Source organism: Poecilia mexicana, unplaced genomic scaffold (assembly GCF_051168715.1).
Source record: "Poecilia mexicana isolate PSO_F unplaced genomic scaffold, ASM5116871v1 scaffold_17, whole genome shotgun sequence".
NCBI classification, from domain to species: Eukaryota; Metazoa; Chordata; class Actinopteri; order Cyprinodontiformes; family Poeciliidae; genus Poecilia; species Poecilia mexicana.
Genome location: NW_028263386.1, coordinates 30158544 through 30220286, shown reverse-complemented (window position 1 = coordinate 30220286; position 61743 = coordinate 30158544). Strand labels below are relative to the sequence as shown.

At 38.0% G+C, this 61743-nt stretch overlaps 1 protein-coding gene across 2 annotated transcripts; it reads left to right on the top strand.

The window, feature by feature from the left end:
• Positions 1 to 20494: 20494 nt before the first annotated feature.
• On the top strand, positions 20495 to 61353 carry LOC106904602 (epidermal retinol dehydrogenase 2-like). Of its 2 annotated transcripts, XM_088015074.1 has the most exons (8): positions 20504 to 20609; positions 28592 to 28675; positions 31098 to 31425; positions 32029 to 32160; positions 35226 to 35325; positions 38850 to 38994; positions 54624 to 54749; positions 60434 to 61353. In XM_088015074.1, the coding sequence occupies exons 3-8, from the start codon at positions 31105 to 31107 to the stop codon at positions 60528 to 60530; spliced, it is 921 nt and encodes a 306-aa protein (XP_087871200.1). In that variant the 5' UTR covers positions 20504 to 20609; positions 28592 to 28675; positions 31098 to 31104; the 3' UTR covers positions 60531 to 61353. The 2 variants fall into 2 exon arrangements, with proteins under 2 accessions (XP_087871199.1, XP_087871200.1); XM_088015073.1 differs by lacking the exon at positions 28592 to 28675 and having other exon boundaries at positions 20495 to 20609.
• Positions 61354 to 61743: the final 390 nt, after the last annotated feature.

Here is a 61743-nt window from a genome sequence, read left to right as displayed (position 1 = left end):
TGTTGCTCACAAATGGTTTCCATCGACGTGATGAGCTGCGGATCCAGTGAAGCGTGATCATAGAGTCCATCCACATGTTGAGCTGGTTTTTCTCCATGTTCAGTGGCTTAAGGAGGCTGTATCCTAATCTTGCTCCAATAAGTGCACCCATGAGCTCCAAGCGAGGTAACGTCATTTTCTTTAATGGTGCTACTCGTGATTTGGAGGCCACAAAACTGGTAATAGTCTCTCCTAGGTTGTTTTGTCCTTGAAGATATGCCACAGCACCGTAAGCCTTTTCACTTGCATCACAGTAGACATGCAACTTTACAGTGTGTGACTCTTTGTTAATCTCAGTGTGGTACCACCTGGGAATAGACACCAGGTGTAACAGTGGTAACTCCACACACCACTCAATGTGACACCTGTCACATTGCCAGGGTAACTCAACTTGGTACCTTCCGTCTTCAAATGTTGTTGTTTGTTCAAAACGTTGCATAATTTCTGAGTCCTCTGGGCTTTCTGACTGTTTATTTACAATACCCAGGGACTCCACCTCCCAGAATGCATGCAACTGCTTAGACAGCTGGGTGTCTTCGTTCAAACTAATGTGCATACACGTGGTGTCTGTAACACTGTAGGTAGTCACTGGTCCCTGTAAAGCCCATCCAAAGAGGGTTTCAACTGCCACTAATGAATCTGTAACCCTTTGGACCTTTCCAGTAACAGCCTGCCAGTAGTAATCTGCTCCAATTAACATCTGCAACTCTTCTTCATTAGCACCCTCTAGTGGAAAGTCTCCAAGCTGCAGTCTTCTTTTCTTAATCTCTGCTTGAATGGGCTCAGTTGGTACCTTTATTACAGCAGTGCACACCTCGGGGGTCTCTACAGCATCTATTTCGATTTTCCGTTCAGTGTTCCACACATTTTCAAGTTGAAGTCTCACTATGTTGTGTTTCTCTACTACAGGACTGGTGGAACCAAAAACATGGAGGTTTAGTGTCTCTTGCCTCACAACTGGCAGTCCTAGGGCTCGGACAATGTCTCTGTGAACAAAACTACGCTGGCTACCTCCATCTAACAGACAGCGAGATATTTTTCTCTCCTTTGGTCCTACAGCCTATGCCTTAACCGTTTGGAGCAATACTGTGTTCTGAGTATTTGTCTTCACTTTGACTGAGCTGGTTAACGAAGACAACACAGCCTCTGCATTTCCACTATTGGTGGTACTGTCGACTTCTGGTTTAGCTTCAGATTGTTCACAAACTGACAAGTGGTGTTTTCGATTGCACTGTCTGCACAAAATCTTCACTCTGCAGTATTTCGCAATATGTTTCGGGCCCAGGCAGACAAAACACCGTCCAAGCCTTTTCAGTTTCTCCCTGCGTGCACTTATTGTAAAACCAGGACAGTTCTCTGGTTTATGGTCATTACCGTCACAAAACACACAGGTTTGTGGCACGACGCTGGCTGTATGCAAAGCAGTCGCTGATGGGATGCTCCACTTTCTAGGTTGATCACAGGCATAGGATGGCTTACCCACATGCTTGTGTTGTGGGCTCGGGCTCTTCAATGTGTGGCCTGGTCTGGTCAGCAGAAGCGCCCGTTCTCTGCTTTGCACTTCATTTTGCAGAAACAATCAATTCTGGGACTTTCCATTCGTTAGTTGAGTTTTGTTGCCGTGTATAAGCAAGTGCTATGTCTTCTGGAATAAGCTGTAGCAACACTGGACATAGGAGACAGCCGTAAGTATCACTTTGCACTCCAAGAGACTCCAAGCTGCGTATCTGGATCTCACATTCATCATAAAGGTGCCTCAAAGCTGCAACATCAGAGGATCTTCTCACAGGTGTCAAGTTCAGCAATTTAGACATATGAGCACTTATCACAATATCCTTCCTTCCAAAACGATTCTGGAGTAACACTATTGCAGCATCATAGTTGACATCTGTCATTGTCAGTCCTGCAATAGTCCGAGCAGCTGCTCCAGTTAGGTAAGATCTCAGGTAAGTGAACTTGTCCGTCTTACATAGTCCATCATTTCTGTGAATGGCTGATTCTTACTGTGACCAGAATTCCTGCCATTGGCTTATTTCTCCATCATACTTGATTATCGTTAGTTTGGGCAGTTTAACCGTCTGTTTGGATTGTGATGAAAATGAGCCGTTGTTTACGTCACTCACACATGCTCTCAGGGTGTCTGTAGCGGTCTCCTGCAATCCAATAACGTTGGTGGTGCGAACCTTCCAAATGAGAATCCGGTCCGTGTAATCCTGTGAGTTCGTTATCTCAGTGTCCAAGTCTTCAATTGACGTTTCATCTTCTATGCTCTTGTCCAAATCCAATAAAATTTCCTCCTTAGAAGATAAAACTGCCAGGAACTCACGCAGTCTATCCATATCTGGACTATCTTTGCCCACCTCATCCTCTAGTCAAGTTAACAGCTTCATCGTTGCTGTTTGGATAGTCGACCGTTTCCTCTTTAATCGCTCCAGTCCTTCCGTCATGTTGGCTGCTAAACTGAGCCGTAGCTTCACTTCGTTCAGAAAAATAAAAAAAAATCCTTATTCCCGGGTTTCGGCACCAAAATGTTACGGAGTAAAGCTTCTTCTCAAACAAGACGGAGGCTCGTATTTCTTTTACTGAACCTTTCTGATTATATACAATCATGTTCAATACAATTAATAATAATCATCATGTAAATTATGCTTAACATATCAGTCACTTATCATGCAAATATACTGAACAACATAAGTGTAAAAAAGTCACAACATCTGGAATTGAAGGCGCATGACGACATCTTTGGTTGAGCAGGTGAGATGAATAGTCTTCCAGTTTGAATTTACACCGAGGCTTCATGTGTCAGATTGTGAGGAAATGAAATCCCTCTTGTGATTCTAAAAGCCTATTAGAATTATGATAATTCAATTTCATTAAGTTTAAGCAGAAACTATAAACGTTTTAATTAAATGTATTAACTGTTCATTTACAGAACTATGTTGCTGTTACTGATGTTATTAAAATCAAACCCTCTAAGAGGGTCCTTTGTGCTTTTTCTTTTCCTGACATTGTAACCTTAAGTGGAGAAGACAGACTCTGGATCCTTCACTGTCATTGATATGGCAATGGGGCACAGCACTGTAGCAATTATTGTTACCCATGCTCATTAGAAGAACACCCCCTTTTGTAAACACTCCTTCCTGCATCTCCAAATGGTTACTTACAGGAAAGCTACTTTTACAATCTGAGATGTATATCTGCAATTTTACAGCTTTGACATAGTCAGCAGTTACTTTCTTTACTAAAATGTTTTATAAATAATCAACCATATCCATTTCTCTCTCTGAGATAACTTTAATTGTAGAATTACCCAATGCTTCTTCCAATACCCTTTAAAAAACGGTTTTTATTGTTCTAAAATCTTTTAACCAGCACTAAGCTTTGAAGGATGGTATGAACAATAATTCTTCACATCTATTTTCAACATTGATCAACAATTTTAATAGTATTGTTCACAAAATGTGTTCACGTATCACTATAAAATCTATAAAGAATAATTTTACAATCATAAGTGTCAGGATTAATTACTGAAAATACTTTATCTATTTCGAAAATGCTTCAACAATCACAGACAGAATTTTATATTATTTTTTTTTACCTTCATGTTTAGTAATTCCCTGAATTGCTTGCAGTTCAGGGAATTGTCCTTTTTTTTGCTTTCTTGTAGCAGAATATATTAGTTTTTTTGTCATTTATGAACATCATCTTTGTGAGTGGATCCTTTAGAGGTCCAGAAATCTTCTTCTCCATGGGGAGCAAAGTTCTACGTATTTCAGGGTTATTCCTGGATGAGTATTACAAATGTCTACTTTACTTTGCAGACAAAGTAAAGTAGACATTTGGTGTGCAGAACAGATCCCTAAGCATTTTGGTAAATATATTGCATCAAAAGGTTTTAGAAGTAAATTTATATTTTGCACTAGTAAACACAGTCATCTACAAATGCAGATCCCCGCAAACATTTTTTTGTGAATTAATAAGTCGTATGGCAGTCTTTATCAAATGCAGCGCAATCTAAACGTGTCCACTGGACTGCATAGGTCACTGCACCAGAAATGATAGGGTATGCACTTTATATTAAGCATATCCTAACATTATTATTACACTATAGACATACACAGCTTCAATCCCACATAATACTGCTACTAACATACTCTATTTAGCATGGATTAATAAAAACAGTGTTATTAAACTGAAATAGTTTAAAGTATAAGGACTGTGGTTGGAAAATTATTCTAAATTAACATCTGTTAATCATGTTAAATACTTGTGAACTCTCATCAAAAGAACCTGTTTGGCTATGGGGGAATTTTTCTGCCATAATCCAAGCACACATGTTCAGTCTGAAAGCAGGACTTCATGTCTTTCTCCTCAAAGCTTGTAATGATTGCACTCAAAACTTCTCCTCGCACTTAATTTCTGCTTGGAGCTGTGTGGACTTGTTTCAACCGTTTTACAATACAAACTGGATTCATTGGAAAGAATGAAAGAAAATAAAAACGTAATTTTTAAGAGCAGAATTACTTGACTTTGCAGCCAGAAACTAGCTTCTAAACAACCGAGAATTTAGCTAAATTGGCCTGAACCACTGATTATGTTCTTAGTGTAGCTAACGTTTTCATATTGTTTTGTAATGAGAGAGAGCTGAGGAGAGGGGAAGTTCATTAAAGACCAGAGGATTTAGTGAGGAAAGATCAGTCAGGATCAGAGCTGGAGCTGCTGTTCTTCAGTCTGTTTCCAGCTCAGCTTCACCATGACGGTATTTAGCTATAAAGATGCTACGAGTCAGAGCCCAACATGCTGAAAATGTCTTTTTTCTGAATTTGAAGGAATCGGATATGTATTTTCTATTCCACTTTTGGATAATTTCTCTTTTATCCTTGGCTTTAGCCTGTGTAACAGGACGTCTCAGAAATCATTGGAGTTCTCCTAGTTTGACCAGCAGACTGAACTCCTGCCTGTGGTCAGTATTCCCAGTATTATATGAATAAAGAAATGTGTATTTTGTTGCACACTTTTATTCTTTCACGTTGCATATTTTTTATAGAAATATCTCAATCTGAAGTATTAGTGTATTAAGACAGCTTATGTAATGAAATAAAAAAAATTACTCTGCTAGATTTTTTTCACTCTTTGTCTATGCTGTCCATAGCAGAGTTGACATATCATACTGTGATAATTTTATAATAAAAAAGTAAGAAAAATGCAGCTAATGTTTGATAATGACTGATTTATCAAAGTTTATTGTTTTTACAATAAAATATCAAAAAGATAAAAGGAAATTACATGTTTTTCTTCATATCTTGAAACATTAAATGTTCATTAAATTATTGAATCATGTAAATATGTTCTTGAATAAAACACTGTAAAAGTGTGTCTGTTCATCAATGTCAATATAAAAACTATTTATCAGAATAATTTCTATTAAATAAAGGCATTGTGCTCTTGATTAAGAAATCCCCCAAAACCATTAAACAACCACATCAAAAGCTAGAAATGCTGTCTTTCCTGCTTTCTTTGATTACCAAATAAATTTGTGTGTGAGACAATGTGCCAATGACAGGTTTTAATTTAATATACTTTGTATAACGGCACTTTGTGAAGTTCCCTCCATTTACTTGTATTAACTTACTGGCAAACAGGCCACATTCAATATGGCAGACGCTGTGACTATTGCAGCAACAGGCCGACCAACTTGATGAGGCGTCTATGTATTCATGTCTATGCATATGTGAAGCCGGGATTAAAAAAGCACACAGAGCTTCACATAGAAGGGATTCTTTATTCTCAAAAAGACACTGTTCCCTCTGAGTTGAAACAAAATAAAAAGAATGAGATTCAATATATGGAGAAATAAATGGCCCGTATTTCGAACGGTAGAAAGCCTGAGCTTCAGTGAAATGGCGGGCTAACAACGCGGTTAGCACTCAACAGAGTAGGCAGCTTCACATAGAAGCTGAAATCGAACAGCATATAAGGGCTTAACAAACGGCTTAACAAACGGCTTAACAAACGGCAGTGGCACCTCTAGAAGAGGATAAACAGAAAAACATGACATTAGCATCATCTCTGTCTCTGTCTGTCTGTCTCATCTCTGTCTGTCCACGGAAGATAATTCAGTTCCAACATTAATTACCGAACACTTGGATTCTTCTCTCATGTAGCCATAGAGTCTCTTCTCCACCAGGTCTCGGATCAAAAAATGTCCTTCTCTTCCGTTTTACCAGTTAGTGCCACAGTACATAAACGAGGTTTTTTTCTACTTCCGGTAATTTTAGACCTCTCTGTAACAACAGCACCACATGCTGACAAAAACAAGAATTACAACCAGTCAATGAAATAAAAGCAAAACATGGTTTACAAAATACATTTGACATGTACCCATTTTTCACCTGGTTACACATAGATAGGTATCATGTCATGACTATTGTCTTTGGTTGGGTGAACAAAATCCTGCCTGTGGTGTTCCAGACACAGAAAAGAATGAACCTCCAGATTTAATATTGTTACTCACATTTTGGTATGATTATGATCCTATTTGTTCAAGGCTGTTTTGTTGTAAATGTGAAGAACAAAGCAATTTAACAAATCGCCATTGGTGGCGCTCTTGCTGGGCACAACACATATGAGCAGGATTCTGTGAAGTAGACGAGGTAGTTCCCCCGTTCCTGAATAAACGTTGCCATGTGCTATCTCCAGTTATCTACTTGAATATCATTTATTTTGACCTAGTGTATCATACACAACACTGCCTAAGATCAGTAGCTGTTAGCGATCAGTAATACACTTCTGGCGGATGTTTAGTGTACTACTGTTAATTTTAATCAGAAGAAACTCTTTTGACTCGTTTAATTCTCTCTTCTGTCAGGATTCCTAGATGTCGTCATTGTATCAGCTGAGCCACAAAGACACAAACACCTTCCAAGTACAAACATAACATTTATTAAACAAACAACTAATGAAACTGACAAAACTCAATAAAATCACAGACCCACCCCACTTCACCTAGAGAAAATAGTAACCCAAAAACGACTTACCTAATTTTCTAGGGGAATATTTCATCTGCTTCTTTCTCTTTGGTCAAACAGGAACTTCTTTCTTTGGTGGTTGGTCTTCATTATCATCCTCCACACCTGTAGAATGTCTTCATTAGCCATCTATGTCCACCCCACCCCCCACCATGTGTCCTTAGGCCAACATGAGTCTTCATGCGGCTAAAGTTACCAAATCAAAGAACACAAGTACCATGTAACATCAGCAAAGTTGCTAAATAATGCACATAGAGGGAAAAACTTATTTGCCAGCCTTTAAAATATGTTTAATATTAAGGTCTAACCTTACAGCAATGGATAGGGTTGCCACCTTTCAGAAATAAAAATAAGGGACGCTCCCCACGGCACGTCACCCTACTCTCATGGGGTTGGATGTCTGCTGCAGTGATGGACATTATTTTATGGTAGTGTTTTTTGTTTTTAAAAAGTGATCCATAGAGTAATCGTTCATGCAAAGAAGTCTCCTAGAGTACCCCAAAATTGTACTCCAGTCAGAGTAGCATACCTTAAATACGTTTAATTAAGCAAGTGTAAAAAGTATTTGGTAAACTACTCAAGTATTGAGTAACTGGTCATAACACCTGATTTAATATTCAAAATGTGTCCTCAGACAGCCAAAAGTATAAGTTATCTGAACATTCTGGTATTTTAGTCAAAATATATCAGCATTTCAAAATAAAGCATATATAAAGCATTAACAAACCTTTTAAAGTAGGAAATATTGATGTCTATTTGTATGATTTGTTCTTTAAATGACCATTAGTATTATTTTGTCTGATATTAAGCAAATAAGCAAACCTTTTTTTTGGTTGATTTGATTTTCCATCTTTGAGCAAAACGTATGTCATGCTAATAATTGTATCTGTATCAAAGGGTTCTGAGTCTGTATAGTGTCATTGCTGTAGTCTTGAGTATTTTTTTGGATTTCATGATTCTGTACAACAGTATGTACAAAATTTAAAATACAAATGCGTCTGCAGTGCTCTGACCAATCAAGCGTCGGGGATTTGATTTTGGCCAATCACAGCTTTAGATGAAGGTAGCATTAGGTTGAATCTAGTTAGCTTAAGCACATGGTTGCATCTTTAGCAAGACCTAGTACCGTTCCAGTTCGCTATCTATTACTTATTTAATAAAACATTAAAGGTGGAGAGCACATCAATCATCATTGGTATTAGGTAAATTGTATATTATCAACTATTTGTTATACTGTTCTTAATTTATGTACTCTTACTTGTTTAGTCATATCTTTAAGAAATGTTTTGTATTGCTAATCATTCTGATTTCCTTTCTCAGAGGGCCTCTCTGATGAAGAGCAGTGACCGCAGTTCTTCACAGAACGCCCTGCTTTTGGCCTCTCAGATAGCTGTAAATTCATCGGTGTGAAGATGTACAACTTGCTCTGTTTGATCCTGTCAGGAACTGGAGAATCTAGATTAAGACAGATGGTGTTGTTAGTGATAACCATTGTTGCTGTAACTGTGTGAAATGTTTCCCCCCTCCCTTTAGAGTTACAGCGCTCTCTGTGATTAGGAATTCTAAAGACAAAAAGAGAGGGGCAGGAAAATGTGCTTTCAGAGCAGTAGGAGATTTGTAACTGAAAGCACATCTCTGTCTGTTCTCACAAGTATTCAGAATCTAACTCTCTCTTGTCTTTCCTGTGTTATTTGCTGTGTTTAATAGGTGTCAACCCTGACAGTTGGTAATTCCAAACAATTTGTTCAGGTTACGTCGCAGCCTGACCTTGAAGACGAGGATAGTTGGATAGAAATAAAATGTCCCACAAGAAAAGAACCCGAGAAGACCGTGCCTGCTAAAGTCCTGCTATTTGGAGGCAAGTTATTAGCTAAATATCCCTGTTTGGTAGTTAATTACTAACACTAAGTGACTATGTTAGTTAGTCTACAGTCGAAAATATTTGCTTGAAATTAGTTTTCTCTTTTCTTTTTTTTAGATTCCCACAAGAACTTGGTTTCTAAGAAGAATTTTTTTCTTCTCGGGAAAAACGTATGGGCCAAAGAGGAAAGCAGGGGTGTGCTGATGAAAAGGCAGACTAATGTACCCAATACGCCTGTTGTGGTGAGGATGCAGATATATGGTGGCTATAACTTCACAATTAAATACGTGGCAAATAACCTAGTGCTAACTTCAATGTTTTAATGTGAAATTACACATTAATGTTTTCTCGATGGTATTTCTGTTATTTTACAGTTTCTACATACATAATAATGTCACACTATTTGCAGAAATTAAGCTAAATAAAGTATTTCACTAAAAATTACTGTTTTTTTCCATAACAATAAAGTGTTATATGTGAGGAACATCTGTTGTAGGTGCTCTTACTACAATTTCAAGTATCTGAAATGTGATCTTGACAGTACAGTTTTGTCATCAGAATTATTTTAACAGAATAAAATGAAAATAAAGTACAACTAATGCGAAATTCGGCTTTATTATTTTATGATGTATAATTCCCAACCATCTCCATGTATATATGTGGAGGCATATACATTTTTGTTTTACATGGTAGCTCTGTCATGGAGTGTGGTTGTTTGAGGTGGTGAGGAAAACGCTCGTAGGCCCAGGATGTCATAAAGAAGATGATTTAATAAAGAATACGGGAAAATAACTCAAAATCACAGGAAGCACTGGGAGCAAACAGACGACAAATGGATGACGTTAGACGAGGACTTGGCAAGAGACAAAGACAACAGGTGGACTTAAATACACAAGGAGGGGAATCAGGAAACTAGACTGGGATAAATCAACAGGAGGACAGGACAGAGACTCGCAGGGAAACAGGACTAAACACAGAAAATCTCAAAATAACTACACAGAAAAACAGATCACAACAAGCTGCTAGTAACCAATATTTGAATATAATGCATTGTTTATTTATTTTTTTATTAATAAGATATTATTTCTAGTATATTGATACTTCTACCCTAACCCTTGGCCCACTTATTAGCAAAACATCTCTTAACCCAGGGGTCCCCAGACTTTTTCCTGTGAGGGCCACATAACTTTTCCCTTCTCTAATGGGGGGCCGGAGTCAGTTTGTAACAGAAAAAGTGTGACGTTTGCAGGAGTGCCTAAATGTAAAAATGTATTGTTTTCCAGAAAACACAATCAAATAACCGTCTCTGGGTTCTTCACAGAAAAAATCCAGGAAGGATTATTGTCCGTATTTTCCTAACTATGAGCCGCACCGGACTATAAACCACAAACCCAAAGTTTTTTTTTTAAACCAGTAAACATACACATATAAGCCTCAGATATCTCTGCCGCTCCAGGTTTTCCACAGTGATGCAGCAGAGGGGGGCAGACACCCAAAATCTGAGTCATAACAGGTCAATTGAATATCACATTTATTACGGTTGAAAAAGAAAAAGTTGCCAAGTTTAGATTTAACTGAACTGATTACAGTAGTTTATGAACGGTAACTGTAACAATAAAAGTGCTGATCCTTCGTGTCTGCTACTAGCATGTGCTAAATGAAAATGGGCGTCTTCTTCTTCTGCTTCTTCGTCTTTAGATTTCAACGGCAGCTTGCATCCATTATTGTTGCACTACTGCCATCTACTGGATCCTAATATCGATACCTCAAATTCTCATAATGATCCCAGTATCATTTAAAAAACTGTTAAATAGCATTTCCCCTCAATGCAATTTAACTGATCAACAACATTTTCAAATTTCAATTCCCTATTAAAACCTAATTCCGTTTTAATGGGCGCTTTCTTCTTTTATTTCCAGTTTTGACTTCCAATGATTCACTTTGTAATGGTCTCGCTATGGTGTCTTGTACCAAAACTAACCGTCAGCCAAACTCCTTTCACACGAGTCAGGATTAATTAGTTCTTCCTTTATTTCCATGTAGAATGGAGTGAAACTGTCAAAACACAAACAACTCAGGATGAGCTCAGAGCAGCTTACAGAAGTGTTTTACATTCAGATACATACATTAGAAGTACAACTGATACAACAACTACCTCAGAATGCTATGAGCTGCAATGCTACGTAACGACCTGAGAAATCTTAGCAGCCTGCTAGTTGGCAATGACGTAGCACACAATGAAATCGCCCGCAGGTATTTCCTACGGAGCCCCCCAGGGGACATGGGGTATACTAGCCAGTTCAACCCTGCACTAGTTTAAGCGTTGACCCGTTGCTGCTTGTTATGACGCGTTGAGCGGCTAACATTGTACTTGTTGATCGCGGTAACATCAACTCCGATCTTGTTGTAATCAAACTCCACACTTGTTCCGGTCAGATAAACATTTGAGAACAATATCCATTTATTGTTCTTACACGGCAACAGTGTTTAACAATGATTCCGTCACAGCGGTCAAAAACTTGTATGCCCTTCCGGGTTCAACACCTGACAGCTACCCGTCACCTCTTGATTTATATATTGGAGCCAACAGCCCCGTCTAGTGGCCAAAAAACAAAATACACATAATTGGCTCCAATACACCGGCCCCTAATTGGCATAGTAAATAAATATGCCAATTCCAAACCAACAATAATACAAGAGACATTATGTGACACAAATGACATTAACTCATTAATTTAGATACCATACACCATGCAAAGTTTTGAAATCGGTCTCTCAATAATATTGGACTTAGTTTTCAGCTTCACTGACCTCACAAAGCCATGACTGTCTGGAAACACTTCCAAAACCCTTCCAAGAAGCCAGGATCCTCGAGGTGCAGAAGGATCCATGATGACCACAATTTCTCCAACAGCGAGACTTTTCCTCTTCTCGTTCCATTTCTGCCTTTTTTGAAGCAAGGGTAAATATTCTCGAACCCATCTCTTCCAAAACAGGTCAGCCAGGTATTGCACCTGTTTCCATCGTCTTCTTACATACTGATCCTCTGGCTTAAATATTCCAGGGGGAAGTGAAGGCTTTCCGCAGAGTAAGAGTAGATGATTGGGGGTAAGTGGCTCCAGATCACTTGGATCATCTGAAAGGGTTGTAATAGGACGATCATTCAAGATGGCTTCTGCTTCACACATTACTGTATTTAGCCCTTCATCATCAAGAGTTTGCTGGCGGAGCACTGAGTTGAGTACTCTTCTTACCAGACGAATCATTCGTTCCCAAACACCACCAAAATGGGAAGCAGCAGGTGGATTAAAAATCCAATTAATTTCCACCTGTGCCAAAAATGACTTTATTGCGTCCTGGTTTAAATCAACAAGAGCTTCTTTTAGTTCTCTCTCAGCACCAACCAGGTTTGTTCCATTATCAGACCATAGCTGTTTGACTTGTCCTCTTCTGCTGATAAATCTCCTCAATGCATTGATGCAAGAATCTGTGTCAAGTGTAGCTGCAATCTCCAAATGGATGGCTCGGCTTGCCAGGCAGGTAAACAAAACACCATACCTCTTGCAGCGTGTTCTTCCCCTTTTAACTTCAAATGGTCCAAAATAATCAACCCCAGTATTAAAAAAAGGGGGGATGATCTGGGAGAATCCTCGCAACAGGTAAGTCAGCCATTTTTTGCGTTAAGGGTTGGCTATTGTATCGCCTGCAGATGCTGCACTCACCAATGACCTTTCTCACAGCAGAATTTGCTTTCGTAATCCAGAACTTTTTTCTTACAGCTGACAGTGTGTGTGCCCGTCCTGCATGTCCAAGAACTTGATGAAAATGCCTGAGGATTAGCTTGGAGATGTGTTGCTCTTTGGCCAGAATTATCGGATGTTTTACTTCCTCTGGCATTGCACTTCTATGAAGTCGGCCTCCAACTCTTAAAATGTCGTTTTCTAAAACTGGATCCAACACATAGATAGAGCTCATACGGCTCACTTTAGAGTTATGTGACAGAGCTTTAATCTCATGCTGGAATTTTTGCTGCTGACAGTACAAAATGATGAAGAACTCTGCACTCTGGAGCTCTGCTAATGACAAATTTCCACCTTTTGAGTCATCAGTGGTCTTTTGGCGCCTTCTTGTGTTCATCTGATGCACAACTGGGTTTTTGTCCATTAAAGGGTTCAGCTGTTTTCTCACTTTACATTTTTCCTTTAAGACACACTTCAGCCTTAGGTACCAAGCCACTGCTCTTTTAAGTCTTCTCCAATCTGAAAAATATGCAATAAGCTGGTCTGTAGGTGCAGGAGTGTCAAGGCCAATGGTGTGAACTGCAGCCTCCCTCTTAACCTCTTTGTCACTGACATCCAATTTTACATCAATCACCCCTTTAGGCCACCTTTCTTCATCTTTCCACAGGAACTCTGGTCCATCCAGCCACTTTCTGGTTTTCAGAAAGTCTGAAACTTTCAGGCCACGAGACACATAATCAGCCGAGTTTTCTTTTGTGCCGACGTGATTCCACTGAGTAGGTTCCGACAAATTTCTGATGGTTGCAATTCTATTTGCCACAAACGTGTGAAATCGTCTGTCTTCATTATTGATGTATTTTAACACAGATGTGCTATCAGTCCAAAACATTGACTTTTCCAGGTGTATATTCAGCTCTGCTTTGACCATAGCATCCACTTTCACTGCTAAGACAGCAGCTGAAAGTTCCAGCCTGGGAATGGTGATGACTTTCAGTGGTGTTACTCGGGCCTTCCCCATAAGAAAGGCAACATGAACGGTGTTTTCGTAATTTATCATCCGAATGTACACAACAGTTCCATATCCAGTTTCACTAGCATCTGAAAAATTGTGTAATTGTGCATGCTTTATGGCTCCAAACCCCACAGGTTTTATGCAGCGGTTGACACTAAAAGTAGACAGTAGCGCAAGCTCCTCCAACCATCTTCTCCATTTGTGTAAAATGTCTTGTGGCAGTGCATCATCCCAGCTACAGCCTCTTTTACACAGTTCCTGCTGCATCAGTTTTGCTTCCAGTGTCACTGGAGCCAGGAAACCCAAAGGATCATACACAGAACTATTCACAGATAACATTCCACGCCGGGTCAGGGCTTGCTGTTTCAGCTTTATCTTAAACTGGAAGGCATCAGTCTCCACACACCACTGCAGACCCAAAGCTCTTTCCATTGGAAGCTTATCAATATCCAGATCCAACATCTTCAAATCTTTAGCTCTCTGCTCTTCTGAGATGGCCTGCAGAACAACACGACTGTTGCTTATCCATTTTTCCAATGTGAAGCCTCCCTTTTCACACAGAGCAACAAGATCGTTTATCAAATTGATAGCTTCCTCTTCAGTGGCTGCACTTTTGAGGCAATCAACATAAAAGTTCTGCCTTACAGTTTCTATGACCTCTTGTGGGAATTCATTTTGGTTGTCTTGGGCAGTTCTTCTTAAAGCATAGGCTGCACAGCTTGGGGATGAAACGGCTCCAAATAGATGGACCATCATCCTATAAGGTACTGGTTCCTGTGTAATGTCTCCATTTGGCCACCAAAGAAAGCGGAGGAAGTCTCGATCTCCTTCTGGCACCTGCACTTGATGAAACATAGCTTTGATGTCTCCCATTATGGCTATTGACTCCTCTCTGAACTTCATAAGAACCCCCAGCAGAGTGTTAGTGAGGTTGGGGCCTGGCAGCAACTCACTATTCAAAGACACTCCTCTAAATATTGCAGCGCAGTCAAACACCACACGTAGAGATTTCTTTCTTGGATGGTAAACCCCATGGTGGGGAATGTACCACATTCTTCCATTGTCACAATGCAAAAGGTGCTCCGGTACACGTTCAGCATATCTGCATGAAATGATGTTATTCATGTACTCCACATACTCCTGATGAAAGTTTTGATTAAACTTTAATCTTTTCCTGAGACTTTGTAATCTCTGTTTGGCAACAGCAAAGTTATTTGGTAAATAGACATCCTTTCTTTTAAATGGCAGGTTCAAGCAATACTTTCCATCCTGTATTGCTGCAGATGTTTCCATAATATTGAGAAACGTTTCGTCTTCTCTGGACATTTCTTGTTTATCAGTTGATTCTTCACAGAAATCATGGTCATACTGGCGTTTGAGAAGTTCTTCCAGCTTACTCACTGAGATTCTGTTCACTGATACAGATGAGACTTCTTGAGTACTGTTGCTATCCAAGGGCCCATTGACCACCCAGCCAAGTACAGTTCTGACGGCATATGGACCATTGTTCTGACTGTTAATGACTTCCCAAGGTTCCAATAACCTTGGAGCATTGGTACCAATTAACAGATCAACCTCAGCATTTATGGATGGCATGTGAACTCTTGACAAATATGGCCACTTTATTAGATCTTCGGATGTTATCATATCATCTTTGGTCACAGGCATCTGTCTCTGCGTAATAATTTCTGGCAGAGGATAAAATGTATTACTCTCCAGACCAGCCACCTCAAGATTACAGAGAGAAAATGCTGAACTTATTTTAGCTTGGCCCATTGTTCGAAGGAGGACTTGTGTTCGCTTTCCTGTGAGGTTCAGTTGATGCATCAGCCTCTCAGAGCAAAATGTTCCAGTGCTGCCTGGATCCAAGAAGGCATATGTCTGGATGGCACATAGTCCTTTCATTGCTTTAACCTTTACAGGAAGCATAGATAGCATTCCACGGTCCTTACCGGCCCCTTTATGGCCACATGTTGCATTCACAATTGATGGGACCTCTGGTATTCCTGTTTCAGACTCGTCAGAAACTGTTTCTCTTCTTATATGTAGCACAGTTGGATGACTTTCATTACAAATTTCACAAGTCAATCGTGCTTCACAATTCCTGCTAATGTGACCCCACTGCAGACAGCCAAAACACAATCCTTTTCTTCTCAACAGAAGTACTTTGTCCTTGTGAAGTTTTCTTTTAAATTGTTTGCATTCTTCTAGTGGATGAGCTTCTGAACAACAAACACAACAGCCATCACTTCCTCCAGCTGCAGCATGTTGCTGATCAACCTCTCCTGAAGCACTCACAGTTGTTACGGTACTGGCCACTACATTCCCCTTGGTCTTAATCCCAAGTTGTTGCCGTTGACGACTGATGGATGATGTACTGAAGCTGTAATCTTGTAACTCTCCGAAAAACGGATCTGACAAAATCTTAACATGTCGCTCAATGAATGCAACCATATCACCAAATCCTGCCCGGTATCCAGTTGTCTCCATTATATCATAAGCTTTATTTCTCCAACACTCTCGTAACTTGTATGGCAGCTTAGCAAGGATTGCTCTCATATTTACGGGCATATTCAGCTCCTGCACATACTCAAGCTCTTCCATTACATTACAGCAGCCACGCAAAAATAAAGAATAACTCTGTAATAACCTAATGTCCTCAGTTCTTATTGTTGGCCAAGACAAAGCCTTGTTAATATATGCAGTTGCAGCTTTGTAAGGGTTTCCAAAATGTTCCTGCAATAAAGTCCTTGCTACAGTATAGCCGTAATCTGGGTCCATATGCTGACAACTGCGCACCAGCTCACGAGGTTGACCTTTAGTAAATTGTTCCAAGTAGTATAGACAGTCCGCCTTAGTTGCTTTGATTTCAACTCCCTGTTCGAAGGCTTTAATAAAGGTTCTGTACTGCAGAGGATCACCATCAAAAACAGGAATGTCCCGTGGTGGGAGAGTCATGCTCTGTTGCTGCTTTACTAAAGCTGCTGTGATTTCAGTTTGTCTGCTCATGATGGTGAGAAGTTCTCCAGGTAATTGTAAACTGTTTGATGGTTGGGTTATATTCTCATGTTTAGAATGCTCCTTTGATTGTATTTGGGTTCCACTGGCTTTATGTTGATCCCACACAGGGTGCTGGTTTGCTGCTATGGTTCTCTTTGGTCTCACATCCATAGGTTTGTTTTCCTTTGATGCCATCTTTAATTCATTTCTTTGTTTAGTCTGGTTTACATCGTCCTGTTGAGTTGTTGGAATTTCCATTTCATTTTTAGGAAGAAACTCTTTCACAGATGGGTCCAAACTTTGCTTTAATCCCTTTGTCTTTGGTTTCCTTTTATAATATGAGCTCACTGAGTTTGATGTTTGTGAAGTACACTCCAGGTTCAAATTATACATTTCCATTTGCAAGTCAGATTCAGCCAACTCAGTTTCCAGTGCGAGCATCTCTTTTCTTTTCCTCAGTTTCTCCTCCTCTTCTTCAATAGCATGTCTTTCTTTTACAGCTTTCACACGGGCCAAAACTGAAGCCCTTTTAGCTGCTGCCTTTAACTTTACAGAAGAAGTTATGCTGGTATTAACACTCATTTGTGAATGTCCACTGCCAGCATTTGACACACTGTCAGCGGGATTTACATCATCATCATCATTAACATCGTCATCATCACCATCATCATCTTTGCTAATTGCAGTTTGAGAGACCCACTTATTTACACTAGAAATACATTCATTATTAGGAATCATTTTTGCTTTAAACCATGCCTCATGATTTTCTTTTTCATCATGTGGCAAAAACACCAGAAAAGATTCATGCAAACATTTGGCATCATCACACAACTTAATCAACCTTTCAAGAGCACTTAAAACCTTTGTTTTTTCACCTTTATACATTAAATCATGAATTTCATGTCTTATATGACCCGTTTTGTTTAATTTTAATTTTCTTTCCTTCTGTAATGTTTCAAGTTTTTCAGCCAAGGCCTTTTCTGTTAGTTTAACTGTACGTTTTTGAGATTCTCCACCAACAGCCAACTGTTCAGTCTCTGTATTTTCGTCCATTTCCATAGTGCCAAAGTCCACTTGAAAGACAAACGCGCAAAACTATTAAATGAGCCTCAAACGCAAAGAGGCAATGCCCAATGTTATTATTTAAACGCCTAGATTACCAATGCATCGGTTTTAATGTGTGCACACAGTAGAAAGTAATGGCCATCAAAGGTGTAGCGCTACACATACCTCGTTGGGCGCCTGTTGACATTTCATAATCCAATCCACAACGACCTTCAGTGACCAGCGATCTGATCCTCCTCAATCAGTGCCCGTCCGCCACCGCGTCCATCCGATCCATCGCTGCTGCGGTCTTGTCCACTGCGTTATGTCCTTTCAATCACAAATTGCCTGCCACCGCGTCCATCCGATCGTTTTTTTTGTTTTGTTTTTTGGTTTTAAGTCTGTAGCGTCCAGCTACCAAACGACAGCTCCTCACAGTCCAAACGGTCTCAGTCTGCTCCACATAATTTCCATCACTTTGCTCAAAAACATTCGAGTTCATCAGAGTCCAAAAAAGGCAAGTTTTTGACAGTATACTAGCCAGTTCAACCCTGCACTAGTTTAAGCGTTGACCCGTTGCTGCTTGTTATGACGCGTTGAGCGGCTAACATTGTACTTGTTGATCGCGGTAACATCAACTCCGATCTTGTTGTAATCAAACTCCACACTTGTTCCGGTCAGATAAACATTTGAGAACAATATCCATTTATTGTTCTTACACGGCAACAGTGTTTAACAATGATTCCGTCACAGCGGTCAAAAACTTGTATGCCCTTCCGGGTTCAACACCTGACAGCTACCCGTCACCTCTTGATTTATATATTGGAGCCAACAGCCCCGTCTAGTGGCCAAAAAACAAAATACACATAATTGGCTCCAATATGGGGAATTTTTTTTTCTTTTGCGTTCCCTCGCAAAACTTTTGCGTTCCCTCGCAAAAGGTTTTGCGTTCCCTCGCAATAATCTACTGATCAGTTCATGCGGCATAATTGATACTGTAAGCCTTTTTTACGGTGGCCGCCGTACTTTCTGCTTTAATACAAGCTTATAAGGTTTTTCCATGGACTATTGAGTTATTATCGCGGGGTAATAAGTCATCTGATTGTGTCTCTGTTGTGTTCGTGTCTGAATGGTTTAAAGGGCTGCTTTCAGTGCCGTTCCATCTGAGCCTTAACAGACAACAGCTAGCAAACAACCGTACTGATTAAATAACATAAAAGTCAAGCAGTTCCCTAAAAGTCCAACAAATGGCAGCAATGCGCCATGCAAAACAAAACATCCACAGTTTACAGGACACACTTCCTGCTAAAGAGCCCCCTGGTGGTTGAAGAAAAATCCACATATAAACCGGAAAATACAATTTAAGAAAAACAAAATCTGAATGCTCTCTGGTATTGTTCAGGGGACCGGACCAAATGTGGAGGCAGGCCGGATCCGGCCCGCGGGCCGTAGTTTGGGGACCCCTGTCTTAAAGTGACCCTGTGATAGGATCACTAGATAGTGGCTAAAACTACATCTCTGTTCAGACTTTTAACTTCCTCATCACATAGCTCTTTAGCTTGCATGTCAAAAGCTTCCTTTGTGCTATAAAACCCTCTGACTTTCAGAAGCTGACTGAAACGAAGACACTTCTTAAGACTAGATTGATAACTACTGTAATATAAACGTATAAGACAGCAGTCTTAAGTTTATCTGATTTACTAAGAACTGCATCTAGAAAGGAAACTGATTCTGTGCTGCAATGTTATAAAAATTTAAGGGTAGGCTTTGAAGATGGAATTTTTGTATCAAAAATAGTTCTTGTTCTTGTAATTTGGTCAAATTTATCAGGAAGCCTGTGGAGAGTATAGCAGTTTCTTTCTTGTTCAGATTATATACCAGTGCTTCTTAACCCTCTTTTTGGGGGATGTTGTGTATAAGTTGACAATATCCATAATGCAGAGTACATCAGTTTCAGAAAGTATGACGATAGAAATGTATCTTTAACATAAAAAAGAAGCAGCTGTACAATATGGGAGTTGATGTACTTAGTAAGAAGTTCTGTTATAGAATGATTACCTGCCACTATGGGACGACCAGGAACAGGTTCTACCTAAGATTTGTGTATTTCAGATAATGTGTCAAAAACAGGCCTCACACGGTGTTGTTGCTAAAGAAAATTTATTTTTTGTGACATGGCTATCCTCAATAACTTTATCTAGGAAACTCTTTATTTCTTGTGCAAAAGCCAATGTAGGATTGTAACTCAATGGTCTATAGCTATCTCAAAATCTCCACTCTATGAGCATCTTTGTTTTGAATTACAGTGGCACCAACTTTGTCAGCTCTATTGTCAAAAAGATAGTTCTCATTTTGCATGGTAGTTGAGCACACTACTTTCCTCCTCTTGTATAAAAACTGGACCCTGTCTTGAAAGTATTCCAAAACAATCCTATAAACTTCTAATGCAGCAAATCTTGTTTTCTGATCACATTTTACCATATTTTGGTTTGCTGTTTTTGTACTACTTAATATTGTGAAAGACTATTTCTGTCACTTAAAAAAACTTGTCATATGAGACTCACAGTCATATGAGAGTAAAAGTATCTTGAGTCTTATTTTACAGAAAATCTCAGCAATCATATTTCACAATTGTGATTTAGAAGGAAAGAAAGAGGGAAAGAAAAAGGAAAGACGCAAAGAACGAAAGAGAGGAAAAACAAAAGAAAGATAGACTCTTTCTGAACTCAATGTACCACCATGCTTTGCGTGCATCCGGCCCCTCCTCTCTAGTTTAGCTGAAGTGGTGACAGTTATTGTTTTTACGCCCGAGGCTGCAGAAAACGCCTGGCTTGTACCGTGACAGAACCCAGAACTGAACCAAGTGGACCTGCTGCTGCACCGCGGTATGTAAAATCCTGCTTATTTCATCAGCCAGGCTTTTATGAGATCAGAGTCCGTTTAATAATCTTAGAACATGTAGAGAGTAAAGGTCGAGTATCTAGCTGATCTATTATTTGCATTTGAGGAACTGACAGCAGGATTTGTTGAACTCTCTCAGTTCCGAAGGTAAGTTCCGTCATTGATTTATTCCAGCTGCAGGATCAAGTTGAACTCTTGCCAGAAATCCATTTATTTAAATCAACTAATTATTCATAGCAACTGAAAGACTCCCAACGCGGCGTTGTGCGGTTCTGTTTACTGTATTTGTTCCTTTGTTCGGAAGTTATAGAAGCAACCAGGAACCAAGAATACTGATGTTCAGACAGCCCCACTTAGAAAACAACCGGACAACCCAATGGTGGAAATCAGACTAAATGTTTTTGTTTGGTTTTGTTTTTTTTTATTACCACTTTTCTAAGCGCGTTTAATATTAAATATTTATTAAAATCCACAATTCTTCAGTAGCATTCCACCTGTATTTGAACCAATCTAAATCACTTATGTACCTGTATTTAAATGTGTCTTTCTAAAGTCATTACAACTACTACTGTAGAAGTTCTAGCTGGAAGCCCATCCCCTGTGTCTGTATGACCTGACCAAAGTCTGAGAGCTGCTGACTCAGTCTGCTGAGTTGGAGTTGGGCCTGTGCTATATTTCACTCTCCATGATAACACTGTCAAAGTTATCATGTCTGGATATCACTGTGATAACATCACAACACACTTTCATCACTCTGAGTGGCCATTTTTCCTTCAGTGGTTCAATGGATCTTTCATCTGCTTTTAAAACTTACCAGCAGGATATGAGTCTCATGCATGTTGACCCACAGGGTAGTACACTTAGTGAACAGCTGACTTTGTGTATCATTTCAAGCACCACAGATCTGCTGCTTGATTTCAGCAACATGTCTGGCTCCAGTGAAGGAAGGCTCTGAAAGTGGACATGATGTCAGACATTTTCATTATTCAGAATGAAGCAGAATGTGTTTATTGATGGACTCCATCAGAAAACACACCAGGGGAAACACGCCAGAAATCTTGGGCCCCCCTGACAAAAAATTAGTTTGGGCCTCCCCAAACACCCTCATCCAGTGTCATCAATAGAAAGAGAAAAAGGCAGAAAGAAATGATAAAGCCGTTAAATTAAAGTGAGGTTGATAATTTTCATTTACGTGCGATTAATTGAGTTATTGTTTTTTACGACAGGCCTAGCTTGGTGTCCTCTGTACTTGATAAGGCGAGCTACGAGTACCTTTTATGGTAACACACTTTGTTTGAAGGAGGGCGGGGAGGTGAATAAGACTGTCATGACACTGTCATAAACATGACATAACATATGAAAATGAGTAAGTCTTCATGAATATTTATGACTGTTGTCATAAAATGTCATTCGGTAAATAATGACACTTTTAATACAAAGTTGACATTATTGAAAATGTCTTCGTTATGACAACTTGTCATTAACCAAGAAATCATGATCTGACATAAATTTGTCATAATAGTAGTCATAATGATTTAATTATTACACTAGCAAAAGATTTAACAAAACAATGATTAATATTTCCACTCCCTGAAATGAAGCAAAACAAGCAGGACAAGCAATAAAGATTTCACTAAGCTTTATTACACTGTCAAATGATTCAATAACAGACTCATTAACAATTTCTTTTACATCAACTAAAGTGGAAGAAATAGCAACAGTTATGAAGATGTCATTAATTGTCATTACAGTGTCAAGTGCTATATTAACAGAGTTATTGATATTAAGTCTTACCTCAAATGAAGTGAAACACACTGGACTACTTATAACTACCATCATAACTGTAGAACAAACCCTTTGTACATTGGAATAAAACAAAAGATAACTTGTTCTAAGATAACAGAGGGTTTAACGTCTGGTCAGTATATTGTTACTCTGAAATGCTGATTGAAAAACTAAAACAGAATTACTTATTCTTTAACTTAAGAAAATAGGTTCTTTCAACAGTAACATTTTTTGCTTTGATTATGTCAGCCATCTCCTTCGTAATAGTCTTCCTGTAATGCTCTGAAAACAGGAGATCTTCTTCTTGTCTTCATTTCCTGGAAGCAGCTCTTTGAAGGTGTCCAGAAATGCTCAGAAATTACAGCTGTTCTTGCAATAATTAATCATGGTGAAAGCCTTTTCATGAATTCAAACTTGGTGAATCTCTTCTGGACATTCTCATAGTCAGTGATGACTCAATTCATTGTGGTCACTTAAAAAAAGAACAAAAACAAAAAACAATGTCATTTATTTAAATACCATTTCAAAAATGTCCCTTGCTGCACACTGTCAGAATGGTAGACTGGCAGACAAATGCCTAGTTAACATGACTGGTTGTTATAAAGTGCAATACAATTATTTCTTAGCACAAGTAGCATAATAAATGGAGCTGAAGAAAATTATTCTGATCAAATATTTGTCTGGCAGAAGTTCAGACAGACTGCCACTGTTGTTATTCAGAATGCATCATTTAATGCAGGGGTCCCCAAACTCTTTCCTGTGAGGGCCACATAACTTTTCCCTTCTCTGGTGGGGGGGCCGGAGTCAGTTTGTAACAGAAAAAGTGTGACGATTGCAGGAGTGCCTAAATGTAAAAATGTATTGTTTTCCAGAACGCACCATCAAATAACCCTCTCTGGGTTCTTCACAGAAAGAATCCAGGAAGGATTATTGTCCGTATTTTCCTAACTATGAGCCGCACCGGACTATAAACCACAAACCCAAAGTTTTTTTTTTAAACCAGTAAACATACACATATAAGCCTCAGATATCTCTGCCGCTCCAGGTTTTCCACAGTGATGCAGCAGAGGGGGGCAGACACCCAAAATCTGAGTCATAACAGGTCAATTGAATATCACATTTATTACGGTTGAAAAAGAAAAAGTTGCCAAGTTTAGATTTAACTGAACTGATTACAGTAGTTTATGAACGGTAACTGTAACAATAAAAGTGCTGATCCTTCGTGTCTGCTACTAGCATGTGCTAAATGAAAATGGGCGTCTTCTTCTTCTGCTTCTTCGTCTTTAGATTTCAACGGCAGCTTGCATCCATTACTGTTGCACTACTGCCATCTACTGGATCCTAATATCGATACCTCAAATTCTCATAATGATCCCAGTATCATTTAAAAAACTGTTAAATAGCATTTCCCCTCAATGCAATTTAACTGATCAACAACATTTTCAAATTTCAATTCCCTATTAAAACCTAATTCCGTTTTAATGGGCGCTTTCTTCTTTTATTTCCAGTTTTGACTTCCAATGATTCACTTTGTAATGGTCTCGCTATGGTGTCTTGTACCAAAACTAACCGTCAGCCAAACTCCTTTCACACGAGTCAGGATTAATTAGTTCTTCCTTTATTTCCATGTAGAATGGAGTGAAACTGTCAAAACACAAACAACTCAGGATGAGCTCAGAGCAGCTTACAGAAGTGTTTTACATTCAGATACATACATTAGAAGTACAACTGATACAACAACTACCTCAGAATGCTATGAGCTGCAATGCTACGTAACGACCTGAGAAATCTTAGCAGCCTGCTAGTTGGCAATGACGTAGCACACAATGAAATCGCCCGCAGGTATTTCCTACGGAGCCCCCCAGGGGACATGGGGAATTTTTTTTTCTTTTGCGTTCCCTCGCAAAACTTTTGCGTTCCCTCGCAAAAGGTTTTGCGTTCCCTCGCAATAATCTACTGATCAGTTCATGCGGCATAATTGATACTGTAAGCCTTTTTTACGGTGGCCGCCGTACTTTCTGCTTTAATACAAGCTTATAAGGTTTTTCCATGGACTATTGAGTTATTATCGCGGGGTAATAAGTCATCTGATTGTGTCTCTGTTGTGTTCGTGTCTGAATGGTTTAAAGGGCTGCTTTCAGTGCCGTTCCATCTGAGCCTTAACAGACATAAACATGCAGTAAATAAATCGATTTTTCAATCAGTTTTTTGCACCAGAAAACTCCGTAATTTCCAAAACTAATTCAATAAACAAGTTACTTCTTTTATCTTATGTTAACATAAAGGCTCGTTTTGAAGTATAAGCTGCTACTTACAGGCATTGCTTCGAAGAACTTGACCTGGAATGCGGCGTTCATAACAGACACGTGTTCATCTGCTCTACCGCTAGCAAACAACCGTACTGATTAAATAACATAAAAGTCAAGCAGTTCCCTAAAAGTCCAACAGATGGCAGCAATGCGCCATGCAAAACAAAACACCCACAGTTTACAGGACACACTTCCTGCTAAAGAGCCCCCTGGTGGTTGAAGAAAAATCCACATATAAACCGGAAAATACGATTTAAGAAAAAAAATCTGAATGCTCTCTGGTATTGTTCAGGGGACCGGACCAAATGTGGAGGCGGGCCGTAGTTTGGGGACCCCTGATTTAATGTATAGTTTTAGGCACATGAGTGTAATTTTTTACTTAATGAGCATTCTAAATTATTTCTAACCAGATACTCTAACTTATGGTTGTTTGCAAGAAGCTTATTAATAAATAAATAGATTTAACACCAGTTTTTAGTTGTTTAAAACGTGACTCATTAACTCAACTGGTGAATGTTGATTCCTGCTCCCCCTTCCGCACTTACCTGGCCCATCCCACCCACACAAGGTGTGAATATTCACAATGTGAAAATATTAACACAAAAACGACTTACCTAATTTTCTTGGGGAATATTTCATCTGCTTCTTTCTCTTTGGTAAAATAGGAACTTCTTTCTCTGGTGGCTGGTCCTTATTATCATCCTCCACACTCGTGTCTTCATGTCTTCATTAGCCAACTTTGTCCCTCCCACCATGTGTCCTTAGGTTAGCCTGGGTCTTCATGTGGCTAAAGTTTCCAAAGCAAAGAACACAAGCACTGTGTCACATCAACCAAGTCGCTAAATAATGCACATGAAGGATAACTTTGACTAATATATTAGCTTTTAATTTGCTAGATTAAAATTAGAGGGGAAAAAACTAATTTGCCTGTCTTTAAAATATATTTAATATTAAGGGCTAACGTTACAGTAATGGAGTTTAATAACTTTAGCTAACATTAACTTAAAGCAAGGGAGGATGAGGGAGATATCTATAAAGAGAGACGGACTCACTGCAGCACGGATGAACCTCTCATCGGATTTTGGACTCGTCGGCTGAAAAACATAAACATATATATATATTTATTTGTGCCATTATTAATCTGTATTTATTAGTGTTTGTATAGTTATATAAATATATATTGATATTACTAAATAATTTATTAAATAAATTATGAACGGCTGTGTGCTTTGTAATATGCTCTTCATACATCGATATCACAATATTCCATTCCTATTCTATTGTTATAGCCACTAAGCATATTTAAATATGATAAACTATGTATTAAAAACATACTTAAAAAATACAATTGTTTATAAATGTTGCTTTGATAGATGTTTGAATATGGTTTACAGTAACAAAAAAGTGTGTTATGATCGATTAAATGCGCTGATACGTCATTGAGCTGCTAAACACATAACGCTGAGTGGAGTGGAGTACCGCTCCAAGATGGCCGCCCTAAATCTCGTCAGCTACAATAGGCGAGAGCGGTCCATGAGGCGTCTATGCTTATATTATGTCTATGGTTCTAACTTGTGTTAGGTTTGCCCCACAATATGGAAGATTTCTTCTTCACCAACACACTGCACACCTGTTCCTGCACTGCTGCCTCTCACTGGTGGAGATGGTGTATTGCACTACTTAGCCCTTGTGTTTAGAAATGGGGTCCATACCAACCGACCCCACACACGTAAAACTTTTATCATTTGCCACAGTTCTCTACGTTTGCCTCAGTCCTCGCACGCACAACGGTTAGAACAGCCTTAAATAATGTTTAAAATGCTAAGTTCATAAGTGTTTTGTAGACATCTTGCTGTAAAACTTTCTCATTTCTTTCTCTCTCTATTCAGCATCTAACACTAATAACACCTAAAACTTGATGTTGTGATTTGGAACTTGCAAAGTGTCAAGTATTTAGGTCCTTCACATTTTTGAAATGGCAGTGTGAGATGGTCTTTAGGCAGAAACAGGAAGTGCAGCTTCTTTGAGACTGTATGAGGAGTATGGATGCCTGGCAGAATGCAAACCTGCCCTTGGTGAGAGTTTGTTCTAGAAGGCCAGTACAAAATGAAACTGGAGAACACATCACATCCACTGGTACCACCCTGGGTGTGGTAGTAGGAGATCAGGAGGTCAAATTACTTTCTGTTTATGTTAGAAACATTTTATTTCAATATTGTTTTTAAACTTTGTCTGACAAAAAGTCACACAAAGTTACATTCACAGTCAGAAATAAAATATTGTTTCATAAAAAGCTTTAAAATGATATAATGAAAATGGTTTTAGGAGTTTTTTCCTTATAATTTTTACAAAAATTAAAAATAACTTTTTTCTAAACTAGAGAATGAAACTAATTTTTAAAAAATTTTCCATCAATTCTGTGTATTAGATCTATACTGACAGATTTTTATTTTAAGCTATGACAATAAAATCATATTATGACAGTATCATCATATCAGCAGGATAAACATGTGACTTTCCAGAAGAAAGACATAAAATTCCAAGAAAAAAGTCATTTTTTATGACAGATAAGCTTTGATTGAGTTATTAGCTATCAAAGCTACACAAGTTTGTGTAGCTCTTTCTTCATAATGGACAATAGTTTGAAATTTTTGCTATTGCTTATAGTTTGATGCTGATGTGTTAAAAGATTAAATGCCAAAGTGTAACTTAACAAGATGGCCAGCATTCTTTATTTTACTTTATTTTTATCACAATTTCCTTGGAGGAATCATCATAAATTGTTGCCTTTCCCCCCCCTCCTAAAGTATGTTATTCTTGTGTTATTAGGTCTGCATTCTGGTAATATCCAGTGGTGGAAATAAAAAAAAATTCTCTACCAGCCACAGTGACTGGTAGAGAAATGTTTTTTCACCAGCCACTGTTTTTTTTTCTTTCGATTACAAATCCCACCAGTACAAGCAAATTATATAAAATGTATGATTTATTCTTAACTCTATGAAAACCGATTTACTGACAATAAGTTTACCATACATATGTATGTATACAGACTAATTTAACATAAACCATGGACACCTTAACAGAGGTGTAGTTTAAAAAGTTCATTTGAAGTAATTATTAACAGCAAACTTTAACTACACAACCCAAACATTCTTGCAATCATATGTTGAACATTTCCACATTTTGGCTACAACTCCCCCAGATAGTATTTATTGACGATGTATCTAGTCATATTAAAACATTTTAAAATGGTATCAGTAGCTGTTTTCTATTTGTTTTGTTGTAGTTTTTCTGACCTGCCTCGTCTCGTATCCGCTCACTTTTCTCGGACTCCAATTAGCTGAAATAGCACTATTTATAATCTTAGTGGGTAGGGGCGGGCCAAGGAGGACTGAGGGGTTTCATTGGATAAGCCTAAAGTCTGTCAATAAAATCAACCAATGAGCTGTCGCGGTCGATAAAAATTATATTTGATATAATTTTTTTGTTATTAAATTATTATTGAGTGTCCCAATGATCCCAGGAGCTATGCTGTCAGGGGCTTCATGCCCCTGGTAGGGGCCAGTCTCTGGGAGATGGGTTGGCTGAGTAGCCAACCCATCTCCCAGAGGGAGTAGCAGACTGCTACTCCCCTCGCCCCACCCCTCCCCTATTACCTGACGTTGATAGGCGGAAGTAAATCAATGGATATTTGTTGAAACTGTCACCATGTCGTTTTTTCACAGATAATCTGTGAAAAGAAAATCTGTGAAACAAGGTCTCTGACTTTTTTCAGTGCTCCCACAAACAGTCAGAGTCGGGAGGAGGATTTTAGTACTGTCAATTACCCTCTGCAGTTCTGCTAATTACCCCTGCCCCTTTCTCTCTGTTAGGGTGCAGCTAGCAGATCCTGTTATGATTGCATAGCCGGTTAGCATAGCCACCGATGTCAGCGGATAAATGATTTTCCTGTAACGGTAAGTTCTTTCTCTGCCTTTTGCACATTGAGCAGCATTGATTGACAGCATTAAGTGCCTCCACCTGGCTCTGATTAGTTGTATTTGGAGCGTGCATTTCAACATTTCATCAGAAGGCAATAGTAGCATAGGGAGAAGGTGGAGGAAATTGATCTTTTCGCAGATTATCTTTCTCATAATATGGTTTCACAAAATAGTGAGTTTTAACAAATAAGTAAAAAAAAAAAATCATTCTTTATAAAAGTTACATAGTGCAGCTTTAGACATGTGATCCCCAACCAGCTCCAGAAGTATGTTTTGTGTGTATGGATCTATGTTTTCTGACAAAACTCAAGAAGAAATGCCTTTTTTGGTGTCTTTACATTAAATCTTTAAAACCCTCAGGCAATCCGTGTATTCATGCAAAAAGTATTAGAATGTCTTTACCTGTGCACTCACTGCATGTCACCTGATTCAGACTGAGAGCTGCTAGCAGCAATCACACTTTCAACATGAAGCACTGTGACAGGAGCCAGAAGATGAATTCTGTTTATAAAAAAAAAAAGAAACTTTGAAAAAGAAAAGTGTTTTGAACTGCAGATTTTCCAGGAGTGTGGCAAGTTTCGGGATCACAGGGCTTGAAATACCCAGAGTGGTTTTCATGGCTGTTCTACTAGAGCAACTAGCGCTCTGTTAATGGAAATAATAATGGACGCCACCAAAATGGATTGATTTTAAAGTATCCTCAAACGATCATAAGAAAACGAACGGAGAACAGAGTTGAAAAACAGTTGTATTTTATATTTGCCAAACACCGTTCCTTTAATTTCACACCAATGGAAAGCAGCAATGGGAAACATCTTTATGTTTTCTTCTCAAAATTGAGTCAATATGTTCACACAAACAGACTATTAAAACATAGATGATTTCTCTAATGATATTTCACATATTTTTATTGTTACTGTCACCAGTTGATCTGGGTTTGTTTCCTGAAGCACCAACAGCTGTCTTTGGCTGAGGGGGAACTTCAGCTAGGGAGAGCAGACTGCCGATGTCGACGGTGGTCCAATATGTGTTGTGGAGCAAGTAAATCGTGACATTCATGCAGGCCTTGGATTGAAGCCTTGTTTCAGCTCACTCTGAAATATATATATATATACATATATATATATATGGATTTTTTATTTCTCTTATTTGTAAATTTTCTTTTAGTGATCCGGACAGGTACTGTTCTGTTTTGTAGTGTTGGGGGGCCAGACCCATTCTGGGGGAAGAAGACAGATGTAAAGCTACTTCCTGGAACCCAGTCTCAGACCTCTGAAATGCAGAGTGGTGGATTCTCTGGGGAGTCAGAGCCAAGGTGGCTTAGATGAAGTAAAGTCTGCTTTGTGAGCACTAAGAAGAGAAGCACAGAGGAGAACTTGTTGATTCATTCCATTTGTAAATTTAACTCTGACACACTGTTGCATATCAGTCATTTGTTTTATGGTTGTTGGAATTCATGGTATTGTAGGAAAATCACACTTCCATGTTGCCTTTCTACTGCAGAATTGTAATAAACAGCTGGCCAAATATTGCTGCAGGTCAACATGATGAGCTGAGCAATCCTCTTCTACAAAAGGCATGTTATGTTACGAGTTAGCATAGAGACTAAGCAAATCTCATTGCTTTTCACTTTTATTCTGGGGACGAGTTCAATGAATGGAGGGCAGACCCATTCAATAAACTAGAATATTATATTAATTTCAGGAACACACAGATGGTTGTTAGAAAACCTTTACTTCTGCTAATGATTTCTGACGTACATTTAAAATTAGAATATTAGATCAGATCAATAAACAATTTTAAAAACAGAAATGTGGGCTTAATGAAAAGGATGTTTACTAGCTGCTTTAAAGGTTATTTTCAGATTAAAGGTTCTTTTAATCTGAAAAATTTGGTACTGTAGTTGTCTTGCAATCCAAACATTGTGGGTTTGATTCTAGCATCCTCCTGCCACAGTTTCGTGTTCCCCTAAGGCCAGGCACTTAATCCCAAATTGCCCACATCTGCGTATTGGTGTAAGAATGCGTGTACTTTCATGAGTGCAGCTTGGTGAATATGGCTCTTTTGTAAAGTGCTTTGAGTAGGTAGTGTGACAAGAGAAGTAAAAGTCTAATTCAGTCCATTCTGGGTTTTACATCCAGATTCACAAAATTGATTTATATAGTGCTTAACAACAACCAACTAAGGTGACCAAAACACTTTAACGGAGTGCTTTGTGAGATCATCTGAAAAATAGTGAACAGGTAAGGCCAGGTAATGAACATCTATGTAACAAATAAGAAGCACATGGATAAAACTGAATATAATTGTAACAAAATATTGCCACATAAGAAATCAAATCAATAACTTATTGTGCTTATTTTTAATATGTTTTCTTTTCTTCTTTTTTTTTCTACAGACTCATCATGAATTTCTTTCTGGAATCAATCCAAGTCCTCTTTCTCTCTTTATGGTACAACATAGAATCTTTCATTCACCTCTTAGTTCCCAGGAAGAAAAAGAACATAGCTGGGGAGGTTGTTCTGATCACAGGCGCCGGCAGTGGAATTGGTCGCCTGATGGCTCAGGAGTTTGCGGCTCATGGTACTGTGCTGGTTCTGTGGGACATTAACCAGGAGGGCATAAAAGAAACTGCAAGATTGGCCAAAAATGGTGGAGCCAGCAGAGTCCACTGCTTTGTCTGTGATTGCAGCAACAAGAATGAAGTTTACAGAGTGGCTGATCAGGTAAGTCTTAGTTTTTACATGTTTAACCGAGTAGTGTTTACACATGGACTGACCTTGGGGTAAAATGGCCTCAGTTGCCTCAAGAAAAAGCTGCTTTCTTAGATGTTTGTAATAAGGGAAAATTCTTTCTCACAGTAAAGTAGAATGGTGGAGTTTAGACTGTTTGGAGGCAGTAACAGTTACTGATCATTGCTGATTTCTTTCCATGATGGCATTGTGTTAAAACGCTTGCATGCCAACTGCCAAAACTCCTGTTTTATTGAAATGTTCATGCCTCCTGATAATCAACCAATCAGGTTCCTTGATTAGTAGAACCTAAACACTACGTGAATCTGCAATGCTGTTAATTCTTTATTTGATAAATACTTTTAGTTTTGTAGAATATGTTGTGGGATTTTTTTACACTTGGAATTAAATACGTTTTAATTTTGAAAAGATCAGGTGGTAAAACCCTACAATTGAAATGGAGTGTATGCCTGTAAGTGGCTTGGATGTGTGCTAAATTCCAGCCTGCTTGGAACCAGTCATTCTTTAGGTTCTGGGACCACTAAGTTTATACAAGCAAGTGTATTTTTTCTTGAAATACTTCTTTTCTCCTTGCAGGTTAAGAGAGAAGTGGGTGATGTCAGTATTTTGGTGAACAATGCCGGAATTGTGACAGGGAAGAAATTCATGGATGCTCCAGACTCTCTGATTGAGAAGACCATGGAGGTCAACACTATGGCTCACTTCTGGGTTAGTCAATACTGATTTGCAACATTATTAAAGGGATCCATGATTAGTTGCAACAATAAACTTTATTTGAGAAATATTTATTTCACATGTAAAAACAATGCAGAAAAAGTGCTGTAGACTCTTTGGGTTTTATAAATTTAAATAAAATATTGTCACATGGACGCTGCAATGCATTCTGGGTAAATTATGTTTGCTAGGTAAAAACTACACTAGCTCTGTCCAACCACAACGGCATTGAGTAACGGCATTAGGCCTTTTCAATTTGAACCAGAGTGCGCTGAAATTGATGGGAATGTAGAAATCACAAGAGATAATGAAGATGAGGAGGACCAAATGGAGGAGGAGGAAAGAGTTGGCAGAAGAAGGTGGTGTTTGCTGCTGCTGCCACCTGCAACTTCATAAATGAAACAATGAAAGACATGTACTGCTGGTTGGATTGTGTGATCAAGTAAATAGTTGACATTTGTTGGGGAATAAAAAGTGGCAAACTGATAGAATGAAAAATAAAATCATGCGGGACTCGAATCTTCTGTACTCCAATCGGTGCAGCCACGAGGAGATTTATTTAGTCTGCATACACATTACTAATTCAACAGCTTCAACAGACCTCCGAAGAGCTCACAAAAAATACAAAATATCCCCAAATCACCCACTTTCAATGGTTGCTGGACCTTTTATAGGATTTCTTATCTATCGGTGTGTATTTGGATGTTTCGATTAATGGAAATCTTTCCTTCAACTTAGGCAGTTTTCTTGGCTCATTTCTTAGTCTATGGATTCTTCCAGTCCACAGCTGAACTGTTTCAAACAGCCCATGTGACTACTTACAGCACTTTGAGTTATTCCCTTATCTGTCCAAACATAAACTCCCTTCTGATTATTTGGATCCAAATGACCTTTATTGAATCATGCAAACATCTTTTTCAGGTCAAAGTGACCTGGAACACTACCGTAACACATTTCCTGACTAAAACTGCACAAACTAGAGGTGTACCCATCGATCGGCCACCAATCATAACCGGCCGACATTCGTGAAAAAGTATGTGATTGCCAATCACTGGCTCTTGTTGCCAATCACCGAAAATGATCACTGGTATCTCACTGCGTGTGCAGCTGATCTCCTCTTTCCTTCACTCTGTGCAAGCGTCAGGCAACAAATCCTAAGCAAATAGTGTGGAATTTCAACTCTGTTGTGTGTTGCAATGAAAAATTGCAACACACAATTTGGATGTGTGCCTCAAGAAAAAGCTGATTTTTTAGATGTTTGTAATTAGGGAAAATTACAAACAAGTGCTGGGGTGAAGCACTTCAAAATGCATCAACAGAATGAATCTAATGACACTTAGAAAACAAGCACTTGAGGGAATATGGTTATATCAGAAAAACAAAAACGCATCCGGAGCAGCCAGACAGCAGGTAAAGCAGTTCACTCATATTAGCATCATGGTCAGAAAGCTAAGCAAATAACCCAAAAATATAATTTCAGTCTTCGAGCTAGATGACCAGCAGTGTAAGATATTGGATTCTACTCCCACTGTTGGACTCGCAACTGGTAGTAACATTTCACAGACGTAGCGCCGCTCAACCTCCACCTGGCAGTGAACTCTCACACCGAACGTCTGCTTTAAAGCTGCACCATGTAACTAAAACAAACAAAGAAAAAATATTTTACATGTGTATTAAAACTTTTGTTATGTCCAAACATAAGACAGTTAATCTCTGGGGAAAAGAATTGATCTACTCTGCCTCCTCCCTGTGTTCTGCAGAATTACTCAGCTCAGTCAGAAACAGAAATATTTAATGCAGCCTGCATTTGACTTTGAATGAATGTTGCCTCTTCTTCATGACACTATTTGATATAGGCAGTGCTATTTGACTCATGAAGAATTTATGGTACTGAGAGCCTTACTGTTAAATATTATTTTACTGATTGCAGGTTTTTCACTTGACTTTTGACTGAATAGCTGCTATATTGTGCCTGCAAGTATTTTGCATGTTTTATGTCTAAATTATGTGAATTTATTGCCAGATAATTTTTCCATTTTGGTAGATCACATAGTATCATTTATACCTAAAGCAAAAAATTAATGTCCAATCCAAGTGATCGGCAGAGCTCGGCCCTCATGGGTGATTGGAATCTGAATCAGCAGTGAAACCCTGATCAGAGCATTCCTCGCACAAACAACATAATTATTCTTGTACACATGCTCTGTATCTGTTCCAGTCTTTGGTCCGGTATCTCCTTTTTTGGGTCTGGTCTTCATCCGGTCTCGGGTCTGTAGTTTCACATTTCATAGTGGCACCAGTAGCAATATCTCCATTATCATTTAAAAGAGCTTCCAGCGCTGCCTGTCTCTGATGTTTCTCCCAGCATCTTTCGATCTCTAGTCGGCAGCAGGGTTTAGGTGCGTTGTGGATAAAAACTATCGGTACGGCATTTGGTTATAGCCTGCAGGGTAACGACCTGTTAGATCCTTCATCAGTTTTGCTTGTACAAATGACTCAAATGAAGTTATGTTCTTCCATCAGCTCTTTCCCATTGCTTTCTTCTTTATTTTCTTCATTTGGGAGGTGATGAAGACTCACCTCACTGTTTCTGTTTTTATTTTTTGCTTTTTATTTGAAATTACAGCCAACAGTGATGCCATTATCTGAATTTTCACCAGTCAAATGCAATAAGATAAAAATAACTCTTGTAAAGTTAGCTTCCGGACCAAAGACCAGACACTAAACAGGTGCTGCTGGACCAAATGACATCATCAACCCAGCATGCATTGCACAAGTATAAAAATAGCAACCTCCACAGGTGAAAAATATAATGAAAGATATAAAATTTTGAAGTACAGGAAAATTACATGTCTGTCTGTCTGTTGGTTGTGTGGAATGTTATAAAAGATAATTCTGTTAATCTTAGGATTAGTCCAATCATCTAACACAAAATGTTTTGTGAAATGTGGTTGATAATTTTTTACTTTGTAGTTTGTAAATTTCCCATTTGTCATGTATTAATTTTTTACTAAACATTTGTGCATTTTACTTTTTCTTATTTGTTTTCCTTCTCTCAGACCTACAAGGCCTTTCTACCTGCCATGATCGCCAATAACCATGGCCATCTGGTCAGCATTGCCAGCTCTGCTGGACTCATTGGAGTAAATGGATTAGCAGGTGTGTCCTCCTTTGGCCATACAATTGACGTGGTAAAGCAGGGCTGGTCGTAGGATCTGACATGTGCTTGCGCACCAGGAAGCATGCAAGACTTGCTCTTTGTCACAACTGTAGGCCCGCCATGTCAGAAAGACCCAACTTGCTCAAATATCATCTGTTCCAACACTGATTCTAGCATATCCACCCTCCATATTCCCTGGTATGTATTCCCTTGTTAATGGGATTGCATAGCAGGGATCTGACTTCTTATTTGACTTCTTGACTTTGGCTTGAAGAAAATAAATCAAACATGAAATATTGTAAACTGAGAAACTCAATCAAGGTTCTGTCCAAAGTATTAAAAGATAACATTGTGCCTGATGTAGGTGTTGATGCTATAGGTGTTGATTGTGGTGGTGGGGTAGAGGAAGGGGAGCACTTGACCAGCAGCAAGTACAAAGTACCTTTGTTCTTCCAAGGACAGTAGTTGTCATTGGCCAATGCCTTCTCTGAAATACTTGGGGTAAAATTGTCTGTAGAGTTCTTTTTTGATAAAATGTATGACCAAAAATCTATGAATTGGGTGAATCTGGATTTAATAACACACTACGTTCACATATATACCCACTTTGCTTATTTGAAAAAGATGATGGACAAATCAATAAAAAAGCCTATTAAATACAAAAAATTGAAAGTCAAAGATTATAGTGAGCAATAATGAAATAATGAATGATTATCAGTGATTCACCTCATAATAAACCTTTTATCTGAGCAAAGTACAATTGTGTTTTAGAATAATTCATGCCAGATCAGTAGAGCAGCTACAACTTGCCAAAGAATACAATGTCTGGCCTAAACAAACATTGTGTAATATTTTGTGGACTAATGTCCTGCAAACACTGAATTCAAGCCACAGTACACAGTGAAGACGGTGAAGCATGGTGGTTCAAGCATCATGATATGGGGATGATTCTTGTACTATGGTGTCCTATTTTTCACATATCAAGGATCATGGATAGGTTTGAGAACACCAGAATACTGGAGGAAGTCACTCTGCCCTTGAAGGACATGCCCTTGAAATGAGTGTTTCAATAAGACAATGACCCCAAACACACCACCAAGCAAGCAAAATCGAGCTTCCAGAAAAACAAAATTCAAGTAATGTGGTCAGCACAATCCTTGAACCTTAATCCCATAGAAAAGGCTTACATAAAAATGCTATTCATGAGGCAAAACCAAGAAATGCTGAATAATTGTGGAATATGTTATAATTGTCCTGAAGCTGCAATACCTGTTGGCTGGTGCCAGAAGTTGGTTGACTTCATGTACTGATGTGAAGCATTTATCCAGAATCTGTTGTTATGCAACTAAATATTAGCTTATGATTCTCAGGAAAGTTGAATCTTTAAGCATTTCTTAGTTTATACATTTTTGAGTTTGTAAAGAAACATGTCAATGTTTCTATTTTTTTAACATTATATTTCCTGACTTTCTGTGAAATTAAAATTACATTTTCCGATTTTCTTGCTTTGAAATAGAATGTGCAGTGTCCCCACTGCATATGTGTTCATTAAAATACAATTTATTTGAGGTTTGCTCACCTTTTTAAACATACTATTATTGTGAACATAACTGTACATTCCAGGGAGAATACCTAAATAAACCCACCATTTGATTCAAGTCACTGACACTGACAGCAATCCCTCATACCGAGCTTTCATGTGGCAACAGTGGACAGAAAAACTCCCCTTTAACGGGAAAATTTAACAGGAAAAAACATCCAGCAGAACCATAAACTGACTGGGGCTTTGAGAAAAAAAAAAAAAAAAAAAAAAAAATATATATATATATATATATATATATATATATATATATCCGTAGCCAGTCTTGTTGATGATTTAAGAATGGGGCCACAATCAGTCACCTCCTCTACATGGATGACATCAAGCTGTACGCCAAGAGCGAGCGAGACATCGACTCACTGATCCACACCACCAGGATCTACAGCACTGACATTGGGATGTCATTCGGACTAGAGAAGTGTGGCCGGATGGTTACAAAGAGAGGGAAGGTCGTCCACACAGAAGGGGTCTCACTCCCAGAAGGAACAATAGCAGACATAGAGCACAGCTACAAGTACCTGGGAATACAGCAAGAAAATGGCAACCTCGATGAGGTCACAAGGAAAGGAGCCACAGCCAAATACCTCCAACGAATAAGGCAAGTCCTGAGAAGCCAGCTCAATGGCAAGAACAAGATCCGTGCAATAAACAGCTATGCCTTGCCAGTAATCAGATACCCTGCCGGAATAATTAGCTTACCAATGGCTGGAGAAAGCTGGACTCAAGGACAGCAAAGAGGCCCTCATCCTGGCCGCCCAGGAACAGGCCCTAAACACCAGAGCAATAGAAGCTCAGATCTACCACACCAGACAAGACCCAAGGTGTAGGTTGTGCAAGGAGGCCTCTGAGACAGTCCAGCACATAACAGCAGGGTGCAAGATGCTGGCAGGGAAAGCGTACATGGAACGACATAACCAAGTGGCGGGCATAGTGTACAGGAACATCTGTGCAGAATATGGACTGGAAGCCCCGAGGTCAAAGTGGGGAACACCCCCAAAGGTGGTGGAGAATGACCGAGCTAAGATCCTGTGGGACTTCCAGATCCAGACAGACAAGATGGTAATGGAGAACCAACCGGACATTGTGGTGGTGGATAAAGAACAAAGGAAAGCCGTTGTGGTGGATGTAGCAATACCAAGTGACCACAACATCAGGAAAAAGGAGAAACTGGAGAAATACCAGGGCCTCAGAGAGGAACTGGAGAAGGCCTGGAAGGTGAAGACCACAGTGGTGCCTGTGGTCATCGGGGCCCTCGGGGCAGTCACCCCCAAACTGGAGCAGTGGCTCAAACAGATCCCAGGAACAACATCAGACATCTCAGTCCAGAAATGTGCAGTTCTAGGCACAGCCAAGATACTGGAGGAGAACCTGAAGCTCCCAGGCCTCTGGTAGAGGACCCGAGCTCAGAGGATGAAAGAGAGACCACCCACGGAGGGTGAGAGGAAGATAATATATGGTAGAACGATGTGTGACAGTGTTTGCTAAGCTTTCTCATTAATTTCTTCAAATTAAGAAGTTTAAATACCCTAAAGTAACTGTCTTCAAATAATTTGAGAATGTCCAGCCACCATACCATTCACCAATCAGATAACTTCTGTGTCCCGGAGATAAATGTGTTTTGTTGTGAAATGTTGGCGTCAGTCCCAAAACAAATGCAAAAAACCGTGTGAAAATAATACCAGAACCAGCTAATAAAAGGGTGTTGAAAGGTGTTGATCAGTATCTTCTTTTCACATAAATGTGCATTGAGACTTTGATCTGAATACATTGATAAAAGAAATCATTCATTTGTATTTATCATAAACTTTACCACTTTCTGTTTTTGAGTCATTGATACAATGAATAGCACATCCTTAAATATTTGATGAAACTAGACTGTACTTTTGTTGACTTTTGTGTGTGTGTTGATTCTTCTCCCTACAGACTATTGTGCCAGTAAGTTTGCAGCTGTAGGTTTTGCTGAGTCGGTAGGTTTGGAGCTTCTAGCAACAGGGAAAGATGGGATCAAAACCACCATTGTGTGTCCCTACTTTATCAACACTGGGATGTTTGATGGATGTCACACCAAGTAGGTCTTTCTGCTTTAAAATCAATTTGAATAAAACATTTTTCAGGTGTTTTATATGTGAACAGGATATCATTTGGTGCTTGGGACAAAATCCTATGAACACATACACTTAGCAGTTTTCCAGATATTAAATCTCTCAACCAAGAAATCATTACTGATATAAATTTGTTATAAAAGTATTACTGATTGCACTTTAAAAATCAGGTAACTTTATGTTATTAAAGGTAAAGTTTAAACAGTAATGATTTATTGGTTAATGTCAAGTTGTCATAACAAAGACATTTTGAATAATGTCAACTTTGTATTAAAAGTGTCATAATTTACCGAATGACACTTTATGACAATAGTCATAAATATTCATGAAGGCTTATTCATGTTCATGACAGGTGTTATGTCATGTTTATGACTGTCATGTCAGTCTTATTCAACCCCCTTCAAATAAAGTGTTACCAAATGCAGAGTACCTTTAAATTTATACTGAAAACTCACCTGCTTAGAGATGCTTTTGAAACATAATCAACAATCTGATATTTAATGATGGCACTTGACAAAATGTAATGTTTCAATTGTTGCCTATGTGTTCTATGACTTTGTATTTTTATGATGTAAAGCACTTTAAAATAGGGCTGTTGTAAAAGAATACTCTAGTAATCGAGTATTCCATTTATTATTGTTAAGATTAATCGAGTAATCAGAAAAAACCTGCAGTGTTCTATTTATCTGCTTATCTGAATAAATACACCATTTCAAAGCGTTTGCTTTGAAATGGTTACCATGCAGTTCCGGGAGGAGAAAGGCTGTCATGCCAGTCAACTTAAGAATGGTTATTTGTCCCCCGAAAATGATAAAAACCCAGAAAATTCGACATTATGCTGCTAGTACAGCAACAACTCTTAGGTGGAACCTAGAGCGCTCCCCAACACAAATGATGATGCGGCTGGAACATGGTGCGCTAAATAATAAAACATAATTTAACGAAGCTTTGAGGCAGGTAAATTTTCAAATCATTCAAAGAGTTGTTGCATCCCTTCTTTGAAATTCTTTGTTGTTGAAATGTTCTACACAAATAAAATTTGATTTGATATTCCCCAAAGCATTACTCATAGCTGAGAGCCTCAAAAATCCTGTTACAAACTTACTAACTAGCACTTGGACAAGCAGGCTCTGTGAACTACTGTGAATTGTAACAAAGAGTGGTGAAGACAAAGTCATGTTGAATTTAGGACTGAATCCTATGGAAGACCAAAACTGACATAATTAAAAATAAAAGCAGAAATGTATGTTTGTTTTTCCTTTTCCTTAAGCATGTGTTTTCGTCAAGAAATGAAAATATTTATACACCCGCAAGTTGTTCTTGTGGTTCACATAGAGCTGTGAAACCAGAGCCAATGGTGTGTGTTTTAAACTCTTACCTTGATATAGAGTTCTCCAAAGAAACAATTCCTCACAGGGGGTTGATGTAAATATTCATACAGATCAGCCTGTGTCCAGTTTGAGTGAAAGGAGGCACGTGCAATCAGTGATGAGGTAAACTTCAGAGATAAGGCAGCGACAGCGTGCGAGGCAACATGCAGAGCCACCAGCTATGTGATTGGTCCTCTCTCCCTGCTGTAAATGTATGAACTATAAACCTATCTTTTAGAAATAAATCTGCTCCGCCAGTGAAACACTCAGAGCAACAGAGACGCTTGCAATCTGGCTTTTAATAAAAAAATAAAAAATAAAAAATATGACAAAAGAACAAAGGATGGGGATACTCTGGAAAATTGTATAAAATAAAATACATCATCTATGTACCTGAAACCTGTAGACAAAATTGAAATTAAGGAAATAGTTAATCAATGTAACAATAAAAAATCAATGGACTGGAATTAAATTAACATGTCACTTATAAAAAAAGATAACTGATGATATTGCAGACCCACTGACTTACATCTGCAACTTGTCATTCATAACTGGAACATTTCCAAATGCAATGAAAATTGCAAAGGTTATTCCTCTATTCAAATATGGCGATTAGCATATTTTTAGTAATTATAGACCTGTGTCCCTTCTTTGTCAATTTTCAAAAATACTAGAAAAAGTGCTAAGTAAAAGGTTAGATAATTTCATTGAAAAGCAAAACATTCTGACAGATTGTCAATATGGCTTTAGAGAAAACGATCAACTTCAATGGCACTGATAGCGTTAACAGAAGAAATTATAGACAATATGGATGAAAGGAAATTTGCAATTGGTGTATTGCAAAAGCCTTTGATACCATCAATCATGACGTCTAACTACAAAAACTGGAAAGGTATGGAATTAGATGGGTGGCATTAAACTGGCTTAGAAGCAACATTGGAAAAAGGAAACAATTTGTAGAATTAGATGATCAGAAGTCGGATTTATTAAACATAACTTGTGGGGTTCCGCAGGGATCAGTGTTGGGACCTAAATTGTTCAATTTGTATATAAATGACATAGTCAAAGTATCAAACCTTATAAATTATATTATATTTGCATATGATACAAATATTTTTTGTACTGGAGAAAACATTCAACAATTTAGATAAAACCAAATTCATGATATTCAGAAACAATAAAAAACAGGAAAATAATCCAATTAAAATAACTATTGACAGTGTTGATTTGCAAGTACACGGCAACATTTTTGGGTGTCATATTAGATGATAAATTTAACTGGAAACCACAGATCAGCCTAGTAAAATCTAAAATAGCCAAAATTGTTGCGGTTCTGAGGGGAGTTAGTTCCGTACTGGACTACAAATCTTTGTTTATTTTCTATAACACACTCATTGTACCACATTTAACATATTGTGTGGAAGTTTGGGGGAATACATACAAAACAAATTTATAGCTGTAATACGTCATACAAAAAAAATCAACCCGGACACTACATAAAGTGGGATATTGGGAACACAAACCAGTTATTTATTAAATCAAATATAAACAAGTATTTATATTTGATTATAATAGAAATATAAATATTAGAAGGTCAAGGACCTTCTAATATTTAAAACTGTACAATTCATGTTTAAGGTGAGAAATCAGCAACTTCCACAGGAAATGTTTTGTGACAGAGAGGGGGTTATAATTTAAGAGGTGAAGGATATTTTAAAAAACAACGTATAAGAACAACCAGGAAGAGTTTTTGTTTATCGGTGTGTGGAGTAAATGTCTGGAATGGATTGAATGATGAGTTCAAAGAAAGTACAAATATAAGCCAGCTTAAAAAACTGATTAAAACGGAGCTTATTTCAAAATATGTTATATAAGATGACTGTTTTATAGTCCATAAATGCTATTGATGATATAAATAGTGTTTAAATAATTGTACATATTTAAATATCATGTAAAGTGGAAACAAGTTGTCTCTTTTTGATGTTCTGACAGTTAATTGATTATAAATTGATAAGTATGAAAGGGGCAGGATATTATAAGATATTATATCTTTTACCTGCTCCTTTTCGAACAGAAAATATAAAATTTGCACGTCACTTTGACAAAATAATTTGTTTTACCTTTTATTTCTCAAGTTTGTTTCATTCTATTTTATTTTTTTCTTTCTTGATTTTCTTTTCTGTCTGTAAAAAAAAGGAAATGACAAAGCAATTTTGCTTTGTCATTTTCTTTTTTTGGATGAAAAAGCATGTTTAAGGAAAACACAAAAGAAATATATACACGTCTTCACAAAACGTATGTACAAGGAAAAGGAAAAACAACACATATATACATTTCTTGATGAGAACACGTGTAAGTAAAAGGAAAAGCAAAATATATAATTTTTTTTATGAAAATGCAAATGTAAGGAAAAGGCAAAAGAAAATATTTTCATTTGACGAAAACATGTTTAAAGAAAAGGAAAAACAAAAAATATATATTTCTGCTTTTATTTTTAATTATGTCAGTTTTGGTCCTCCATAGAATCCCAACCATCATCAACATAGAAAAGTTTGAGTTTTCTCTAATGTGGATTTTATTTTTCCTGAGTGCTGGAGATGATTGTAAATATGACTGATTACACTGAAAAAAGCTGAGAAATTAATTCACTAGACTGTGGAAGAGATGAGAAAAATCCAAAACTACAATTACAGAAAACAGAGTTTTGAGAAGATATTTTTTCACCTGAGTTTCCCCACTGTGAAAATAAAGGCTATTCTATTCTATTCTATTCTATTCTATTCTATTCTATTCTATTCTATTCTATTCCTCCAATTGGGTTGGAGTAATGAAGCATGTTTAAACATGCAGGACACCCTAGACTTTATCTTCTTGAAAAGACCCAGATATTCGGCTGCATAGACTGCTGAATAGAATAGAATAGATTCTGTCAGTGGAACCCCTTTCATTCAAATTGATAATAGTTGAACTGTAATAGATTTGAGAACAAGGTGGAGGTAAATTTGCATTTCTTGTTAGATCAGGAAATGATCTAACACAGTGTTTCTCAACCTTTTTTGGGCCAGCGCCTCCCTAGCCCTTATCCAGGTCCCTCACCGCCCCCCACCAAAAAAATTTGCAGGCTACTTTGCACTGACCATTATTTTATCATTAATATTACTATCACTATTGTAGATGTTTTGATTTTTATGCTTGTTTCTGTATTTATCATCAAAAATAATTTTCCAAAGAACAAAAAAGTCATGGGAATAGAAATTATTTTCACAGGCGTCTACGAAAAATGCAATGAACATTCAAGTTAAAATTGGTAGGCCTAACAGCAGCCAATCAGAGCGGAAAAAATATTCTTATTTTGTGCCATTTTCTAGTTGTTAAATATTCCACAAGATGAGCAGATAAAAGATGTTTAACATGCCAGTTTAAACTTTGATCTATTTGCTAAATGACTGAGCTCTGCAGCATTAAAACATGGATAGAACTGTAACTACATTAATCACAACTCTTCTTCTCTTCAGTGTTTCTGTCACTTTCTGGTGGTGCAGCTCTGTGCTGCCTTCAGGAGAATGGGACATCAGAGTACCATCCATAAAATTTCACCCACATGGCATTTATTGTGCAAACCAGAACTTTCAGTGGAAAAACAAAAGTTCCAGGTCCTTTAATGCCATAGAAATATGAGACAGAAACATTGATTATATCTTTATATAGACCTGTCTATTGATTTATAGATGAATAGTTTTACTGGACAGAAATTACAAAAAACAAATCTGGTTCTTAATCAAATCTAATTAAAAACATAAATAAGTGATAAGTTATTTACTGTTATGATCTGTAAGATATATTTATTCTCAGTACTAGATGTGGTCTCAACAAACCCATGGCATTTCAACAATATTATTTTACTTTTTATCTGGAAATAGTGTGTTTATTCTTGCCATACAGTCCTCTGTATTAATTATTGCTCGAAAGGTCTTGCCATACAAGTTTATTCCTCTGTATTTACTTTAGTTTCTTAGTTTATTCTTGCATTTTGTTAATCAAAATTCATTTCCATTTAGTTTCCTTTGATTAGTATTATCCTCTCTTGGTTTATTGCTATGTCCACTTTAGTTTCTTTCCTGTTGTTAGATTTATTTTATCGTTTATTGACCATCATTACTCTTCACTCATCACCTGCTGCGCCGCCTAATCATCTTCATATGTTTCACATCATGTGTTGATTTTTCACTGTTCAGCGTCGGATTCTCTGTTTTCATGCCATAATTCACATCTAGTTCGTCGCTCCGTTTTATGTCCCTCTTCTCCTGTTTCAGAGTTTTGCGCAATGTGCGCATCTTTTTTTTTTTTAAGCCCCTAAGGTGCAGGGCGTATCGATGGGGAAAAGGCAGACTGACATAAACCTTTTAAAACAACGGAAACAATTTCGGTATTCTGATTATTGAAATTTAAAAGTGCTGTGTTGTTCTACCACCCCAGTTTCATACAGGACCACTTACAGCTCCGGTGTTATCGCTATAAAATGAATGCTCTCTATCGTGGTATCACCCATTGAGGGATTTCTTTATTTAAATGGGTTCATTTTTCAGAGGGATACACAGTCAGGGTATCTTGATTTTAGCTACCAGTAGCAGGAGAACGGAGCTGCGCCAAGAAGCTAACAGAAGCTAACAAACACTGAATAGAAGAAGAGCTGCCATTGATACAGTTGCAGCCAAGCATGATTTAATGTTACACAATACAGTTTTACCAAGTTGCTCAAAGTCTAAACTGGCATTGTTGTGCATTTAAAGTGTAAAGTTTACCTTCGACCAAACGCCCCCCAAAGGCATCCCAGCGCCCCCCTTTTGTAAAAATGTCCGCCAGCGCCCCCTGCCGTCTTCTGAACGCCCCCTGTGGGGCGGTACCGCCCACGTTGAGAACCGCTAATCTAACACAAACAGTAATAATATTCACAGGATCAAGACTAAGGAGGTGGTCTGATTTAACTATTGCACATTATTCACTGTTATTTGTAATCTTGCTTATCCTGATATTACTTGACAACACTTTATTCACGGATGAACAAAAGATTTGTGGTGTTTTTCAGGAGCAGACTTTGGGTATTTCATGCAAAAAAAAAGAGCCAGACATTTTCTCTCAAGGGAAGCTAACGGTTGCTGTGTGTGTATGCCCCTCACCTTGCTCTAAACTTGATAGTAAGGCCTTCAATATGATAATTTTAAATATTGAATTAAATTATAAAATTTAGGTCAACACTCATGCCTTACTATCAAAATGAGTAGATAAACCAAGTTTATTTGAACTCTGATTTTGTTGTTGATGGGTGATATTAGGCAGAGTAAGGAAGCCTTTTAAATTTTAAATATGAAGTAGCCAAAATTGGACGTGTCTGTAATTTACATGGTTCATGATTTTGTCAGCTAATGCTGACAAAGGAACCAGGATTTTATTTTAGAGGAAAATTTGTTTTAACTGCCTTATAACCAAAATTTAAACATGAGCCAAAAGGGTTTATTTTGTTTCCGACTGTAGAAAGCTTGAAAATGTTCAGTGATTCTGGCAGTTATTCATCCACACTGTTTGTTTTTTGTATGCTGCAACAGTTTAAAAGGCAAAACAAACAGCAAACAACTTACAGGACAGTATTAAGAATTAATTAAAAAGTGAATGCAGTTACAAACATAGTCTAAATGAACCAAAGCTTTCAGACACATTTTCCAAGCCAATGACAAACATTACAATACATATCCTGTAAATGAAATCCTTGAACTCAATGACGCAACCTGTCTTATTAAATGTGAAGTAAAAAGAATGCGAGCAGCTTTTTTAAAACACAGTTTATGTGAGCAACAGACAGCAGACGAAAAAACATTAGGGTAGGTTAAAAATACTGGATGACATAATCAATATGCTCATTGACAAAAGACATCAGGACCTGCATGAAATTGTTGTGTTTTCTTAATTTCTAGTTGTAGAGCAATATTGCAAAGTATACTATAAATTCTTACTCATGTTTGTTGAAAAATACAAAGCACTGGTGTCATAATCCAGTCTTCAAGGAGTGTTTTAAACGTCCCCTGTTTAATCTCAGCTGTTGATTTATTACGTTGCCTCTGCAGAACTTGATGACATACTGAGGAAGAAATTCAATCTTTTGATCCAAATGTGTTGGAGGAAGGATATGTTTAAACATGCAGGACACCCTAAAGACTTTATCTTCTTAAAAAGACTCAGATAGCAAAATATGAGTGAATCAACATTGAAATATAGCTAGGCAGAAACGCTGAATCCATGTGGAAGCATGACAATGAAGCAATATCGAAAGTGGTTTGTGACTTACATGTTGAATCAATGTTAGGATTTCAACCATAACTGACACTACGACAATATTGATTTAACCATCATCTAAATTTGGATCTACATGCACATTTGTGTTTATTTCACATTGAATCAATGTTAGGAATCAATATTGATTCATGTAAATTTTTTGCTCTGATAGTTCTACATCATAACATACCAGTAAAAGTTTCTTTCCTGGTGTTAAACACACAATTTTGTTTGCAGACGATGGGTACCTAGATACCAAAATATGAATGAAGCAATGTTGAAACAACATTAGGCAGAAACATTGAATCCATTTTGAAGCTTGACATTGGAACAAAATTGAAAGTGGTCGGTGACTCAACGTTAGGATTTAAACCATAACTGACAATATATCATTAATGATTTAACCATCATCTGAATGTGGATTTATATGTACGTTTGTGTTGATTTTACATTGAATCAAAGTTAAGCAATTAATATTGATTCATGTACATTTTAAATATGTACATGATACATATGTATCATGTACATATGTAACCCTAGGGTTAGGGTTAACCCTAACCCTAACATACCGTTATATACATAACGGTATGTTATGATGTAGGTCTGATAGGTCTACATCATAACATACCGTTAAAAGTTTCTTCACTGGTGTTAAACACACAATTTTGTTAGCAGATGATGGGGTATTATGTTGTTCAAAATTATCTTACATGCATATTTCCAAAAATGTGTGTACACAAACTTAAAAATGACAACATGGCATTAATATTACATTATATCTAGGAAAAGAGGCATAGATCTGTAAACATGTTTGACTCCTTTTTGACTTTCAGAACAACAGTCTATTGGCCATGGAAGAACAGAGTCTATGAGGTTAAGCCTTGTACTGTATGAACCAGGGAAACGTTATGTGTTGGGGTAACCCACGTTTGACTTTGGTTGGGGTCACTTTGGTTCCTTGATGCCTTCCTCCCACTCTGGAGCGTAACGAAGCCACTTCTTGACAGTTTCACTGCAGTTCTTGTCAGTCAGCTCTGAGTCAAACTGCTGAGCACCAGCTGACAAACAAAAATAAGAGTGAAGAAGGTGCCGGTTAGAAAGATGATAACATTTGAAATCAAATAATTAAATAGTGTGTTGATTATAGATGTGAGAACAAACAGAAACTGTACGGTTCCATTTGTACACTCCCAGCTAAATTAATAAGGACACGCTAATGAATATTCATGAATTATTTATCCTATTGTTAGTTGGCATACATAATCATATTTACCTATCAAGCTGCAGCATAGGCACAAAACAATACAGTTAATTTTCAATAAACACAGTTTAGATAAAAGTAATATCACCAAACTTACTGCAAAAGGGCTCAGAGTAGAATTCAATTCAGAAGCCAGTTGAAAACAAGCCAGCAGCAAAGTAGCTGTGTGGTTGGGACATGCCACCAGTGTAAAAAGGGGGAGGCGGACCGCTCCACTGCTTCAAGTGACTTTCTAGATGTTTTTGAGTCAACACATTATGCACAGTCAGGAATAATATTTACAGACAAGTAAGAACATGTACAGAAAGGAATCATAACCCACTGTCCTCAGCACATTGTGCTTAATTTAAAACATGATAAATCCCCACCCAGTAATACAATTCTCCCACCAAGAGCTCAAAAGAGGAGGACAGGGGCTTGGTGGGATAAACAGCATAACATTGATTCTTACCAGAAATTATTCACTGTCAGCTTTATTTTTTGAAGAACATTGTGTTTTAACTCCTGGCTATATCTGGATTTTATGTATTATGAATATATATATAAAAAAAAAAAAATTCCCCTCTCACCCTCCGTGGGTGGTCTCTTTCATCCTCTGAGCTCGGGTCCTCTACCAGAGGCCTGGGAGCTTGAGGGTTCTGCGCAGTATCTTGGCTGTGCCTAGAACTGCACATTTCTGGACTGAGATGTCTGATGTTGTTCCTGGGATCTGTTTGAGCCACTGCTCCAGTTTGGGGGTGACTGCCCCGAGGGCCCCGATGACCACAGGCACCACTGTGGTCTTCACCTTCCAGGCCTTCTCCAGTTCCTCTCTGAGGCCCTGGTATTTCTCCAGTTTCTCATGCTCCTTTTTCCTGATGTTGTGGTCACTTGGTATTGCTACATCCACCACAACGGCTTTCCTCTGTTCTTTATCCACCACCACAATGTCCGGTTGGTTCGCCATTACCATCTTGTCTGTCTGGATCTGGAAGTCCCACAGGATCTTAGCTCGGTCATTCTCCACCACCTTTGGGGGTGTCCCCCATTTTGACCTCGGGGCTTCCAGTCCATATTCTGCACAGATGTTCCTGTACACTATGCCCGCCACTTGGTTATGTCGTTCCATGTACGCTTTCCCTGCCAGCATCTTGCACCCTGCTGTTATGTGCTGGACTGTCTCAGAGGCCTCCTTGCACAACCTACACCTTGGGTCTTGTCTGGTGTGGTAGATCTGAGCTTCTATTGCTCTGGTGTTTAGGGCCTGTTCCTGGGCGGCCAGGATGAGGGCCTCCGTGCTGTCCTTGAGTCCAGCTTTCTCCAGCCATTGGTAGGATTTCCTGATATCAGCCACTTCAGTTATTTGTCAGTGGTACATCCCATGTAGGGGCTTGTCCTCCCACGATGGTTCCTCCAGCACCTCGTCCTCTGTTCCCCATTGCCTGAGACATTCGCTGAGCACATCGTCCGTTGAGGCTTTGTCCTTGATGTATTTATGGATCTTAGATGTTTCATCCTGGACAGTGGCTCTCACACTCACTAGTCCTCTGCCTCCTTCCTTACGGCTCGTGTACAGTCTCAGGGTGCTGGATTTGGGGTGGAACCCTCCATGCATGGTTAGTAGCTTCCGAGTCTTAACATCCGTGGCCTTCATCTCTTCCATTGGCCAGCTAATTATTCCGGCAGGGTATCTGATTACTGGTAAGGCATAGCTGTTTATTGCACGGATCTTGTTCTTGCCATTGAGCTGGCTTCTCAGGACTTGCCTTATTCGTTGGAGGTATTTGGCTGTGGCTCCTTTCCTTGTGACCTCATCGAGGTTGCCATTTGCTTGTGGTATTCCCAGGTACTTGTAGCTGTGCTCTATGTCTGCTATCGTTCCCTCTGGGAGTGAGACCCCTTCTGTGCGGACGACCTTCCCTCTCTTTGTAACCATCCGGCCACACTTCTCTAGTCCGAATGACATCCCAATGTCAGTGCTGTAGATCCTGGTGGTGTGGATCAGTGAGTCGATGTCTCGCTCGCTCTTGGCGTACAGCTTGATGTCATCCATGTAGAGGAGGTGACTGATTGTGGCCCCATTCTTAAGTCGGTATCCGTAGCCAGTCTTGTTGATGATTTGGCTGAGGGGGTTCAGGCCTATGCAGAACAGCAGTGGGGACAGAGCATCTCCTTGGTATATGCCACATTTGATGGACACTTGTGCAAGCGGTTTGCAGTTGGCTTCAAGGGTGGTTTTCCACAGCCCCATCGAGTTTGCAATGAAGGCTCTTAGAGTCCTATTGATGTTGTACATCTCTAAGCATTCAATGATCCAGGTGTGTGGCATTGAGTCATAGGCTTTATATATATATATATATATATATATATATATATATATATATATATATATATATATATATATATATATATATATATATATAATTTTTTTACATTTGTGAGTTATTTTATACTTTTAAGTGAGCAGGAAACACTCCAGATTTCTCACCAAAAGCTGTGCTAGAGATTGAAATCAACACCGTCATCAGAACAGATGCTTCTCTTGGGTCATTGCTTATGTTTCTCCATCTTACTATTATTTAGAATAAAGCTTTATGTTCAAACCACCAAACTGTTCAAACATCTCGTCACATTTCCTGATGAGCAGTTGCTACATCATGTGCTACGTCTCGGCAGTTCATGGCTGCTACTTCCTTCCAACAATTCTATGAAAAAAGCAAGGCTGTAAGAAGTAATTTTTTTTTTCATTTTATGTTAGAAATATTGAAAGTCTTGAATTTGGTGGGTGTTTGGCACAGTTATTAGACTTAAAAATGTTAGAACCTGCTGAAGATCAAACCATTGTTATGTCCTGATTTAACAAACATTAAACCTTTCTTCATCAGTAGTAAAACATTAAAGTTCCCAAAAAGCTGATTTAGCTAGAAATGTCACTTTTAAAGGAAGTCATTATGGTAAACCTAAAGAATCATACTTTCTTATGAGTTTTAAAAAAATCACAACATAAAATAAATAACTAAAAAAAGAGCTAGCCCTTAAATAATCAGTGAAATTATATCCTGAAAGTAACATCTACTTATGTGATTCTCACAATATTACTTTGGCTGAAGTTTTATAAAGTAACAACAGCATCCAAAATCAAGCCAACTTGGCCTTACCAGTCCAGCTCTGTAGATATCCGCCTGTGGTCAAGACCCAAAATGGAGTCACAGAAAATTTGTTTGCAACTTTGACTTTTGACAGTAACAAAATCAGAGGGGGCTGTACCTTGGCAAACGGATGTTCTTAAAAGCCTTCATTATTCTCAGTGAAAGAAGCCTATATTTATGTGACTGAAGGCATTGATAAGAAGTTTAAAGATATCTTAAAAGCTTAGCTAGTCATGGGGACTACAAACAAACACTACAAATAACAGGTAAATGATTAAAGAGTTAAAAAGAGAGTGCAGATTTTACTGCAGTAGATTTTCAAACCGAGTGATGCATCGTGTTCGAGCCACATGCTTCTACATCTGCTCCCTGTTTTCCCAGAAGACCAGAGCTAGCTGTTAATGCCCTAAAGCCACTTTAGAAGTATCATGTTGACTAACAGTCTGCTAATGCAACCAGTTACACTGCAGTAAGATTGGAAAATGACTGCATTTTCCAGTCATTTTCCATGATTGAGAAATGGTCATGGACTTAAGGACTCTTATGAAATATATGAATTAATTTCTTACAGTGCCTTGAAAGAGGATGGTTACATTTCACTAAGGTTACAGAGATGATGTTTAAGCAAAGGTTTGGCAGCCCATAGAAAACTGCAATTTTAACATAGAAATGACTGGCATTTTTGTCAAGTTTATTTGTATAGCACATTTCAGCAGCAAGGCGTGCTCTACATCATAAAAACACAAAACTTCGAATCATAGAACACACAGTCAACAATGGAAATATTACATTTTGTCAAGTACTATTGTTACTCATCAGAATGTCTAATGTTTTATTTATAATGTTTCAAAAGCAACTCTAAACAGGTGGGTTTTTAGTTTAGATTTAAAGGAACTCAGTGTTTCAGCTGTTTTACAATTTACTAGAAGTTTGTGGTGGAGAGAAGCTGCATACTGCTTCTCCACGTTTGCTTCTGGTTCTGGGGATGCAGAGCAGACTTCTGAGACCTGACAGCAGAGCTCTCAGGTCTGCTAAGACCTGAGAGCAGATCAACAACAGCAGATCTTAAATGTATTGTGGTGCTAATCTTCCCAGTGATTTATAAGCTAAAATTCAGCTTGACTTAAAGCAGAATTCACAATTTCATCAAGGGGGTTCTTTCTCAGATATCAGGTTAGTATGTTACACAAATTTAGTTAATAAGAAAATATATATTCAAAATCAGTTTTAAACAGTGGAAATTTAGGAAATTTCAACAATCAAATGACTGAAACCATCCTAAAAAAACAGCATACTTTTTAATTTATTTAATCAAAAGAAAACAAATATGGTGGTTATGTTACAAAAAGTATCTTAAAGTCCATTCTCTGAGCTAAAGGGAGCCAGTGGAAGGACTTTAGAATTGGGGTGATGTGCTCCATCTTCCTGGTTTTGGTGAGAACGCCAGCAGCAGTGTGAGAGCCAATAAATTCAATTTGCTCTGGAACCAGACAATCTCTAACATGTGGCAGATTTAAAATGACAGAGTAACAACATAAGAATAACACAGCTTAAAATCAGCAAAATATTAAACAAGCATGCTACAGAAAGGGAATTTATGATTAGTTTGAAATGCCTAATTCAACCCAGAAAATGGAAGGGTCTCTTTTTGAGTGAAACGTCAGTTGGGTCAAAGCAATGCCCAAAAATCCAAAAATTGATGGAAAATGGAGAAAAAACCTTGTTCTTTTAATGCAGGCGTGAGGAAGCTGGTGTCCCAGCTGGAGATTCTCAGAAGAACCTCTGAGGAAAGTATTCTTCTCACTGAGGAATTGAGAGACAGGTCAAGAGACTTGTCACATCTCTATGGGAACGCAGAAATGCGGGGTACACAGACCACTTTCTAGAAGTTCTCCATTGAACACTTCAAAGGTTTTGTAACAAATCTTCTTCCTGGCCAGCAAGTTAGAAGAAAAAAGCTCAGTGTGTAAGTTTGTGTTTGACTCTAATGACGAGACTTGGAGCAAAGGGCTTTCCTTGGTCATTCATAGTCATTCATTCATTATGGACATTAATGTTGGGGATGTCTGTAGTGCTTCAGCATGTTTAGCATTGTGAGGTTGTTTTAGGTTTGAATAGCTTCGGTGATAGGTCAAGTAATTTGAGCACAACTTGGACAGAACAGTATAATCTTTTCCATCATCCTATTAGATTTTTAAAAGAAAAATTAAACCCCCAGTGGGTCAAGAGAATATGGCTTTGTCATCCATGGCTGTTGTCTTTGGAGGTCACTTGTGTGGCAGATTTACAGGCGTACCAGAAACGAACAAACATGTAAAAACTAAATTATAAATAAAATTTTAAATGTGATTAATTGCATTATTTTAATTATTTAAATTTTTAACACAGTAACACATTTGATTAATCAAATCTAATGCATTCCCAGCCCTAATGGTAGTAGAATTCCCCAAAAGGTTTTGGAATAAATTCATTGATATCACCATGCTAAGTAATTCTCTGCAGTGACTTTATCCAGCCAATCCAAAATAGTCAAATTTAATGTTTTCCTAGTCTTTTTTTTAAAGTTCTAGTTAATGGTTGTTAGGTGGTTGTAGTGCAAATTTTGTGTGAATCTGGCATCTTTTCTATAGCCTGTTAAGAAGTGGAGAAGCTTCCAGCATAGCATCATACCCTTTCTTGGAAATACACACAACTGGGACATTTGAATCTTGAACACAAAAGGAATTAGAGATAGAAACCTGTATGTCCCAGCTTGGATTGGCTAAGGATGATTCTGAGGCTGGTTTGAAAGTTGTGTTTAACTGTTAGTTGCAGCAATGGTGCTCTGCCTTCTCCCAGTGCTATCTAGAAACAACCAATCAGAGGCAGGAGGCTGGTTTTAGCGCTGTCAATCGCAATCTCGTGTGGTGCTGCTCATCCTGCCTCCCCTTCACTCTGTGCTGTGCTGCAACTAGCATAGCACAGAGCTATGCAGATTCAAGCTGTGAATGCTCAGTCTAGTTAACATAGCTACCAATCATGGCGGATAAACAGTTTTCCTGTGTTCATTTGTTTCTCCACATTTAGCAGTGAGTGAATGAAGTTGATTAACAACACTAAAACCCTCCTCCTGGTTCAATCTAATTTTTTGTCATGGGGCCCAAGATTGCTGGTGGTGCCCCTGAGGTATCATTGAGCAGAAGATGTGGATTTTGGCTTCAGCAGGCAGCTAAATTTCTCACTTGAGTAGTACTTGTTCTAACTGAATAAGTACTACTTGTTCAAAATACTGAATGAGTAGTTCAAAACATTGCTTGTTGTTTCAAACTACTTGTTTAAAACATTCCAAAACATGTATGCAACATTTTGTAATGTTGCATAACAAAACTAAAGTTCAGTCTTCAGGAAAGACTACTACTGCTTTATTTTGAGAAAGCGTTGTTACATAAAATGTTACATATTAACAATATTTTTTGCTTGAATTAGATTTTGGTTGTAATCTTATTTTTCTCTTACTTTGTTGTCAACAGGTGGCCAAGACTCCTGCCAATCCTAAATGCAGAAAAGGTAGCCAAGAAGATTATTCATGCTGTCCTCACAGACCAACTCTACCTTCTACTGCCTAAAAGCATGTATTTCATCACTGCTCTGAAGAAGTGAGTTTATGCTGTTCCCTCTTACACTAGAAGCAAATATTCTGCTCTAATTAGTCCTATAAAGTCTAAGAAAAAACAGATCTAGAAAAATAAAGCTACAAGCAGCATTTCCCTTGCAGCTTAGGGTAATAATAATAATAATAATAATAATAATAATAATAATAATAATAATAATAATAATAATAAAGTCAGGTTTTCAAAAACATAGATATAAGAGAGAGAAAAAGACAAGAGTGTCTATTTGTAACACAGTTTTCTCCAAGAGAGGTGAATAGACTGTGTGAGATTATCAACCATTTAGCATAGTTAGCTTAGCTACAGACTACTGTTTGCCTCCATAGCATTTAATGGATTAAGGAAAAGAAATACCAAGATATTCATATATTTAACTTGTCCCTTGTACCTTTTACCACACTTGACAACAGGTGAGTCGGTCAGCAGCAGCTCTAATCCCCAATACCAACATGAACCTTTTACCCCCGTCCCAGTGAAAAAAGTGAGCAACTCTGTATCCAATGACAACCTAGTTAGCATCATTCCAGGGAATCTGTATGGATTTCTCTATGTCTTTGCTCTTTTTACAATTACACAACAAAAACAATATATTTGTTGCTGACAGAAATTCAAACAATCTTTATAAAATGATAAAAAAACAGCCTCCTGTCTGGACTGCAGCCAGTCCACACAGTTTCACCTTGGCTTGCGTTTAAATTACAGATATCTGTTGCCACGTCCCTCCTGACCCGTCCTCTCCTAAGAGAAATTATAGCTGCATTATGTAACTTTTATAAAAAATATTTTTTTACATATTTGTTGAAACTGTCATTGTGTTGTGACAGTATGACATGAGAGATCATTTGTGAAAAAAATTATTTCCTGTGCCTTCTCCCAGTGCTATCTAGAAACAACCAATCAGAGGCAGGAGGCGGGTTTTAGCGCTGTCAATCGCAATCTCATGTGGTGCTGCTCATCCTGCCTCCCCCTCGCTCTGTGCTGTGCTGCAACTAGCATAGCACAGAGCTATGCAGATTCAAGCTGTGAATGCTCAGTCTAGTTAACATAGCTACCAATCATGGCGGATAAACAGTTTTCCTGTGTTCATTTGTTTCTCCACATTTAGCAGTGAGTGAATGAAGTTGATTAACAACACTAAAACCCTCCTCCTGGTTCAATCTTAATTTTTTGTCATGGGGCCCAAGATTGCTGGTGGTGCCCCTGATGCCTAGAGACTGGTTGTTACACACCTGCGTCCACAGGAGTGGTTGGAACACCTGAATTTAATGTTTAGAATGGGTATTTATAGCAAACTCTTACACAGCAATTTTTCACTACAAGAGGTTCCTAAGTTTAAATCCTGGGAGTGTACAGTTCAGTCTTCTCCTTGTGTATATGAGTTTCTAAGGTTGTCAATCGGTTTCCTCAACCTAAAGACTTACCCTTAGGTTGTGGTGGATTAAAAATTATTCATCTGTGTTTGTGTGTAATAATTCCATATCTGTTTTTGGCAGTAGGATTAACAGGCAACCTCTCTAAGTTACACTCTTCTTCTGTTTTTCTACTGGTTAGAAGCACCAACATACCAAAGTACTTTGGTAAAAGTCTAAGATTTTCCCAGGTTCACACAAATACAATTTCTGGCTAATATTATTAAAGAAAAAGGCTGCCAGACTGTCCATGTCCAAACAAACAAACAAACAAACAAAACAAAACAAAAAAAGGTGAAGAGGCTCTGCCAAATGTTGGTTATGAAATATATCGGTTAAAAAGTAGATTTTCCCCACATGTGACCAGGATAACACTTCAAAGGCACAGGCAACTTCCCTCTTGTTTCCTCATTTCTATGAAAAGTGATTATTTCTTATTGTAAAGATTTTGTGTCTCTTGAAAACACTTTGACTGTCACATCTTTTCTTTTACATGGAAGCTATTGTATTTAGGCTTCTAACAATGTTTTGTATTCTCTTGCCTTTGTTTCCTCACTCTTTGAATACAGTCATTGTTGTTGAGGTTTATTAGTCATTCAAAAGCTGCTAACAAGCATTGATTTGGGAAGGAACAAGCATAATTCTAACATAACAAATAATTGACTACAAATGCTATTTGTAGAACCTTTTTCAAATAAAAATAGCTTGTGTGAATCCTAACAAACTGCCAGTTGGTTTTTGCCCTGAAACATCACATTGGACATGTGGTGTATCTGTCTGTGTACAAAAAACCCTAATCATAACCTAGTACAAACTATGTTTTCACATTAGCCAGTAAAAAAACTAAAGTTAGGCACACAGGATAAACGGTTCAATTTCCCCATAGTTTGGGACATTCAAACCTGTATTTTCCTTTTTATACCATGTCTGTTTTTGAGATCATAAGGTTTACTTTTTTTTTTCTTTATTTTTAAATTACTGCTGCTCTCTGATGTGGTTACATACAATGCCTACTCAGGTTAATCTGGAGCTTCTTGCTGCAATCCTTTCATGGAGGATATATAAATGTATTTATAAAGATCCTTCTGGTTTATTCCGTTTCTTCTGTTTGTCTACATACACATCTTCTAAAGAATGTCACTTTTGTTTAGTCAATGCACAAAATATTTTCCTAAATGGCTTGAGGGTCATTAAGATATTTATTGGTAATTGTAACGTTCCCACACATAATATTTTTTTCCAGTCTCTTTCTCATTGTCAAGGCAAGAATATCATATGAAGTAGTGAGGCCTGCAGAGTTTTTGATGTTATCCTGGTTTATTTAGGGTGAATTTACTCTAAATAAAGTGTTTAGTCCACTTTAATCCAACTCCACTTTGTTTGCCTAGAAATCCGGTTCATTTGGGGAGGTGTGAATGCGCAATCAAACTCTGATGTGAAATCTTTCTTTTTTTAAAGACCAAGAGAAATCCTTCTACCGCTAAAATATCATGCCACTTAGCTTTTTTCATGAACAAGGTAACTACCTTGTTCAGCACTCAGTGTTTTCTTCAGTGGTTCTTCGTATGTGGATGTGCCATAGTTTTCTCCAGTTGAACTAAACTGAAGTTATCTTTGCACCTAAAGAGGAACAATCTAGACATGGCACACATCTTTAGTTATTACAGCTGGAAACAAAAGATCAGGCCTGAAATCTGGGTGTAGTAATGAACTCTGACCTGAACCTTCAGAATCACATAAGGTCAGTTACAAAGTCAGCCTTCTATCAGTTGAAGAACATCTCTAGGATTAAAGGACGTATGTCCCAGTAGGATCTAGAGAAACTCATCCATGTGTTTATCTTTAGTCACATTGATTACTGCAACAGCATCTTCACTGCCAGGTCTACCTAACAAATCAATCCTCCAGTTGCAGCTGATCCAGAACGCTGAACGCTGCTGCTGGTGTTCTCACTAAAACCAGGAAGATGGAGCACATCACACCAGTTTTAAAGTCCCTACACTGGCTCCCTGTAGCTCAGAGAATAGACTTTAAAATACTGTTAGTCTATAAATCACTGATCGGTTTAGCACCACAATATATTAAAGATCTGTGGCCTCATGTTTAAAACTGTGCGCAGCTTTTGCACAAAAAATTGGCGTACGGACAAATTTATAAAAGTGTGGCACAAAAAAAAATGTACAAAGCCGTGCGAAAGCACATACCTGTGCACTTTTCCTTTATAAATCCCAATTTGCAGGACATAGAGCTGGTTCACCCTGTCACCACCCATAACTAGATATGTAAATTAGTATAAATACCCAGAAGGCTGCCACCATGTGTCCTAGTAGCCATGGAAACAGCTCTTGCTTGCAGCAGTATTAGTATTTATTATAATGTATCACTGCGTAGTGATATCTAAATCTGTGTCACCATAAAATAAGAGGTCGTGGGTAGAGAAAGAGCAGACACTGAGAGGGAATAGCGTAGCTTTACAGACTTTTATTCAACCTTCTAACCGAACAGCCTAACGTCTCCGCCCCTCATAAGAAGGAGCCCCCAACGAAGAGAGAGAAAAAAACCCTCGAAGAAGAAAGAAATATATCCTCTGGAAGGCACAGCGCCCCCACTCATCCATGCAACATCCCCAGCAAATAACCAATCTCACATAAAACCATATTAATTGAAAAGGAAAAATAAATCATCTTACAATAACTACATATTTTATTTAAAAGGTGCTTTCAGGGCACATAAGGTCACCTCACCAAAAAATAAAAGTTATACATTTCAAAGACAAAATTCCAAATAGAAAAAAAAGAAAATAAATAGATCTAAGTGGAAATGCCTGCTTGAACAGCAGAGCATTTAAAGAAAGACAGCATCCCAGAGAGTGAGAAGTGTGGACATTTATTCTAAATAAAGAAATTATGTGTTTACGTATGTGTTTATATTGTTTACATTTAAACAATAAAAGATTAAAAGCATGAAAAAACATTGGGTTTGATGCTTCTTTGTTGAAATATCAGTGAATGGAGTCAGGTTTCAGTATATTTATATTTAGAGTTTTGACGCTTTGTAGTTTATTGTCCACAGAAAAAGTTTGTGTGGCTGCTGCACATTTACACAGCAGGTGAAAAGTTTTCATGCCATGTTCAATTTTATACATTCTGACTTTTGCGTAAAATATGGCATTTACATTTTTTGTGCCTATGTATGCTTTATACATGAGGCGCCTGTTGTATCAACCTGCATCCTCAGACCCAGAACCAAACGTGGAGACGCAGCATTCAGCCTCTATAAAGCCTCAAATCTGGAACAAACTTCCAGAAAATTGCAAAACAGCTGTTTTGTTGTGTTGTAATGCTTTTAATCTACACTAAAACCCCACCTGTTTAGAGTTGCTTTTGAAACATTATCAACGAAACAATAAACATTCTGATGTGTAATGATGGTACTTGACAAATTGTAATGCCTTAATTATTATACTTTGTATTTTTGTGTTTTTATGATATAAAGCACTTTGGACTGCGTTGTTTCTGAAATGTGCTACTCAAACGGTTTGGTTATTTGATGCAGTTCAGCAAGAATGCAAACTACACAAGCAGAACATGTAACAAATGTTGCAATTTTGGTCCCCAATTGAGCTGAGCCTACCAGACTATCAGCTGTGAAAACACACTTAGTTATCTCCTGGGTGAGTCCTCAATCAGGGACTGGGAGGTCAGTTCACTGGATAGGTTTTCATACTAACTGATTTCATTGACTTAATTTCTTAGATTTTTAAGATTTCTGTTAAAAACCTAAGAAATTAAGGTTTTTAACAGTAATCTTAAAAATCTGCTTTTTAAGATTTTTTAGGGTTTTTTTTGACTTGCAGGTTTTGTTTAACAGATTCCTGGTTCTATAGATTTGCCACTAATTGGAGATATGTTTGACTTTTGACTTTAAATCAAAAATGTAATCACCATATTCACAATGTAATTAACAGTGGCAGTTATATTTTCACAGAGCACCAAGTTGGTTTGGATAGCTTTTTTCATCTAGAACAAAAAAAAGCAATCATCAACTGAAAACTATCTTTCGATTTCTCAGGATATCTTTCAGATATTGAAATTTGTTTTGCCATCTGAAGCATTTGTAACCAAAACGTAAAATTTGAAGAAATCTGTAAGGGATGAAATACTTTTTCTTGACTCTGTGTATTGTGGAGAATTGAATCCAGTGCTTTAACATCCACAATCTTTCAGCACTCTAATAATTTCTTTGTATTTCTCTTAACAGCATCCTGCCCATGAAGCAGGGCATTCTGCTGGGTCAGTACCTGGGAGCCTTTAATCTTATGGACACGTTCAGGGGACGCTCCAAAAAGCAAGAGTGAGAGAGCTGTCAGTTAGAAGATGATTTAAATGGAGATATTAAAACATTGAAGACATCTCTGTGAAGTTTCTTCATATTTAATTTGAAAACATTTAATTGTACACAGAAAATGAATACCAGTTGTGTAAAGGACTACCTTTTAAATAAATTAATGTTCGTTATTTAGCTTAATGTTTTGAGTTCCTTGAACAAAAAGTCTGTTGTTATTGAAGTTATATGTCTGATTTGTTTCTGATTTAAGCACAATGTTTTATATAATAATCTTGTTCTTACTAACAATATATTATGGTTAATTTAGTTCCTTATTCTATATCTTATTTTTTTTTTCTTTGTGTGAACCTGGATACCCTGATCTCTTGTCACTTTCACAAAATTAACTTGTTAATCCTGCATTAATTCACATTCTTTAATCTTTTTAGCAATTAATTGAACAGATTCCCAAACTTTTTGGATATCATCAGTTTGTAATTTCTATCTCTGTTCCTACAGGGGCTAATCTCCTGTTTCTTACAAAGTTTATCTCACTCCTGTCCTCCTTCTCTCTTCCCACTCTGCTTCTCTGGTGCTGCAGCACAGCAGGCACTCAGACCCCAGGGAGAACCTCAAAATCATTTTACTGCTGTTGACAACACAGCATAGAGAAATATCATTTTACATATGACTTCATGACTAAAGCAACACTCAACTGCTATAAACAAATAAAAACATGAGCAGTGATAAACACAAAAGCATCAAAAACATAAAAAATGTTACCATGTTTAGCCTTGTACTGTTGAATCCTATTTTCATCATTTGGCAGCCCAAATAAAAATATTTATAACTCATTTATCAGCTCATTTCATTTCTTATAAACAATTAATTATGCATGACTAATTCACAGCAATCCTGTGATTAATCAGATGAATTTTTTTTTTGTTCTTTCATTTCCTTACTATTGTTATTTTTATTGTTTTTCTACAAGCCTTTGCACAGCCTTTCTTTATGGGCTGTGGCCTAGAGCTCCACCCCAGTCAGGATATGTCACTTTTTATCCTGTAAAGAAAAGAAATGGTGATGTCTGCACGATAATGCGCATTCCGCTTTGCTCCATAGAGCAAAGTGGAAGTGTAGTTGTCTGCTGACAAATACACAATGCCCCCTTGTGGCATAAGCTGGTTTCAAATCAGCAGTCAGGAAAAATCATTTCTGAAATGCTCTAGGAGCCTCATTTATAA

Coding starts and splice junctions, on each gene's coding strand:
- LOC106904602 (XM_088015073.1), top strand. CDS start 31,105: ATGAATTTCTTTCTGGAATCAATCCAAGTCCTCTTTCTCTCTTTATGG. Junction 31,426..32,028: donor TTTACAGAGTGGCTGATCAG/GTAAGTCTTAGT, acceptor TTCTCCTTGCAG/GTTAAGAGAGAAGTGGGTGA. Junction 54,750..60,433: donor TTCATCACTGCTCTGAAGAA/GTGAGTTTATGC, acceptor TTCTCTTAACAG/CATCCTGCCCATGAAGCAGG.